Source organism: Catharus ustulatus, chromosome 4 (genome assembly GCF_009819885.2).
Source record: "Catharus ustulatus isolate bCatUst1 chromosome 4, bCatUst1.pri.v2, whole genome shotgun sequence".
In the NCBI taxonomy this organism is placed as follows: Eukaryota; Metazoa; Chordata; class Aves; order Passeriformes; family Turdidae; genus Catharus; species Catharus ustulatus.
The window spans coordinates 58,054,978-58,126,733 of NC_046224.1; the positions used below are offsets into that span (position 1 = coordinate 58,054,978).

Consider the following 71,756-nt stretch of genomic DNA (forward strand, 5'->3'; position numbering starts at 1 on the left):
ATTGTGTTATTTCATTTAATTTATACTTTTAAACCACTCTAATATAAATACGTGATATACAAAATGCGCATGACACACATGAACACGGTGTTTTATTTTAACAGCATATAAATTTGACAGTGCAATTGACAATGTCTGTTCATGGAAAGCATAGCTTGCCTTCCTGTTTCTTGACACACTACCAGAAAGAGGTTAGGGTCAGCTGGATCATCTCTGTTTTCTACTTCAGTAACCTATCAGAAGGCAAGGTATTACATTACTCTTTCTGTAAATTAGGCCATAAATGCCCAATGTTTTCATAATTTGGAAGTAGGCGTTTAAGTCTATCACATTTCCTCATCCACAGATTTCACACCTTTGCAGTCTCCGTGTTCCCAAGTATAACTGAGACATATCTACCATCCATCTAAAAGAATTGTGCTATTGAAGTAAAGGATCTCATTGTCTGCATCTAAATGAGCCTATGAAAGAGGGAGCACTCAGTAACTGAAACAGAAGGAAATTGCCTGTTCTGAATTACATTTTACAGACAAGTACAAAGAACAGATTTGATCTTACATTCATCAATCTGGTTAAAAAAAGAAATATATATATTTTGCTTAAGCTAAAATCTCACATCCTATAATACCTTTGAATTTAGCTGTATGAAATCACAGTGACTTGTATGCTCCCTATAGGACCACTTTGGCCTAAACAGTAGAATCATTCAAACAGCTCAAAAAGTCATTGCAGGAAAAATTATGTATGTAGTATGAGTTCCAGACTTTTTCTTTTGCTTTTATTAAATTCTTGTAAATATTTAATTCTGTAAAGGCAACTGTCACATCAAACATGAGTTTTAAGTAGCATTTGAAAACTCTAAATCCTTGTTGGGCTCTTTAAATTACTTAGCCCACATCCCAAAGCCAGTGTGGAAGAAGCAGATACCTTAACAGAGCCTTCCTGGAAAATCATCACTTAGATAAGAAATTGCTTACTTGGAATAACTAATGGTAGAAATTTGTTAGACCCTTGCTTATCTCTTTGCATTATAATTGGCTAGTTTTGGATCTTTTGAGTAACTGGTCACTTTCTACCTAAAACCTTTAAGTAGTTGGATAGTTTTCAATCCTTGTTATTATTGGTTCATTTTTTAAGGCATCCCAATCCTATCAAAACCCCATTAGTACCCCATGTGTTCAGCCTGCTGCTTGGACCTCCCTTCGCAGATGGAATAAAGTCTGTGGAAATGTCATGGAGCATTCTCAGTGTCTTTGCTGGCTAAGAAGTCATGCAAGTGAAGATGAAAATCACAAAAGAGCTGATAGCCTAGGCTTTAGGTATTGCTTGCATCCAAGGACCTTGTGGCTAAAATCTGCCTGAAGCAGCCAGGGGAAGCTGTTCCATACGGAGCATTTTATCCAGGCTTGTTGTAGCAGTCTGGGTCAGAACCCAAGCCCTGGCAGCCACAAGCCAGGAAAAGGCTTGGGATGCTCTGGAGCTGTTATTCCTCAATAGAAACACTCACAGGCACAGCAGTCAGGGGCAGGGATGCCAAAGAGCACTCACAGAGGTTGTGCTTCCCAGATTTACTTTAATAGTTTGTCTTGCACAGTGATGGAAACTTGGGAAGTGGCAGCACAAAATTTCTTGGTAACTTAGTAACTGGGATCATTTGAACTCTGATTGCCTGCCAGTGAGTATGACAGCCATCAAAGAAAAACAGAAAGTGAGAGAATACCAAATAACTGTAATCAAGTAAGTGGGGCTTCTCAATTCTATGTGATGTGTGCAGGTTATTATTTGCACTGAGAACTAAAAAGAAATATGAACAGGGCTCAGCAGAAAGCACCAGTGTGGATTTTCTTTTGTCAGAGATTAATTGAATATTTAGAGCCACAGTCCTGCAAAGGCATGACATCTGTGACTTGTCACCTGAACTTCTCACTGCATATCTGGAAGTCTCTTCAAGACAAGAGTCCTGCAGCTTTTTGGCTTTTTTATTTTATTTTTTTTTTAATCTCTTATTTTTGACATTACTACTCTAAGGAAACAGGTCACCCTTTAGTTCATTTCTGTATTAATTCAGTTTATTTTAATTAACTTTAGAATTGATGTCTAAGAAAATAACATCAGGTAGTTGAAGGGGCTTGGGACTTTGGGGGTGACAGGTTAGTTTTGTTTTGGTTTTTTGGTTTTGTTTTCATAAAAATCAGAACAAACAATCTGGACTGACAATCTTGTTCTTTTTAAAGGGTTACTTTTTAAAGTACAACACCACCAAGTTTAATGAAGTGGGTCAGTTAAACCAGTGTCTCTCTGTCTCTTATGAAAATCTATCTAGTGAAAGTCTGGGGTGACTTTTGGAAGGAAAAAAGTGTTTGAAACAATTTTTAATAAATATCACCCAATTCTGGAATTTAAAAATTTAAATATGCTAATAATATTCTTGATAGTTTGAAAATATTTCTTACATTCTTACTCAGGAAAAGAGCACCATCTACTGATCACTACTCTGAAATTCCTATATGATGTTTCCCTTGAGTGCATTTTATTTGTGTGCAACATCATAAACTTAACTCCAGAAGTTCTGCATGACTCTTGAACCCATGTGAAAGAAACACTGTGTATCTTCAGCCATCAGCTAATACCACTGTGATATCTTACTGTTTTAGTAGCTAGCAACACCGTGGCAGCAGGAACCAAGCTCAGCTTCAGATCCAAGGCACAGAGGTCCCCAGTGAGGTTTCTCCCACTTCTGTCCCACAATCCAGGGGTAGAGCTTGTTGGTGCACTCAGGGCCTTAACTGCAGCAAGATAGCTTAGCAATAAATAGGTTTTCTTTGCTCGTTTTTCTGCACTTTTGTTAGGATTTGAGTTCTTAAAAAGCCCTAGTGCTGTTCTGAGAAACAATTTCAGAAAACTGGTGTGCTGGTGATTGCTGTCATCCTATGAGTGATGGGACTATTTCCCCAATGTCTGATGTGATTGTGATGATTGTCTCTAAACCAGAATGTGAGGAGTTGAACCAGGAGTTCCCACAGTTGCATGCACAGCTACAGCTTGAAATGCCAGCTAAATCTCCATGACTGGCACCCATGCCCTCTGGGTCTGGCACAGAGTGGAATTCATTACTTATCTATTATCTGCTCATGCAGTTATGCCTCTTCATGAGATAATCTCTCACTGGAGAATTCCTCATATATTATCTGCTTCTCATATAATGCCCTTTTCAGGCCACAGCCCAGTGGCTAGAGCTGAAAGGTATCATTACTCAATAATTGCTTGCTTGACTCAGCCTCCAGTTTTGAATTCCCAATCCCAGGGACATGTGATCATGGGAACATCTCAACTGGCTGGGAGAGGAGCTGTTTAAAGAACATTTCTAGCTGTTGCTACTCCAGGGTAAAAACTTAAAATCATTACTCATTTGCATTCAAGATATTTCACTACCCTGCCTACATATAAATTATCAGTCTTTTGGGTTTGAGGGTTTTTTTTCATTATACACTGCGGTTCAATTATCTTTTTTTTTTTTTTTTTTTTTTTTTTTTTGTCATTTAAAGTATTTCAAATTCCCACAGTTGGTTTGTTGTAGGAGCAACCCATTGCTATTATTTTGTACATAAAGAAAATTTTGCTTGTATTTTCTGTTTTCTAGCTATTCCTCAAGTTCCTCTGAGACCCTCCCCTTGTTCCAACTTGTGGAGTTACTCTAGAGAGGGATAAGCCGTGATTCATAGACTGAATTAGAACATCCATCAGGAGATCATGCCATAAGAAAAAGAACCTCTTTCTCATGTTATTGGAAATGCAGAAACAATCTTCACTGGAGTGGGGCCTGGGTCCTGCACTGTTGCGTCACCCTGGGATTGTGACAGACCCCTCAATTTGAACTTATGATTCATGCTGTCCTTCAGCCCTGCTGCTCAGCAACCTTCTGTAGGTTTATCTCTTCTGGTACCTCCTGGGGCTCATGTTCCTCATGCTCTAAAGTTTCCTCCTTTCTGCTATGGAGCACTTTTAGAAGAAGGGAGTGCTCTGGAATGCACTCTGGAGCTCACTCTGGGCCCAGTACTGTCTGACATCTCCCTTTTCCAGCAGGTGCTGAGGATTGCTTCCTCCACGGCAGCAGAGGAAAGCGCACACTGCAGGTCAGCTGAGGGCTGGCAAGAAGGGCTAAGCCGCTCTCTCTGCCTCTGACAAATCATTCACACAAAGCCATGCAGACTCCAGTGTGCAGAATCAGCTTTGGCTCTCAGAGAGCTGTGTGTAAAACCTGACTTTGGGAGGGTCAATACAAACTGCCATAAGCCAACTATCTCTTCTAGTCATAACTACATTTGAAAATTTGGCCTTAAACAATTTGACTCACACGATGAGTCAGGGATGCCTTCTGTTTTTCTGTCAAAAATGTAGTAGGCTATTGATCTGAGAACTACAGAGGGCCTTTGGGATGCAGCCACTAAGAGGAGAGAGAAGGCACTGGAAGTTATTATGAAAAGATGTTTTCAATAACTTTAATTAACAATACACTGCTCCTCCACAAGGAAAGATATGAGATGAAAGGCTACCTATTTTTTTTTTGAGGCAATTACACTTGGTATATTGAAAGGTCGTAAGTTCTACTAACTTTTTAACAACCTGACTGCCCCGCAGTTCTGATTTCTTATCGCATATTGTACAATACATGTCCAGTGCATAATACATTCTGTATCTATTGTGTACTATAATAGTGCATGTCTCCATGGCAAGACAAAAAAGTCCTGGATAATTACAGCTTCTCAGAAATCTTGAAATCACATCACAGATTATAAAAGATATTTTACTAAAGCAAAGTAAAGAAATTGGGCAGAACTAAAACCAAAATGTAGAGATTAAACACAATAAAACTGTAACAGGAATTTTAATAGATGGTTTTATGGCTCCATCTGGTGTTTATTTTACAAAATTTCTAGATCAAGGAAGTAGGATTCCCCTTCCAGCTACATACGGGAAATAAAGAGTGGTGTTAGATGGTTAAACATATGTGTCTTGAGGACTTACATTCAAAGTTGTATATTATTTGTTGTGAAAGTAAAAGAATACTTCTTAAAATTAATTTTTATATCCTGTATATTAATATATCCTATATATTAATTAAAGAATTTTCAGCTCTAAGAAAGGCCTTCTATGGTAAACTTATAATTTCTCCTTAGGATACCAATTAGAAAGACAAAGTACTATTCCTTCCTACTAACCTTGCTTTGCTTACATCCTCATGATGCCTGAATCAATACTGCTGCTTTATTCAAATATACTCTCAAATACTTGCAACACAATTATCACAAGTTTCCACATCAAATATTTTATTGGTGCTGCTTTCTGATCTGACAATAACATGTTTACTGCCTGTAGAGAAAAGCCACCTGCTTCACAGTGGCCCTCCAGCAATATCAGCCACTTCTCTCACACTGGGGCAAATTTTGTCCAGGTACATAAACTCATGTGGATATCAGAATAATAAATTATTTGTTAGCAATTCTCAAAATATCGTGACATAATACCCTTCTTTTTCTACTGGGCCTAACATAGAAAACACCCTTGTCCTAACCCAGCAAACTTATTGTAAAAGCAGGATAAATCAAATGTTATCCTTTAAAAAAAGTATTCTCAATTTCCAGAGTGAAGTATATATATAGAGCACATGCACTCTAAAAACAGTATTAGATCAACATGAATGCATCTTCAAATATGATTTAGTAATTGAGAAGATCCATATTACCGGCAGACTCCATTCCGGACTCCGGCCATAATCCGGTCCGGGTTTTCGATGTTACACGCTGACTCCATTCCGTAGCTTAGTCCCGGATGGAATTCCCGAGGATAAAAGATAAATTCCGTATTTTTAAGGCTTCCCTTGGCCGGCGGGAGCCGGGATGTGCTCAGCTACCTCTTCCACCCAGCACTGCAATACTGGAATTTTCTCAAAAATATTCAGCGGTGCCATCTTGAGAAAAAAATACAACTCGGCAACAAGCAGGGCAGAATCTCACTTTTATCGTAGCAAATAAGCCATAGTTTTGAAGATTGCGTTCCATATCCACAAAAATTCAAATAAATAAGAATCCATGGATACCAACATCAAAAGCTGGTCTTTAAGTCCTCAGGATATCAAATTCAATCCTTCCAGCGTGGTCTGTCTATTTTTCTGATGAAAACCGCGAATGCAATGGGAGCAACAAAGGCTTAATACCTTTAAAATAAGGCAGAACCCAGTACATTCTAGTCAATTCCATACTGTAGAAATTTAAAATATCAGCTCAAAAAATGCACATACTGCTGAAAAAACTGTCAAAGTTCTGAATTCTAACAAGATCCTTTAAATAGCAAACACAAGGTGAAAGTTCCCTGTAACAACAATGAATGAAACACCGCAAGGAACGAGCAGTGCCAGGACGAGGGCAGATCTCAGGGTCTGCAGTCACACAGGGCAGTTCAGCCTGGTGGAACCAGCACAACCTCCCTGCAGCATTGTCCTGCTGTGTCCAACCGAGAGCCAGTTGGGAAAATGTTACTGCCCTCAGGAGGAGATGCAAGCAAGGGAGAAAACAGGAACATGGCAAGAGAAAATCAGTATTGCTGTCAATTTTTTCATGTGATGCACAAAAAGTACATTAGCATTACTGAGAAGAACAGTTTGTTATAGATAATAACCGAATCAAGTCGAATTAAATATAGCAAAACAGCAATTTTTATTTTTGCGACCGAAAATACGGTCCTGGGAAGCCACAAGCGAAAATCCTGACAGCACCGGCCCAGGAAATTGGTGCTAGGTGACACACATGCTGATCTGACCTCTACTGCATCAGATCCCCCTGTATTCACACTGCCATCCCAGGGAGCCCAGTTTTTATACAGTTTTCTGGCCTGAGGCGAGAGTTTCCTTTGTTTCTGCTGCGGATTCTCATATTCAGATTAAATCCTTTTCTGGGTGCTGCTCTGGACAAAGGTCCTTCCTGTGCATCGCTGAATCCTGATGAGGACTGTGTCTGCTCCGTATTGAGGTGTAATTTGCCTTGGGAGTGCTGGATTTACGGGAACTGGCATTGATATGGAGGAACTCCCAGGAACCTCCTGGCTGTCTGATATGTGGTACTTGACATGTTCTTTATCGATGATCTTTTCCTGTTCGGTTGTCGAATGGTTTCAGGATCGTTGAGCTAGGTTTGTTGATATGCTAATTAAGGCCTTTGTCTATGGCTCTGGGTGCTGGTGGCAGTGATTCTTTTTATTTTATTTTATTTCATACAACCTACTTATATTATATAAACACGAATTATAACAACATATATTACAACTTTATACATATTGGAGTGAAATTCTGTTTCTTTACGTCTTCTAACAGGGTCATTTAATTGAAAATAACTGAGTTGTTCAAAGTTTTTACTCATGCAGCTGAAGCAGAGTCTGGCTGTTTATTTCAAATACAACCTGAGCGTATTTCTTCTGTAGGTAATACTATAGAACACTAAGCCTTTACATTCTCTAGAGAAAAAAAAAATCACTCTGTTTAAATATCTCACATCAGAGTAATCTGTTCTTCAAGAAGCATCACCAGTGCTAGGCTTAGATCCACATGATCATATTGCTAAACCTCATTAGAAAAGGCTAATAGCCATACAAACAGGGTGCTGTGGAAGTACCTTAATTAATGAATTTTAAACTGAATGTGTTTGATGGAATTAATTTTTCTGCTCTGTTCAGAAGTGCTTCTAAAGACAATACCCAGCAATATAAAATGAAAGAAATATAAACCATAGTCCTCTTCATAAAAGGAGCTCTTTTCATCTGTAGGCCCAGAACATGGTGGAGCTAAAATGGAAACAGGATAAAAACCAGCCCTGCTCAGGGCAGGAGCTGTTTGTTGAGGCAAACACAGAATTTCTGTTTCTGTGTGTGAACCAAGCATGTCAGAAGTATCAAATCAATGTCAGAAATGAGACTGGGGTGATTATCATGTGAGACAAACTTACTTGGCCAGATCCCACACAGAGCCCAGTGATGAACAAGTTTTCAGACTTTTTTAAAGTGACTTCACCACCTCCACCTGCTTCACTTTTTAGTCTCCAACGACAGACTGGTGTCCATAAGATGACAAACACTAGATTAAAACTTTCCCACCTCTGTGACAAAATACTTTTCCCAGTGCCAATCACCTTTGCTCTGGTCACAGCTGATTTTGAAATGGGGTTTATTTATTCTGAAAGAAGTGATCATGCAAAATGTGCCTCTATCTACATGCCCTCCTTACAATCAGGAAAGCTTAATTTTAGAAAATTTAGCATCCAGCAATATTCAATGCTATAACAACGTGCTAAAATACTCCCTGCATCTAACAGAATTTGTTTTAAAAAATTTGCTATTCTGGTTACTGCCTGGATCCTGCTCACCTCAAGTTTGGTGCTTGTACAGTGAACTAGAGAGTGCATTAAAATCCTGATTATGCCAAAGCAGCTCTCCTATTTTTCACTACTGTTTATGTCAATCAGGAAAACTTGGCTAAGGCAGGCTTGCAGAATTTGGCCCAGAGCTTTTCAGCTCCTCCAGGATTACCCAGTTTTGGAAAACACAACTATATGCTTGCATTCTCCTGATTAGGAGGTTGTACTTACAAATCAATGTTCTGGCCACTAGAGCTGTAACAGATTTTGAATTTCAGGACAACCTTTTAAGTTTTTAGGTTATGATCGGGGGTTGTCCCTGAAAGAAGATTGAAAAGAAGCACGCAGGTATTTGTGGAAATTCAGAAAAGCCACAGAGATTTAAAATTAATAGTGATGTGGAAATTAATTGGCTTCTGCTGAGACAATCAATTTAGCAGCTGTTTGTAGGTGCCATATAAAAAAGGAAGTCTTGAAAATACCCATTTAACATTATTATAGGTGCGTCTCTTTCCTGTGATGCATTTGGCCATGAGAGAACAATGAACCTTGGCAGAGAGCTGGAAGTGTCCTGTCCAGTTGTGTTACCTGGAAAATTGGGGTCCTCTCCCTGTCGATGGTGCGATGGATGTACACTTCCCCATTGACATCATCTTCTGTGGAAAACAATCCAACCTCTGGAGCCTCATTCACCCCAGGTCCACTGATTAAATACTTCAGTGATGTATTAAATGATCTATTATTGAACAGCTTTTGGAGAGAGAAGTAGGACAGTGCAACATGAGCAGGGAAGATAAAACAGAAATAAAACTAATTTAGATCAATTCTCTTTCTGCCCCTCTCCCCTTTGCAGATGGGGCCTCTTTTGGTCTCAGCCAACCCCACTGCACCACTCCCACTTCATCATCTTCTTTCCCCTGAGTGCTCTTGTAGCTTCCCACTGGAAGGCCCAGTAAATCCCTCCCACCTCACAGTGCTACCCATCTCTGTGGAACTTACACAAGTCTGGATGAGTAAGTTTTTTAAATGTTGTTTGCACACTTCTTGCCCTTCTGCTCCCTGTGATATTTTATTGTACAACCTGAGTGATGAGTGCCTTGCTGAGCTTCAGGCAGCACTTTTTCCTACAAGGTGCTTTGTACCTTTCCAGCGTATTTGGGGAATGGTCCTTTGTCCTCCTCTTGAACCTCAGTGGTGGTGATAATCCAGGCCCTTTTTGTTCGATTCAGATTTAGTAATTAAGAATAATGTTGAGTAGCCAGTACTTCCTGACAAACAAGCTTTCTGCATGCCTCAGGGGCTTGAATGTACTTGCAGAACACCAGAGTGCAGTAGATAACATTCAGAAAGTCAAAAATAAAATAGGTTTGGGTTGGTTTTTCGGGGTTTTGTGGTTTAGCTTCTCCTCCCCACACCCCCACTCATAAAAGCATAATAGTTGCATTTATAACTACCAGACTGAGCTCTTCCTTCCACTAAAATATGCCATCCACAGCAACCACCCTTTACACTCTCTGACCCAAAATGATTCAGCATTGGCTGATGCAAATGGAATAGTTTTACTTTAAAGGGGAAAAAAAAAATGGCACTCTACTAAATGTCACAGAGGGAATTCGTAGCATGTAGGAAAATAACTGTGTAGAGCAATGTTGAGCCAAGACTGTCTAACACATGTTGTATTCATTATAGCCTGAGCATAATAACAACATTCTTAATGAACCTTATCCCCCTGTGAAGTCGCTGTGGAGGCATTATAACCACTAAAAGCCTTGTTTGCCCTGTCTGGTTTCTGACGTGCTCAGGCTGGAGTCTAATGTCATCTCAGTGTTCTGATCCTGATCACATGGGGAAGGCTTCAGTACTAGGAATAATTAGTTATTAGCAGTTCATTTGCTCTTTCCAGGGCAAAGCTCATTTGTGAGACCCTTGGAAGAGTCAGTCATTCTGGAGGACAAGGAAGCCCAGCCCTGGCTCTCGAGGCACAGCCATTGGAATCTCTGTGTCATTTCTGTCAGCTCTTACTCAAGGAGGGAAGAACAACGCATCAGCTCATCAGCTTTGGGACACCCTGAAATTCTGAAATTCAGGAGGAAGTGATCTCGAGTCTGGGTCCGTATCAGGGTTTGGCCAGAAACAAACAAACAAACAAACAAACAAAAAAAAAAAAAAAAAAAAAAAAAAAAAAAGAAAAAAAAGGGGTGTTACTTAGTATCTTTCTGTGCTTTTTTCCTTGAAGAGGGTAGGAGATACTTCTTTACTTCACCAAGAGACCGACTTTCTGCAGGAAGGTAGAAGCTACATGTTTTCTATTCAATTCAGCATTGGAGCTTTCTGGGAACTGAGACATAATGTGACTTTGTGACTTAACTTCCTTTCAGGGTAGAGTTCCCCAACAGCTCAAAAATACATATATAAGGTTTTTTGTTTTGCTGTTTTGTTTTTTTGGGGGGGGTTATTTGGTTTGGTTTGTTTTTTATGGGTTTTGGGGTATTTTTTGTCTGCCGTGGGCGCGGCTCCCCTCAGGCCGGGCTCGGCCCTCAGCCATGGCGGGGGGGCGGGCCCGGAAGGGGAGCAGCCTCCGCCCGCCTGACTTCCCTGGCTGTCGGGCGGGGCGGCAGCGCGGGCAGTGGCTACTATGCTGCAGTTCTTGGTAAGGCTCCGAGGCGCGGCACCGCCGCCATGGCACGGCACGGCACGGCCGAGGGAGGAAGGGCACGGTGTCCCCGGCGGCGCGGCCCCGTGTGTGTCCCGCGGCAGCCCGGCCCTGTGTCCCGACACGGGGCCGCACCGCAGCCCGGCCCCTGTCACCGGGCTCCTATCCCTGGGCGGTTTCCCTTCTCCCGCTCCTTCCCCTCGTCCCCCTCGCTCTGCAGAACGGTGCCCTAACGCTGCTCTGAAAATGGAGCTCCGCGGCTTGGTTCTCCTCCGAGTCGTGCTGTTCGTTTGCTTTGGAGGTTCTGCTTGCTCACGGTGGTGCTCTCCTTGCTGCTCAGATTTCTTTGTGTAAGCATAAATGCCTCTCGCCTTTAGTGAGAGCAGGCTTGGCATTTTGTACACCCTTAGAAATGTAGAAACAATCCGCTGCACATGGGGATTTTTATATAGGGAAGTTAAGGCAAGGGGTCGCGTTTCATTACTGCCCCGAAAAAAAGCAGAATTATCAGACTGGATATTCGACTTCATCTTTCGTTGGGGCCAAGATAATTCAGGTGGCTAATGAGTTTCATAGCAGATGTTGATACAGAGCAGGAAGTGATGGCCTACTGTAGGCTGGGAGAGTCTTGCCTGTTTTTGTAGAATAAATAAATGAGGCCTATTTCTCATCCCAACTTCATAATAACAAGTATTAAAGCCTCAGTCACTTCTGTAGCTGTTTATCATCCCCTCTCCACTTCAATGAAAACCTTCAGAAGGCTGAATATGGTTAGCCTCTCTCAAAGTTTATGTGCTTATCAGCTCCACTGCTTTCTGCTAAAGTTTTTTGGGTTTTCGTTTGGTTTTTTGTGTTTTGCTAGATAAAAATACTTTATAATTACAACTTCCCATTAGTGTGTGACAGTTAGACAAATGATGTACTAATTCTGGGTTTCTTCCCTGCTTGAGTGTAGATTGGATGTTTGACTCTTGCTCTGCCTGGTTAGGGCTGTAGAAGAGAGATAAAGGAATAATCTCACAAACCTTGTGTTTTTGCAGTCCAGAGTTAAGCAATAAATAAGCTATTTGTTTTCAATGCATCTTGAAGTGCTGGGTGGAAATTGGAAGACCCTGAACTCTCATCAGCCCTGTTGTTTTTAATCAACATGCACATTTTCATTTGCTATGTGTTTTCCTTCCCATAAAATTGAAGACTTAAGTAGTGATATTTTTTTCCCCACTGCTTGAATTGTCAGCTCTAAAAATAAGTGCAACTGGATGCAGTGCTGGACTTTCCAATAAAGGAGTACACTTTTAGGGAGTACTGATCTCAGTACTGTGTCTACTGAGTAAGGGTTATCTCACAACAGAATATGACACGTATTGGAAAAGCCCCAGGATAAATGCCTAGAACACTGCTAATAAACAAGGATCTGGTTTGTGTTTCCAGGTGGCTTCCCAGAACTGCTAAAGATACAGGAAATTCTCCTCTGCTAGAGTGATGCTCTGAATTAAGAGGAATCACAGGTCTGGTCTTTTTATCAGTGCATTATTTTTTAGTATCTCCTAGAGTACCTACCTAGCTGGTAATTGAAATTACAAGGGAATATGATAGCCAGGACAGTACAAAGAAGAATAATTATTCTTAAATTGTTAAATCTAAGCTTAAAAAAGTAATTTTAACAAGGAATAAGACCAGGAATGTGTCTAAGAAAATGCTGAAGTAACTTGCAGTCAGAGTTCATTTGACAGCTCTCAGCCAATTTTAGTTTTCTATAGATAGATTTTCAGCAATGCTGCTTATGGAGTCTGAATCACAGAAAAGATGAGCTGTGCTCTGTGCTGCTTTAGGCCTGGAAAAGCTGTCTGGTCAGTAAGTGATGGCAAAGTTGTTTTGTGGACAGTGGTTTTATTTTTCTTAAAATACTCTTATTTTGACAGCAGTTACCATGAGCAATAACAATTTTCTTAAATAGAGCTGGCCACAGCTGTTACAAAGAGTGATTTGTCTACTAACAATGAAAAAAAGCACAGTATTAGTAGTGTCCCTTTTCAAAACAGTTAAATGAGCTTTCATGGTATAGGACAGACTTATTTTGAAGTGTAACCACAAAAGTAAAATGTAGAATACTGAGGCGTTGCTGAATGAGTATCTCCTGGTTTGTCTTTGAAGAGAGGAGTTTCTTTCAGTCCAGAAGTGTTCTTATGCTTGAGGATTTTCCTCAGCTGGCAAACAGGGTCTGGGCCAGAAACTGTTTTGCTCTTGCTCTGCTGCCAGAGTGCATTTTATGGACATTCTTCATCAACTCTAAGTCTGCACAGTTGTCAGAAGAGGTTGTGCCCAGCTTCCAACCAACTGTACTGCCTTGGAGGAGCCCCTAGATCAGAGTGGATTTGGCTGAGAACTAATCTCTTGGGGTCAGAAGGGTCTGTCTGGTAGATGCACAGCTGTTGCTGCAGAAGAGAAGCAGCAGATTTACATCAGTTTAAGTTCATGTGGTGAAGTTGGTTTTTTTTAATTTCATACTAAGACATGTATGTCCCTTTCCAACACTGAGCATTGTTCTAGGGGGGTGTTGCTTAAGGCTTTCCCAGCATGGACCAAGAGCTCTGTGATATGTAGGTCCCTCCTGCTGTTTCCCCCATTTTTCTTGGAGTTACTGCCTTTGTTGGTGTGTAGAGAACCTTACAAGGATGAACACAACTTGATCCACATAGTCTTGGGGATGTGTATGGAATACAAAAATGTGTAGTATTTTGGAAATAATGGCAAGGTGTTTCTGGTGAGGAAGATCAGTAAAATTGCACCTCTCTGGATGAAAGATGAGAAATGAAATGGGAGCAGAGTTGAAACTCTTTAAATGACTTGCACTATTCTCTTTACTTTAGGCAATATGCTTTTGGTGGAAAGATGTTAACTCTTCACCCTTTCTTCTATTTTAGCTTGGTTTTACTCTTGGCAACGTGGTTGGGATGTATCTGGCTCAGAACTATGATGTGAGTATCCTGGTATTCTCAGAGATAAACCTGTCCTGAACTGAAAAGACATGGCTGTTTTCCCTCAATTAGAATTGAATCAGTCTTTATTTTGATGGTTTATACTTTTTAAACAGAATGCTGATTTTAGTTACAGAACTCAGACTTCTTCAGGAAGAATCACCTCGCTGAAAGAGTGGTCAGGCATTGGAATGGGCTGCACAGGGAAGTGATGGAGTCACCATCCTAGGAGGTGTTCAAGGAATGATTGGACATGGCACTTAATGCTGTGGTCTAGTTGACAAAGTGGTGATTGGTCAGAAGTTGGAGTCTCTGATCTTGTAGATCTTTTTCAGCCTTCATAGCAAAAAAAAAAAAATAGTGGAAGCAAAGCATCATCATCTCTTTGGTAGTGCAGTGCTTAAAACCTAAACTTCTGTTCAGACCTACAGTCCAGGCATCTACAGGTAAAGACAGGAGGAACAGAAAAGGTTTATCAATCACTCATGGCTTTTAACAGCATTAAAATACTGGTTTCCTGTCTTGGATAGCCTGTCTTCTTACAGTGTTCTCCACTCAGTATAATTGTTAACAAAAATCCTTAGACCTCTGTCTCCCAGACCGATAATGAAAACAAGTTTTGCCAGCTTTATTTGAAAATTCAATACTTTCTCCTACTTCAAAAAGTGTATTGACCTGCAATCTTTCTTTCCTTCTTTGCTCACAGTGAGAAAAGAAAGAGAACTTTATTTTTTCAGTTCTCAGTTAACAGAGTTTTCAATGTGAGAGGGCAGAGGAAAAAGATTGCAAGCTGAGCCTTCAAAACATGCTTTTAATTACTGCTGAATTAGCAGAGTCCCTTGTAAGAGCAGTGCTATTTACTTACTGGCTAGAGGAGTTAATAACATTTAACATATAAATATTTTTTTTAATTCTTATGCAATCTGTATTAGCCTTACTAAATAAACAAACAAAGTTGTCGAGGCTTTGGTGACATTCGTGTTTTGCTTTCCTCTCGTCTTCAGTATTGAAGTGATCTTGCTTTAAAAAAAAAATAAAATTCTTACATTTTGCTCTTTGTTTATGTGCAAACTCTGGTGATGTTTTTCTGTCAGTCAGTCCATCAAAAGGACTAATGAAAGGCTGGTGTTTCTGTCCAATAAATGTTTTACAGTGTTACAAAAACATAGTTATAATAATATATATGGATGTATTAATTTGTATCACAAGCATTGTATGGTGCTTTTGTGGCAGCACTGATAAAGTATTGCCACAAGAGGGGGACTCAGGCTTTTGATTTCCTAGAAGTGGTTCCCTGGGAATGCAACACTGACTTGCAGGATGAACATGGAAATTTTATTGCTGGTGTTGAAGATGATTGGTTTGAGATGACATTTAATATAAGCTTGTCACAATGAGGTCCTAATTCTGCAGCTGTACACACAATGTGCTTAGTAATAAGTACATGGAAGGTTCTGCTGACAGTGGTGGAGTTCTCCTGGTTTAGTTTAAATGTCAGGTGTGTTACAGGCTGGGCTCCTAATTTAATTTACTCAAACAGAGCCTAATTCTAAAATGGAAGGTAAGAGGAACTTAGGTTTCCAGTTCTGTGAGCCTCAGACTATTCAATAAGAGAACTGCATTCTGTTTGGATTAACTTCTGCTCTGTTGTCAGGTTACATATGAAGTAAAAACCCAGGATTTTATTTTATTTTTTTTTTTCACAGCTAGGAGTGGAAAGTTTGCTTTAATTTCATTTTAATCAGTTAGCTTGTAAAATCATACATTTTCACTTCCCAGTTTTAGCTAGTCATAATATTTTGCTATTAGGAACTTTAGCTTTTTTTCCTTTTCAAGTTATCGACATTTATTGTTGGATTATTTTATCAAAATTCTTTTATTTGTAAGAGAAAGCTGAAGGTTTGAAGCTCACAAGCAGTAAATTGAATTTTCATTTGAGTGTGAAACTGCAAAGGGGTGCCAGTTTGCAATGCAGTAGAATTCTCCATGAGAAATTTTGTTTCCCACAAGATGAACCAGGAGAACTATTTCTTAATAAATTTCTTGAGAACATATTTGATGCTCTTGAACATCTCTTTTCTCATGGGTTATGACCAATATAGTGCAATCTAATTTCCCCTTCAAAAGCCTGTTCATCAGTGTTTAAATCTGCTTATTCTTGGCAGTTTATCTTCTTTTAGTCAGGAAGCCAGGCTGATCATGCTGAATTTCCTGTAAAGTGATCTTTTTTCCTTCCTTCTGTTCCCATCACCACTGGCTGACTTATAGTCTTAATAATCTCAAGTATTTCCCAAAACCTTATGTGAAGTGCTCTCATCTGCTATTTGCCTTATACTGCTTAGATTTAATCACTGTGCAAGGTGACAGATACTGGAAATACCTTTTAAAAACCAGTTTAAAATTTATAGAATCTCTTGCTGTGTATATGGTATTGTCTTTCCTGATGAAACTCATGTAGCCCAGGATTTTTTGTTGTGTGGGGTTTGAATGTTTTGTTTTGTCTTTAAAGATTCCTAACATTGCAAAGAAGCTGGAAGATTTTAAGAAGGATGTGGAAGCCAAGAAGAAACCTCCTAACGACAAGTCCTGAAAGAGCAACATTCCCCAGGTCAACTCTGTGCACCAAGGATGCGATTTACCTTTCAGGCAGCAAGGGTCAAGTAGAGGGTTGGCATGGGAGGTTCCTCCACTCTTAGTCTTCTAGAACTGGAATATCCTTTTGGAAGGGCGGCCGTGAACTTTTCCTGGGACTGATTTTCAAGGGTTTCAGCATTTGGATTTGCAACTGATGCGTGATTAGATTATATTGTTTGTATTTTTCAGTATTTCTTTTCCTAATATTTTGTAACCTGTTTTTACCTGATCCAACTAGAGTGCTTTTGGTCCTGTTACAATGTGTACCTCACACTTGATAATACCCTGGCTCTTAGAATAGCACAAGAGAAATTAAATGCATCAAGAAGTAACTTTCAGAGTTTCTTGTCATTTGTTGTGAGCAGTGTGTCCTTAAGCCACACACACAGGAAAAGCAAAAAAAGCAGCCATTAAAACCCCTGGTGTGTGAGAAAACGCACATCCTATCATAGAACTCTTGTCTTCTTCTTGAAACCATAACTCTGCAAAACTCCTGTTGTAAATTCTGAAAAAAAAAGTTGCAATGATTTGAATAGATGTAAATTTTATTAATTCAAGAATCTCACTTTTTTCCCCCTTAAAATAGAAGAGTTCTATCAACTCTGTTACATGGCTTAAATGGTAGAGTCCCCTTTAGTCTTTTGCAGGATGTGAAGAGCAAAGAAAACTGCCAGGAATTTAATCTTCCTTTTATTAAGAATGCCTGGTGTTGCTGCAAAGAAGCACAGAGAATGACCTCTGTTCAGGCTCTAGATTAAAGCCTGCCTAGAGTGCTTCTCCATTAATGTTTTAATTAGGATGAGGATTGTGCCTTCAAAGTGGTTTGTCCTTTTACTATGTTTTCATTCTCATCATAGGAAAACTTTGGAGCACATGGTCTGTATTTGTCTCAGAAGAGACAAAATCAGAAGATGTGCTTTGATCTCTAATGGGTGTTTAGTCCATTAGGCAGGTCTAGAGATACTCAGAAGGAAAAGAACCCAAGCTCTGGGCACTAATTGTCTTACTTTGTCAGTGAAATGTGCTGTTTGATATAAACATAGCATCAAAGCTCTAAAGTACAGAACTCTCTAAGTACCCATTGTAATTTTCACCCTCTACACCAAAGCCTTTAATTTGGATATATCTGAGTGGGCTCCTAGTTCAGGAGTTCTCATTGGTGGATCAGTAAAGATGCATTTACAGAGGACCCTACACCAAACACTTGCATGCTTTGCCAAAGTTTGGTGGTGACAGAGTTCTTCCACAATGCTTTCCTGAAAAAGAGGAAATTATTCCTCATGCAAAGATCATCCTCCTTCCTAAGCAATATAAATATATATTAGGAATATTTCACCTGTAATTTCACCTCTGCTCTGAAATGTGTAGCTGACATAAAAGCTTTCAGTCTCTGCAAAAGGTTATTTGACAAGTTTAAAAGCCAGCTCAAGTCAGACAATCTTAGTAGTGATGCAACCAATTTTCTCTACAGCAAACACTCCAGGAATTCTGACAGGGAGAAATGGTTGTACCACCTAACCCCAGCTATAAGAAACCTTGTGGTAACAGCATGTGTGGAAGATACCAGAATGTGCTTCATGAAGGGATTTCTCTACTAAAGTACAATTATGTTCACCTTTTACTGAGTTAGTACTGAATGCTCTGCTTCTTGAGAGAGCTTCCCATTGCCTTTCACAGACTTCAGACCTCTGAAGGAATTGTCTTCCATGCACAAAAACCTTTCCATAGAGTGATAGTGCTGCACACTTGTGTTGATGTTTTCATGGACATGATCTTAACTTTCCCACAACTTCCTCTCCCTCCTCCCTTCAGCATTGAAAAATACTGTTTCTAACCCATTTGTTTTTCTTTGCTTGCCATATAAAATTATATTAGTGTTTAAATTGGGTTATTTCTTTCCTGGAACATTCTTTATGTTCTTCCCTTTCTTTACACGGGGATGTGAAGTGAAATAATATTCAAAATCTCTGTATTTGTTGCCAAACAGGCCAGTTACTCTTAACAGTGTTTTTGAAGCTTCAGCTAAGCATTCCAAGTAGATGTTAGAATTCATTTTTTTCCTATCATATTAGTTAGTGAAAATCCGCATCTGTAATGCTGTGGAGACAGTATATGTCATTAATATTAAAGACAGGATTTCTGAGATATTTCACACTGTTTGCAACACTTTGCAGCACTAAGATGGAAATCTTTGCTCAAGCTGAGTTTTTTCCTCCCACACAGTAAGCTGTAAATCTGGATAACATTATAACACATCTGGTGTGGATTTTGCAACTACTGTATAACACATTTTACCTAGTCTGAGGTTATCCTAGGTGATACTAAAATTTAGCCTTTCCTTTCAGAGAGCAGAGGGTGAGCACAGATAATGACTGCTTGATGCAGGTCTTGAATATGGGGACTCAGAGTGCTTGGGATACACTGGTGTCGTAGCAGGGCACAAAAGATGGATGTTCCATGAAGTTACCTAGGAGCAAGTTTCCCACTTGGGCTCTGTGAATATCTACCCATTTCAAATGCCTGTGTGGATAGCTAAAATTGCCAGCTAAAATATGCAGGCTTCCTTCCTTTGCTGAAAGCAGTTGTGTTCATGTATTGATTCTTTTGAGATATATTCTGGAGCTGAAGGTTCAAGGCAAAATGGGAGGAAAGGAATATATGAGCTACTAACAGACTTATAAAATATTTACTGTGGATTGAGAGTATTATCCTGTGTTGGAAAATGCTGCCCTAAAGCTCTTCTGCCATTAAACAGTCAAGGGTTAATAACCAAAATAAAGAAAAAGCCAGATGGCAAAGCTAATTCTTAGCTTACTGGGAACCAGAACTTAAAGTTGGTTGGATGCACCTCACAGAACTTCACTAACATGAATGTTCAGTGGTTTTACATCCCAGAACCCACAGCTGCCTCATGATGTGTGCTCCAGCACTGGTGAAATGAAAACATTGCAAAGCAAGAAACTGGAATTTTTTGAATTAACAGTGTGTTAATTTCATAAGCCTGGGTTATATCTGCGTTTGCAGAAACAAGATTGTGCATTGATATTCAAATGTAAAAATCAATATCAATATTCTGTATAGGATGCAGAATTATTTTGGACATTAGGTGGATATCAGTGTATAAGTTGCTGCTAAAATCCAGGGGAAATTCTCCTGTATAGTTCTTTTTATTTTTGCCTCAAAAGGACAAAAAAGAGAGAAGTAGTTTTGTTTGTTAGACTTCTTAGTGGTATATGTTAACATTTATTTTACAAAGTCCTAAACTGAGGTAATTTTTATTAAATTTGCACTGAGATAAAAGAAGTGCAGGTTATTTGCTTTTTCACCTGAAACATACATTATTCACAGATTGTCAATATTACTTTCTGAAAAATAAATTTCCTAAATTGCCCTCAGAATAGCTGCTCCTGCCAAAGTCAATTCTGGCTTTAGTCTTTAATGCGCATAGAAAAAAAAATGAATCCCCCAATCCTGTAAATCACTAACTCAAACCATAACTACACAGTAACTTTCCTATGCTGTGAGCCCAAATGTTGGAGTGGAACACTTTTTCTTTTCTATGTGGAAACATGGCTAAGTACATATATGAAGCCTTAATAGGGTTCTAGTAAAAGGTAATATAAAAAATGTAAGTAAAATATTATACTTCTGTTGGTTAATGCAGTTCTACTCTTTGGATAAATATTAAGCTGAAAGCAGAATTTTTGTATTTAAGGCTTGAAAGCACCTTGAAACCACTTAATTTGAAATCAGGCTTATTTGCCTTCTGAAGAAAATACTTCTGCCATGGTTGTTGGTAAAGAAAAATCTGAAGTTGAGTGACAGTACACTATATCTAACAAGTGTAAATTTCTCACTTCTATGTCCTTTGCCATTAATATTAGTGTCCTTTGCCATTAATACACACTTCAGTGTCCTCTTGCCATTAACACTACTACTACTAAAAAGCAACAGTGAAGAGCAGAATCTGGTGGTGCGGCATGACTGATGTGATGTGGAAAAAAGGCCAGGACAGCACACTGCCTTCTTGGCTCTGCCTGGTGGGACATGGCAGTGACAAGCACCAGCAGCTATGAATATGGAAGTGCGCCAAAACAGGAGAAACAGTCTGTTGGGGAAATTCCTTGCCTGAGTCCACTCCAAATGCCTCTGCACCAATCTTGTGAGACACAAGCTATGCCAGAGCCTTCTGGAAATGTTTCTGAAGAAATATTGTTTGAGATGGGCAGTAGCACCAAGCCATTGCATTTACCTACTGCTTTTGCTGCTCTTACCAAACAGCACTGCTAGACACCTTGTTTGATTTGTAAGTAATCTCAAGTGTCCCTAAGGAATGCCAGCTGCTTGTCTCTCACAAATGAGAATATCTCATATTCATATGGCTGGGGAAATCTCTGAGATGGCAAGGTGTGATGGGAGCTGAGCAGAGCTGAGAAATCAGTATTAGGAGGGCAGAAAGTGATTTGTTGCTGAGCAGCAAAGCAATTGGAAGCTGCTGGGGGATGAAGCATGAAGGGAAAAGGATCAGAAGATGAGTGCAAGTAAAAGGTGCAGAGCAGCTAGAGCCTGGGAAGAAAGCCAGAAGGTGTTTCTTGGCAGGGGGAGAATGATCAAAGGTAATTTTAAGCACTGCAAACAAAGAGATGTTCTGCTGGCCATGTGTAGGGACAAAACTATTGCAGACAGCCCACCCACTGAAGTGCTTGTCCTGGAGGAAGTTGTCCCTGTTGGTGAATGGATATTGCAGCCTCTTCCTCTCCTGCTCCTGGGGCTTCAGGATGGAGCTCGTGTCCGGGAAAGCCAGAGTGCCTCTGCTTTGAGCACCATTTCGGGCCCGTGTTCAGCAGCAGCCTCCTGCCAGGGAGCAGGGGAACGCCCAGAGAGGGGAGTAGAAGGGGTGTGGAGGAGCTGCAGGGCAGAGGCTGCCCAGAGCTTTGTGTGCTGGAGGGCAGCAGAGCAGCAGGCACAGGGTGGGGGGAACACAAGAACAGGTGAGATGAGAGAAGAGTTGGAAAAGTGAGGCCAAAGTCTTGTTTTATGCATTGGGGTCATGGGGATGATGACCCAAGTCACTTGATGGGTCAAGTGACTGATGCACAGAAACACTTTGGTATTCAAAATGAAATTTACAGGAACTACCAGGAAAGCAATTGTTTTGCTAAAGGATGTTGCTTCCTCCTTTTGGAACAAGGGCTAAGACAATGCTTTTGGTTTTTTCCCCATATTTCTCCCCTCTGCCAGCCTAAGACCTTTTATTGTACCTGTTTATTTCCAAGATGAGTCTGTGGGATCTCTCTGTTTTGACAGAGGCAGTAAACCAAGACCTCCTGCTGTCTCAACACTGCTTCTCTAAGGGTTTGGTGGGTTATGGGTGAAACATATTAAATTTGTATTCTCATGGAGCACCAGAATGTGCAGTAGTGAATAATTTATTTTATTGACATTTTATTTTTGCGGAATAGACATTCACATTATCAACTAGAGAGCCTGGATTAAAAGTGGAAAGCATAAAAACTCATTAAAGTGTATGTGTGATTACATGAGATTCAATCTTTCTAATATAGAGTTTAAATGTATTGGCATTAAAGAAATTATTAAAAACTGGACATAATACATGAAAAGACTTTTGAGTGTCATAGGGATCCAGTGAGGAAAGCAGGGAATTTACTTTGTTGATGAGAGATAAAGAGATTAGCCTTTTGGCTTGGTAGTTATTTACTCTATGCCACAGTTTCCTACATTTGAAGCTCCTGCCCTCTGGGCTGCTAGAGAGCAGGGGGTGTGACATTCAAGTGAATAAACAGGATGGAGAGATACACCAGCACCACTCCACTTCAGCCCTCTCCCTTCTTACTCTTGAAGCAGCACTGAGTGCCATCAGGGATGAGATTTCTTTTGTCTGGGGAATCATAAGCGCATAACTGAACAGCAGCCAAAGTGACAGGGGAGCAACAGGGGTTGTTGGCCTGGGAAGGTTTTGCTGTCACAGCTTCCCCTGCTGAAAGAACTCCCACTGCACTAATGATAAAGAAGGTCTTGAACAAAACTTTCTGTTCCTGAAACTCTTCCTTCCAAAGCCAAGACTGCAAATACTACAGTATTGGAAATTTTTACTAGTGCTGTGTGGGAAAAAAACCCATATTCTCCTTCCAAGGAGATTTCTCCTTCCTCTGTGGAGGTTTCTGTTATCCCTTTGAAGTGCTGTAGCTCGTAGTTGGTAGCTGGATTTCTGTCCAGGTCATATGAGTTAGGTGGAAAAGTGGTTTTTGCAAAGCCATGATGAGTCATCTCAAATAAAGAAGAAGAATTTGCCTTCAAAAGAAGTAGGTTTGTAAAACTCCTTTGGATTGGGGAATAAGGGTACCCTACAGTCAATGTAGAAGTCAATGGTAGGACTGAATCTGCTACTGCTGAGTAGACCAGTGTATGTGTACTTGTCTTCTGCCACTGGAGTCCTACACACAAGACCTACATCACTGCTCTAAGGCATCAAAAAGCTATAGGCAGATGATTTGGAGGAGTGGATTTTTTCTGACTTATGATATCCCAGAGAAAGCAACAATAGAACAAAGCTAATCTCTCCTTTTAACTCACACTGTTTTTTTCAGAACTGGAAAGCTGTTGCAGAAGACCTCCCAGTGGATTTTCTTGGTGGTTTTACAATGGATCCTGGTTCTATGTATACACAAGTTTCCTTCTTTCTTTTTCATGTGAAATGTAGATTCAATATTTTGTCCCAACTTGCTTTGGTCTTGCACTTTTGCTCTTTTTTTCATCTAAGACTACGTTTGGCTTGTGATGTTGCTGACTGCTGCCCATTCTGGAAAGATGTTCAGCTGGAAGAGCCTAATTCCCCACGTGTTGATGGCCACCATGACAATAGCCAAGCCAATCAGATTTACACCCAGACCAGCTTTCACCTGCAAAGGCAAAATGCATCAGAACAATTTAATCAAAAACAGTTAACAAGGGAAAAAAAAAAAAAAAAGAAAAAGGCAGTAGAGTCTATACTGACTCATATGTAGTGGGATAATTTATGAATAGTGATTTCTAGAGAAAAAAAAGCATAAATGAGAGCATATGTGTCAGAGTATATGTTGGAGTATTCAGGAATGATGGTTAGAGACTGATGCAGCTCATTGTGAACTGCTCAGTTTGTCACTTGGATTTTTCCATCAGATAATCAGAATGGGGAGTTAACCTGCATGTAACAGGTGATACATGACTTACTGTGGAGCTATGTGATAAATCTGTTTTCTTAATGCTCTCTTGTGCTTGTCTTAGTAGGTCAGTGCAAAGGATTGCATACTCCTAAAGCTCTTTAGACCATTACATTCATAAAAAAAATACAGATAAGAAGTGTGTACATCCTACAGCAGATCTGTGGTTGTTCTTAACCTGACAGCTCTATTGTATAAGAGCAGTACAGACATCGCTACTTAATATTGGCACCAATAAAATAATTATTATTGCACCAATTTTTTTTTAAATTATTGGCTGCTGGATGTAGGACTAGATGTTGGAGTTGCATGAAGCATGGGAGGATATTCCCAGTGCCAAGACTCACCATATCTTTGATCTGGCAGTGCCCATAACTGAAGACAATGGCATTTGGAGGGTTACCCACAGGCAGCATCACCGCAAATGAGATGCACATGGTGACAGGAATCAGGGTGTATAAAGGGTTGATAAGCAGGGTTTCTGACTGGAAGAACAGAGGTAGAGAAGCGTTTCACCTAATCAGTAAAAGTCATGATTTACAATTACTATGAAAGGACTCTCTGCTGTGAATCACACGTGCCTAATTTCTTAACTTAAGGGTGGAAGTATTTTTTGATTGGTTGGGGTTTTTGAGAGCAATGCCATAATTTTGAGCTGGTCATGCTCCAGGGATCTCTCTTGTGACACTTCACACTGAGGAAGGGTGGAGTTTGCTACTAAAAAGACACATTTGTTCTTTCTCCCACTAGTTCTCTGTGTCATTCTATATTGTGTCTTCTGGACCTTAACACTGATTGCTGCTTTGGTGTTCATCCATGAGAAGTCTCAACAGGTTAACGTAAAGAACTTGCTTCCTCCAATTGCTGAATATGCTGGGACCATTATGTGATGACCTCCTGAATAGTGGTTAAGAAAACCAGCTGTTCTCCAAACTTGCATGGTGAGAAGGCAGAGATGATGGAATATTCTTTACAGTGGGCTAAAGAAAGCAGTTTTCAGTGGTGATAAAATTTTCCATTTTCATTTACAATGCTTTGGTCCAGTTTTATATGAGACGGAAAAGGAAGGATAAACAAGGCTACAATAATTTTGGGGAGGGAAGTGTCTCCAGGTTACTGTTGCAATCTAAAAAGAGCATCTGCTTAAGATGGCAGTTCAAGCTACAAGTCGAAATATTTTTTCAGGAGCATCTCCTTCTGCATGGAGCAGAAGCAAATCTGAACTCCTAAGCCACAGAAACACTATTACATATTTCAGTCTGACCACATCTTAACTCAGAACTGTTTCACATAATATGCTTTGAGACAATCCCATAAAATAATTATAACAGGGAAAGACAAATAATGGCTTCCATTCAGAAAAGTTTCGTGTTGCAGAAAAAAAAAAAAAAGAAATTTTCTTTAACTGCTGTTCCAATATAAAATTAAATTACTATCTCCTTCTTCTACCTTTGTCAATAGCATCCTAATATTTTCTGCCTCTTACAAACATCTCTGCTTCCCATGGTGGAAGACAATATGCTTACCAGATCAACCCCTTGAACACTTCTAAATCTGAAATAAAATTTAGCACTCCAGTCTTTTCTCACAAGTAGGGAGCAGGTGACTACTAAGTAATGAACAACAGATTAAAAATAGCATTGACAAAAGCATCTCAAGCTTTATGTGAAATTCACCTAACTTGTTGATTCCATAGTCACCTTTTCATGTACCTGGCATATGAATTCCTCAGTGCACTTTGTCTGAGAGGTATTACAAATTCCTTGATGCTAAAATATGCTTTTGGCTGCACAATTATAATATTTTTCCTAGTTCCAAGACTACAGAACAGTAGCTTGGGAACTGAGGCTGGGTTTCATGTGGACAGAGTGCCAAGACCCTGGCATCCTGAAAAATTCCCACAAGCCTGTGAGGAAACAACAGACTAAAAATGTCACTATTTTAACTCACCATGCTGCATAAAATAGGCAGAAAGATGGTTATGGTTGCTGGATTACTAACAAATTCTGTTACCATGGACACCAAAATGCAAGCCAGCAGAGTTACAGCCCAGTAGGGAAGGCTGCTCAGGGAGAGCATTTGACGTCCGATCCACGTAGAGAGGCCAGAGGTCTGGGGAAAGGACAGAAGCACAAGAATTACTAAATACTTGCTATGTTTGTAAAACAGATTATTCTTTCTGTGGCGGTTTACATCAGAGAATCCCACCAGCAAATAAACAAAGTTTAGGTCAATGCTTTCTGCATTTCCTTTTGCTCAGTAATCTAGATTTCACTGCAGTGTTTAACAAATAGCAAGAAAGACATATATTGAGTGCAGGGAGCACTGCCTACTACATTGTGTACAAACTTGTAAGTATCCACATCATAAATCCAAACTGGGGAGCATACAAAGGAATAAAAGAACAGGTTGATAATATGTTTAGGAAGGAGGATTAAAGAAGAAATCTACACCAGTACCTTGCATCCAGCTGCTAAGGCATAACCTCCTCCAACCAACACTACAATCTCCCAGGGCATGGTCTTCTGAAAGTCCTTCCAGGTAATGATGGGCTCCAGGGTGTTAATGTCTGTTGACTTTTCACCATCTCCTATATCAAATAAAGTGTGTGACCTGTATTATACTGCCCTCTTTGTAAAGATCTTCACATTTTTCACAAGAATAGAAATGATTGAATATGCATGTGATTACGTGAGAGAGAGGCAAAGAGGCAGTGCATAGCCTGTTCTCTGGATAGCCTGGTCTCAGGAAATGCAGTATATTTAATCCAAACATCCTGACTTTCCCTTGGCTGCTCTGTTGATGTAAATAGTTGTAAAACCCTCTGTTTTAATGTTATAATTTTTGAGGGACTGTGAGCTGTGTTGTGATATGCATGTGCATCTGTAGACCACAGAGATGGTGTTACCATGGGATTATATTATCAAAGAGGGGCCATGAAGTAAACCATGATGCTTGATAAACTGCATTTAAATCCCTAGATTTTATCTGAGGATATTAGGTTTTTTAGTGCCTGAATATTTTCTTAAAGGACGACTTAAGGAGTGTAATGTTTTCCTAAAACCTGTACAATATATGACAGTATAAAAATATATGTTTATATAAATTTTTAATGTCTGCATAAGACTGTGCAGACAATTCTACTTTCATACAGCATTGTTGAAAGACTGGTGCAGCAAACCAATCAAACAACTGAGTGCTACCCAAATACAAATGTAAAATAATCTCATTATCAAGAATACTGTGAGAGAAGTATTGCACAAAACTGTCTGGCACTTTATGACCTCTTTTATGTTTATCCTAAGACATTACAGTGATTTCCACTGTATAAGTGATGACTAATTTTTTACTTGGGTTTATCTTGAGCTGATTTTGCATTATAGTTTTTTAATATGGAACTCCATCTAAACTTTTCCTAAATCTCAGTCCTAAAGTCTTGTAACTGCTAGCACAGAAGAGGTGGCAGTCTCAGATTCAAGACCTGTTTGTCATCCTCAGATTGAGTCGATATGAATTATGGCAAAGGAAGAGGGGGTCTGATGTAGGAAGGGATGGTATCAGAGGAGAAACTGAACCTTGACTTAACAACATTAAAGTATCTTCTTGGAACTTTTTACAGGCAAAAAAAAAAAAAAATCATTAGACATTGAAAAATGTGCCAGCAGTCCTTATTCACCTCACCTTTTCTCCTTTTTCCAAAACATGGCTTTTTTGCTGGAATCAGGAAAAGGAGAAACCCAAGAAATACAGAGACAGTGGCATCAGTCCGGTAACCTTTCCTAGGAAAGAAACAGCAACGTTTTCATAAAAACACATTAACAGAAACATTTCCAAACCAGATACATAGCTCCAAGCACATCTCTGCAGGTGCAGTTGTATTCCCACATGTAAAGTGATACAACAGCTCACTAGAAAAATATGCCTGCATTTCAAGGATACAAATTGAATTTTTTCCCATTTATTAAACCTACTCTGGTAGCCAACTTCAATCACAGCTCAACAATTTAACATTTTGGTTGAAAAAAAAATAATCCCTTTCAGTTTACAAACCTATTAACTTGGAGGTACAGAAACATAGTGTTACTATAGTGTAAGAAACAGTAAATATGTTCTGGGAAAAAGCCAAACCCAAGTGATCCTTTAGAAACTGTAGATTAAATGAAATGTTTAAAACTCTTTCTGTATTTTGAGGAGTGCCAAACTCCAGTGATCACCAGAAAATCACAGTATTAGAAATTGTTTTTCTGTCAAAATTGGAATGAAAAATTAAAGTAATTTTATATAGTAGCAATATAAAGAAAACTTACATTCATATCACTTATTCTTTGATGTGCAAAATGTGTTATAGTAAGCTTTAATGTAGTATTTTTCAATACTATTTAAAATAAAAGAAAAATTATTTGCTTCAATCACCATTCTCAGCAATATTTAACTGAATGATATTTTCTTGATAAAATGCTTATTGTCAACAATATATTCTAGTGAAAACTTCTTTATGAATGCACTAAAATGTTTTAAGCTGAAAATCTGACCCTCCTTTTACATTTGAAATTGTTTAATTTACTTTCTCTACTTAACTCACTTTGAATACTGACATATAATCAAATTTTTCATAATACAAACAAATATAGTTTAAGAAAAAATCTAATTTTTGAGTAAAGAGTCCATTTTTCACAGCTTCATTGAATGTGGCTGATGATGATGTCTTAGCGGGGGGAAAACTGTAGAACGTCATAAGAAGCAAAGTTGTATTCCTGTGCAGTTGTTTAGGGGGTTTTACTCACTTCTCAAAAAAAGATGACCATCCTGGTACAAAGCCAGGCTCACGAGTGAACCAAAGCAAGGTCATTAGGATGAAGAAGAATCCAGTCACCATCTCAGGATAGCTAGAAATAAAAAAAAACAGAGAAAGCTAGGAAGTAATTCCAAGGTCTGTCGGAAAACTCAAGAGCAAGTTCCAGAAGTGAGAGAGTGGAAACTGGCTCCAAAAAAGGATAAAAAACATATGAAAAATAGCAAGGAAAATTAGTTTGAATTAAAGAATTCTAGATTTGGCTCCCAGCTGGGAACCATCTAAGCCCAATAAGAAATAGGCTAAAAATATCCATCTGTATTTGCAATTCAATCATTCATGGGCAAGACCTGAAGGAAAATATTTCTAAATGCTTGTTTTGTATTTGCATTTTCATCTGATTAAATGTGTTAACAAGGTGAATTTCATATTAGCATTCCGCTGTAAACACATTCTCTTGCATTTCTTAGAAGGATAGAAAGCCTAAGAGCAATTGACAATGTAAATTAGCACAGATGGTGCACACAAGGTGACTTGAGGATACTTGAGGTGGCTTGGGGATTTTTAATTTAGCATAGATTTAAATTAAGAGAGATTTCATATTTAGGCACAGTCTGAACAACAGTTTAGTTTCAGAATTTATCATATTCAGGCAGTTGATCTGTCAATATTTTAGTTAAACATTACAAAAATGTTTTGTGAAGAAGGAATTCTGTGCCATATCAGCCCTTTTGAAAATGAAAATCTTGCCAAATAATCTTTTCAAGAGACATTTCCTTCCATCGTGCATAAATATTATGGACAACTGGGAAGGCTGGACAAGTCATGAACATCTATCCACTAAAATAAGTATGTGCCTGAGCTAGGAAAAGGGGTCCTTTATAATTAAAAGACAAACCTTGCCTCAGATGACCTTTGAACCCTGGAAAAACCTTGAATCTCTTCCTTATTTTCCCTTTTTACTCAGAAATAAATGAGTTACATGTTAACACATATGCTTGTAACAATGTGTTTGATTTTAGATAATTTTTGCATTTAGTTCTAGTTTTATCCTAGAAGAGAGAAAAAAGAGCTGACAGTTTTAGAATAGGCTGCATGAGCCCAAGGCAACATGGAGGAAAATAAGAGACAATAGTTTGGCCTAGAGAGGCAAATTCCCAAGGAAGGTAGGTCTGGTTTACCTAACATTTCCCAGCTTCTTATATTCCTCTTGAATTCTTCTCTCTGACATTTCTTCCCGTTTGGTCTTCTTCTTCTTGCTCACAGAACAAGTCTCTTTAAAACTGAGATAGCACAACAAAGTTAGGCAAGGGCATAAAGGGGGAGAAAATAATTTTTAAAAACCGCAACAATGAGGTAGACTGAAAATTGTGGTATCAGGGACTGTTGGGAGAAGATGTGATTGGGGCAAGGCAATGGGAAAGGAAATTATTGTACATGACATTTGATAAGTCTGGTTTCAAGTTCTTTTAAGATCCAATTCTAGACATAGTTGGAAGGTCCCCAGGGTGCTCTGACTAGTACTGATTGGTATCACTGAGCCATCTTGAGCCATGGCTGGGCTCCCTCTGCGTGGGCTTCGTCTAAGAGCTGCCAGAAACCTCCAAAAGTGACAGCTGCTGTCTCATCACATGGAAAGATTGTGACAGAAGTCAGCTATCAATAACAATTTTTCATGGGCTAACTATGCTTTGCAGCTGGATCAGGGTTATCCAACATATTTGGGGCCTGCTCTGGCTTTTGAGAGCATATCTGCCTTGAATATTCTTCAGGATTCATAATGAGGGAAAGCTGTGCTTGGATCCCATTAGCTGCCACGACCTGTCTGCTTCTGCTTGTACTGTCATAATGATGGCTGTTTCTAAATCAGGCACGGCCAGAAAAGTACCACAGAGGCCAGCGGTGTTTTGTCCAGGTGAAAAATGCCTGTACTTCTGCCAGGGACATGAAAAAATGAGCATATTTCCTAGCTGGATATATTGATCCTCCTATACATTTGTATGGATGTTAAGAGAAGTCCTTAGTTTGTTCAGTTTGCCTTCGTTCTGTCAGAAAGCATGGACATTCTTGACTGAAATTAAGGTGCTTTGAAGCTCACTTTAACCCTCTCCTTTTTTTCTTTCCAGAAGTGTTGCCTTGCTGTGCTCTGAGCCACAGATCCCTTCTTTTTCACTCCAGCTGTACTCTGTCACACAGAGGTTAACAGGATCTAAAGCGGTCTAAAAGAGGCAGCAGCAGTGACTCAGGTACCACGGCAGCACAACTTTACAGTTCTGTTAGGTGACAATAGGTGCTTTTATGGGTCCTGCTATTTTAATATCTCATTTGGTACCTCACTAGGCACCCAAGCTGTAGCACTGCCAAGCCATGGAGTGCAGTCTCCCTCAATGGATCTGCTTAAGGCCAGACTTGCAAAGAAATTTGTCTGGCCAACAAATGGATGTAACCAGAGTTTTCATTTCACATGGGCTAATATGTAACACATTTTTTTAGCTCACTTAGCCCTGCCCTTCATCTATAGGTATTTTAAATTTCCTTGCGAATCTTGCTGTTAGACTTCAGTAAAATCCACCAGCAGGGTGAGATGAGACTGGATGAGCCTTCTGGGCTGGAAGAGAAGAGCTGTATAGTTTATAAAGGACAGTTCTGTAGTAACTTCTACCCTTAGCTTTTCTTTTCTGGCAAAGATCCTTTGATGTGTCCATTCTTTTTCACCCTTGACCTGGTCTAGGGCCTTAAAGTCTGAAATGCTGTTCCAGCTAAGTAAGAACAGCTTGATGGAACAGGGATTCCTAGGAAAATAGCATTACAGGAATCCATTAAACATTTATGCACAAGCATTAGGCAGCTATTTCAACCTGTTCTAAGTGTTTCCAAGCTCAGGAGGATGCAAAGGCAGAGTGCTGAAGCCCAGTGCCCAACCTAATATGTTTTTTAATGAAGTGCAGTGAATAGAAGTCAGAGATTAAGGAGCCTTGGAATCAACTTGCACTTCTCAAAAAGTCAATAATGCTTCAGTCTCTGGTATTATTTAGAACAATATTAATCAGCATGAAGTCTTGGAAGCAATGTGGAATTTATTTTTTTTTTTAAACCAATTAATTGAGGGTCGTGTTAGGACCTGTTTCTTCTCAAGATTAAAAAAACGTGGCAGAGAGAATTTATATTAGCCTTTTAATTTAGAACCACAAAACTCAGAGACTGACTGAGACGGGCACAGAGCCATTCACCTCTAAATTACTTCTTCAAATCTAGTCAAGGTCAGCTGCAAGCAGAACTCATTATCAATTTATTCATTGGGTGAAATATTCATGTCAGTTCAGTTTACTTTTAAGTGTAAACTAAATCAAATTAAGGCAAATTTTATTATGAGTAAATGTGTCTGCATCACAATTTAATGCAGATTAACTAATCCATTCTAAATGCACACATTTAGGCAGTTAACTTTGTAAAGATATTATGTGGCACAAATGACCTAGAAGACTGAAACTTTTTCTTATTTTGGGGCTTAAGGACTTACTGATATTAAATGTATTTGTCTATGAGTCCTTTCCACTTAAAAAGAAATATATATGGAGTCTATCTACCTTTAATTTTAACTGTTTTTATGTTAATTTCATTGAGCTGGAGGCAGATCTGAAAAGTAACTTGTTCACTTGCAGTTATTTTTCTATTCATCTTTTAAACGGTGCTTTTCCAGAAGGGCATATAACAAGACTTTTGGTCCACAAGGGAATCCTTCTTGTCATACAAGCAAAAAAAACCAAACCAGTTGAATTCTTAGTATGAATTTCTATCAGCAATACCTGGGCACTTCAATCTCAGGCAACAGCACTCTACTCTGCTGTCTATGCAGGGCAGCTAAGCAGTGAGATTTTCTCTGGTAATTGTTCTGGCAAGAAGAAGGAACTTGTGCCTTAAATTCTGTTATTTTCCAGTCAAAACTCCTTTATGGGACATGTTTGAGAGGAGATGCAGGTGCCCTGCTCTTGTTTTCTGTATATCTTGAACAACTTTCACTCACTTGCAGCCCAAGAACAGCCAGTGCAGCCAGAACCAAGTCAGCACCAGCATGATGAGGGAGATGGGGAAACTGAACAGAAACCAGGTTCCGAAATTCACCACTTCAGCTTTTGGGTACTGGCTGTAAATTTAAAAAGAGGATGCATGAGAAGTTAGAACAGTAAAGGGACAGGGACCTCAAATAGTCACAGTTGCAAATACATGTGCATCCATGTCTGTCATGGGATGATTTAAAAATTCCATCAGTTTGCATTTCCAACAGCTGCATGACATATGCAGAGTGAAACCAACAGACAAACACTATAGTTCTCCAAACCTTTAATGCCAGACAGTCTAGATTGTCTGGACAGCTTCAAAAACACTTGGAAATACCTGAAGTGAAACTCCATCTCTACCTGTGGTTTATATTAAAGTTTCTTTTTAGGGTTATCAGACTTCAGAATGATTTCACCCAGAACCTGTGTCTGCTTATGGGCCACACAAATATTGACTACATTCTGCTGTGCTCTGACAAAGCTGTTGGATGTATGCATTTGATGCAACTGTCATAAAAGCAAGATCTTGGAAAATTCTGTAAGGCAGTTGTGGCAGCAGTAGATGGTGAGAATCAGATCTGAGCTTGGATGTGTTTCTGTGCATGAGAAGTACCACCAGTCTTCTGACACAAAAACGTTCATGTTTTTGACATTGAAACAATCATGTCTTTGAGAGCCCTGAGCCTATGATTAAGGAAGTACTTAGGTGATCAGGGAACTGCTGTTCATCTTCTCTGAAGCAAACATGGAAGGCCACATATCTAAGTTGGCTGGGGTTTTTTTGCACTGAATGTTGAGCAGCTGCTTTTACGACACTTCTTCTTCTGTGAGTATTTCTTTGTCTTCTTTCCTGTATTTTCATGGCTTTATTGTTTACCTTTCCAGAGTGCCTCCTACCTTCATGGTAATCAGTATGCCAAATCAAAAGAAGCTGCTGGAAAAACTTCAATGTTACTACACTCTGAGGAGTTTTTACTTTGCATGAGAGAAAGACAGGGATATGTATTTACAGTAATTTCACGATTATAAGCCGCACCATTTTGACTAAAATTTTGGTCCAAACCTGGATGCGCGGCTTATAATCAGGTGCAGCTTATAATCGTGAAATTACTGTACTTTCAAGCATTAGCCATTGGTAACAACACTACAAGAAGAAGCAAAATTTCCTTCAGAGAGGGTGTTCTTACTAGGCTTCCTGGAGGCAGGAAATGACCCACAAGGATGAAAACGATTCCCCGAATCCCAGTGTCACTTACTTGTTGAAGTGCTCCAGGAATATGAGGCTGGTGGAGGTGCCTATGATGGTGGTCAGCCCCCCAATGGTTGCTGCGTAAGAGATGCTCAGTGAGAGGCATTTGCAGACCATGTGGTCATGCCTGGTCTGGTACCGGTACTTGCTGCTCAGCCTGAGATCCGAGGGCTCAGGGGGCAGGACCAGGATCTGAGTCTGCAAGGAGACACATTCACAAGAAAAGCAGGTGATCAGAACAGCAGCCCAGCTTGCTCTAATGCCAGAGTGGTACGGGACCCAGAGATGCAACAGGTTTGTGTAAGAGAAACCAGGTTTTTCCTCACAGGGATTAACTGGGATCAGTCTTGGAAACCTGTCCCAGGGCCTGAAATTGCCTGGTCTGTGACAGAAGTGTCACAAGCACTAATTAGACTTCTGGCTAAGGTTTTAGGCAGCTCCAGGTCTGACTGGAATATCAGTGGGTTACCAAGAGCCTTTGAGGGCTGCAGGGACAAGATGCCAGCACTAAGCAGAAGGAATCCATAATCCTTGAGGCTTAGGAACAGCCACCACACAAAGGCTTGGTGAACTTTTCACACTTAAACTGGCTCAGGGCCTCTAATTAGGGAAGGAGTGCTGGGGATCTCAGAATGGCATGGAAAAGGCTGAGAGATGAAAATATGGAAGGAAAAGAGACCAGAAAACTTTGCTCCAAAAGAAGCTTTCTTATCAGTGATAGCAAACTCTCTGTGTTGGTAGATCAAGTCCTTGTACTGGGAAAAAGATGCTGTACTTCAAGGCATTTCTCACGCAACCTGCAATTAAAGAATGAGGAAAAAGGCAGCAAATGGTTCAGAAAGGCTTGTTAGATTTACTAATTTGATTTATTTTTGAACTGTGAACAGAAAGTCCTGTGTTGATTTTAGCCTATTTTTTCATGGACACAAACTTATGCCATTAGGATAATATAAAATTGTCATCCAAACAGCAATGTCTTCTTGGATCCACTCAAGACAAGTACTGAAATGAATTGATTTAATGGAGGATTTTGAGGATGGGTATTTTGGAAGACAAAAAGGAAGTGGATGCTAGGAGTACCTAACAAAGTGACTGAACAAATTAATGGTCTGTACCTGCTGCTTTTTTCATTCTGAGTAGGATTTTGTGCGCCAGGGGCTGTGATTTTTGAGTTGGACTATTTTCCAAGGAGGATTTGCAGGAACAAAATGGCTATTACAGTCAAAGAATAAAAGAAACTCGTGATCACATTACTAGATGTAAAGCTAAATGAATTGTCCCAGCCACTGGGGAAGGGTTTTCTGAACATACCTGTGCATCTAAATGGGAGCAAGAACTGGCAAAGAGCCAAGCTCTGGCTGTGGGGAGATGATGGAGAATGATTCCTTTCAAGGAACAAATATGAAACAGTAGGGAGCAGGTGATATTCACATCTGTCTTTTGCCTCACCCCCAGGTCTAACATTTCCTTACCTGAGGTAGGTGCTGCCCATTGCTGGTAGAATTCATTGTTCCAACAGGGTTGGCTATCATGTGCACACCGTTCATGCTCTGCAAGGAGGAAAGTGCCTTTGGATTAGCCTTTCTTGTTTTCCTAGGGGCACTTGGAATAGAATTTGTTATGCTTTGGAAAGGTACTGGGTGTCAGGCTTTGGGAACCAAAAAATGAAAAAGAAAAAAGGTTCTAAAAGTACAAGAAAATCCAACCCATTAAAAATCAACTGTTAATTTTACACGGGGTGGGGAGAAAGGTTTAAACCTCCTGCTTTTTTTGTTTTAAAGTGATTTTAAAGTCAGATTACAATGTGATTAGATCTTCTTCCTCTGTCATGTGGGAGTCTCTCACAGATCCCTTGAGCCTGTGACTTTGTGATTTGCGCAGGCTGCTATAGCAACTGAGAATTCTCAGCTTCAGAAGCTGGCAGTACTGAAACAACAAAAGATCATATCTGAATTTTCTAGAAACCATATGGAATTGTTAGTTTGCTGACTGGATCTCAGGATCTCCAGCAAGGAGTACAACAGACATACTGTTTTGTTGCTGTTAACAGAGCTGATGTTCCCCAATTGATTTATGCAAGCAGGCTGGCAGGTTAAATACAAAGCAGGAAATTCTGCAATACCTACTTTCTGCCAACAGCCCCCATACATCTGAAATAAAGGGACCAGCAGATTTTTTCAGAGCTGTGTGCATTTTGCTCTGCTGGTTCCTGCATTAGAAGACAGTGTAGCACAGAAGATACCACCTATGACAATACCTTTGAGTGCACCAAGGAGCTGAAGTCAGTAGTAGTAGCACTAAAAACAAAGAAAGGAAAATATACTTTAAAAATGCCCATTCACCCAGCACCTGCAAGAGGTACACATCATGAGTAGGAGGGGCAACATCTGCAGGAGAACTGGTGCCTACTGAAATGCTGAATATCATTTATTAGAACCTCTTATGTGGGCTCTTGGCCAAACAATAAGAGTCATTATGTTTCATAGTCCAATCTCTAGCTGTGTAACAGCGGAGTTCCACCTCCACCCAAGAAAAAAATCTGTTTCTTGGCAGTATTTACCTCATTCTAGGAGAGGACTCCATTCTCTGTGGAGTGAATCACCACGCAATCCAGCACCACTACTGCCTGTTCTAGTCAAATTCTTCCTCTGTCAACTTTTCCAATGCTATTTCTGAGAACCTACTTGTCCACATAAGAAACCTTCCCTAAAACCTGCCCTGTGTAGCATGTGGATCATGCAAACAATCCTCTGAACTTATTTCCAGAAGACGTGCTGTTTTTCCTGCCAAATTCAAAGCTCTTTTTAAAATAATCCTATTTTAACAATAGTTCCGTATTAAATATCTCACACATACTCTTCAATAGGGTTTAAAGAAATTAATGGTACAGTGCCAATCTGAGGATTTTATTCTATATTGCATAGAAAATATGGCTGGGATAAAAAGAGATAACAGAAGGAATATTGGAGAACCCAAATAGTCTAGTTCTAATAGTCTCTAGAGTTTCTATGAGAAAACTATTTAGATCTTGCAAGTTAATTTAAAGTTTTCAACCTCTACTGTTTAAATTATAATATTTGTTTTAAAGTAAATCAAAATTTAAAGAAACCTGTTTCTCTTTTATTTTGAACAGTTGCAAACAATACAGAAGGAGCTCAGAAAGGGACTGTGCAATTTTGTTCTTACACTTATAAGATGCTCCTCAGAATTGGCCTATAGTAAATTTTTAGAACATTTGTTTTGTATACTGTCTTGTATATCTTGAGCTGATATTTAATTAGATAATTTGGCAAAGAAATTAGTCCTTTACTTGATTTACCCTTTCCCCTTACTAGATTCTACCCCAAACAGAAACTACTATTGTTTTGAACATCTGAAGAAATATTGTACGGGGAGGAGAGGTGATTTTTTGTGGGTTCTTTCTCCCCATGTCCCCCTGCCCTTCACTCTCATCTCTCTCTTAAATGCAGGCAGTTCAGACATTCTTCAGGAAAGCTCTGTAAGTGATGTCCTCTGGATATGTCCTGTGAGCAGTCTGTTCTGTACTTGGATCCTCTCCATCATTGTTCCTTCGGGAGAAGAGAAACTAAAATCTGTGGACAGCACTTTCTTGCACTGCACAAACTCAGACTTCAAAAGAACTTTCAAACCCCTAGAGATATTTCCCTTCTCCCTAAAATATCCATAGTGTTAAAAATAAATTACAGTAGTTTCACGAATACAAGCCGCACGGATTATAAGCCGCACCCCCGGTGCCTCGACAATGTTGCTGTCTTTGTCAATAGATAAGCCGCACCCCGAATATTAGCCGCACTTTCGTTCGTCGCGAGAATCCGTGCGCAGCTTTCACAAATTGGCCAATTAGTAACAGGATCGCGGCATAGCGGGCTTTACTGGCTCGGGGCGGGGCCAGGAAGGCTCGGCCCGCTCATGGTTGCCGACGGGGCCGGGTGGCCCAGCTCAGCGCCACGGCTCGGCGGGGCTGGCCGGCTGGTGCTGCCGCCGCCGCCGGGCTCGCTGGCCCCCCTCTCCCGTCAGCACCGCCCCGCTGCCGCGTTCGCTCGCCCGGCTGGCAGGGCTGCCGCCGCCGGGCTCGCCGCCCGCCCCGCTGCCGCTTTCGCTCGCCCTGCGCCGCGCCTCGCGAGCGCCGCGCCTCGCGAGCGCCGCGCCCGCCCCGCGGCGGCGCTTCCGCGATCGGCGGCGGCGCTTCGCGATCGGCGGCGGCGCTTCCGCGATCGGCGGCGGCGCTTCGCGATCGGCGGCGGCGCTTCGCGATGGGCGGCGGCGCTTCGCGATGGGCGGCGGCGCTTCCGCGATCGGCGGCGGCGCTTCGCGATCGGCGGCGGCGCTTCGCGATCGGCGGCGGCGCTTCCGCGATCGGCGGCGGCGCTTCGCGATCGGCGGCGGCGCTTCGCGATCGGCGGCGGCGCTTCGCGATCGGCGGCGGCGCTTCCGCGATCGGCGGCGGCGCTTCGCGATCGGCGGCGGCGCTTCCGCGATCGGCGGCGGCGCTTCGCGATCGGCGGCGGCGCTTCGCGATCGGCGGCGGCGCTTCCGCGATCGGCGGCGGCGCTTCGCGATCGGCGGCGGCGCTTCCGCGATCGGCGGCGGCGCTTCGCGATCGGCGGCGGCGCTTCCGCGATCGGCGGCGGCGCTTCGCGATCGGCGGCGGCGCTTCGCGATCGGCGGCGGCGCTTCGCGATCGGCGGCGGCGCTTCCGCGATCGGCGGCGGCGCTTCGCGATCGGCGGCGGCGCTTCCGCGATCGGCGGCGGCGCTTCCGCGATCGGCGGCGGCGCTTCGCGATCGGCGGCGGCGCTTCCGCGATCGGCGGCGGCGCTTCGCGAGCAGCGGCGGCGCTTTCGCGAGCGCCGCTTTCGCTCGCCCCGCCGGCAGGGCTGCCGCCGCCGCCACCAGGCTCGCCGGCCGCCCCCTCCCGTCTGCACCGCCGCCGCGTTTCCTCGCCCTGGCCGGCACTGCAGGCCCCCGCACCGCCGGGCTCCCCCACGCTGCTGGCCCCGATTCTGCTGGGCTTCCCCCGCTGCCAGGCAGCCCCACCCGCCGGCCTTCCTGCTTCTGCCATGCTCCCCTGCACTGCTAGCCCCAGTTCTCCCGGGCTCCCCCGCCCTGCTGGCTCAGGCTCTGCCGCCCTCCCTGCCCCGCCCTGCTGGCTCAGGCTCTGCCGCCCGCCCCCCACACTGCTGGCCCCGCCTCTGCCAGGCTTTCCCACCTCTGCCGGGGCCGGCCGGGCTCCAGCTTGGCTTGGGGCTGCCGCGGGCTCTCACTTCCGTGTTGGCAGCTTTTAGAATTTTGTTAATAGATTAGCCGCCCCGGAATATTAGCCGCACTTCCGGGTTTCCACCAAAATTTTGGTCAAATTGGTGCGGCTTGTATTCGTGAAATTACTGTAATAATGTGAAACTTTGGTGAGATCCACACCATTGTACTAATCCCATTTATCATGCAAGTCACAGTCACATGTGAAACATTCATTTGCAAGGCTTTGCTTGCCCTTCCTGGCTCTACTCCTGGGTTCATCTTATTGCAACCTGTGTAGGGCTCAAATGTCCAGTCCTGGTGTACAGGGTTCATTCTTACTCCTCATTGATGAAGATAAGCTCCAGTGAAGGCTGGCTGTGCTTTTCACCAAGACCTGCAACAGAGGAACAGAGAGCAGCCCTTGGGTAAGGACTGAGCTGAGCCCCTGGGTCACACCACTGGACCTGGGGCAGCTGCTGCAAACAAAAGCTTGTCCAAAGAGTCTCAGGTGCTCTCTCCATGTGGCCTTTTATTGTTTTGTATTGTACTGATCATGTGCATCTGGCAATTAAAAGACTATGGTACCTACATATAATGGACAAGGCTGGATTAAATAATTTTCGCTTGGAAACTGTAAAGTGAAAGAAAAGAGAGATTCTTTTCTTCCTAAACCTTTTCCTTATGGTAAGGAATGAACAAAATAAAAGTTAGAGCTCTTATCAATATTTTTATTATGGGATTATCACGAGAAAACTTCTGAGCCTCTTCTAAAAATTTCCTGGACTTTATTCCCAAAGGTTTCCTTCCAACCCTGTAAAATCCTGTGACCAAGAGTTTATGACACACACCTACAGCAGATGCCCTAATTCAGTGTAAATAGTTTCCAAACTCCTATTCTTCCATCATTTCTAAAACTTCCTTTCATTTTTTGAGAAGAATACTAGAGTACAAAAAGAAAGGGTGCATATCAATGTTTTTGGCAATGTAAGTCAGACAGATCTGACCTTTATAGAATTTGAATAATACGTATCAACAAGTCTGCTCACTGAGAAAGGAATGAGAAAAGAGTGGCCAATACTGACAAATACCTATTGGCTTGTTTTCTTCGGCAATGCTGCCTGCAGTGGTGATGACTTCACACTCCTCCTCAGCATTCACCAGCTCCTGCAGCACTGCCTCTACGATTGGCATCACCATGGCTGTGGTGGAGGTGTTGGAAAGCCACATGGAGAGCACTGTGGTGCAGCACATAAAGCAAAGGAGCAACCTGGAGCACGGGGAAACACCAGGAGTCAGGGGTGGCAGAAAAAGGAGGGGAGAATTTGTAAGCTTTCAAACTCTGAAAGGTAAGATGGGTATGAAAAATGCCCCAAACCAAGGTAGCTTTTGCCCATGGATGGGAAGATCAGAGTGGTTTCAAGCTGCTGCTCTCAGGGTCAGACCGCCCCAAAGTCAAAAGTCCACTCACATGCCTGGCTTGGCTCCAGCCATCATCACCATGCGCAGGGCAATTCGCTTGTGGAGATTCCACTTTTCTACAGAAGCTGCCACACAAATCACACCCATGAGGAGCAAAGTTGTGTTCTTGAAATATTCAGCAGCCACCTGCATTAAGGGCCAGGGGGGAAGCAGTCAGTTAAAAAAGCAGTAAATACCCCAGACAGAAAGCATACTGAATGAAAAGAAATATAACGTTGTGCATTTTTGCTGCCTGGAATAAGAAGACAGGGACCTGGAGAAAATACAGAATTCATAAATCAGAATAATCTCTTTAATCTCTTTCTTGTTGTGTTTACAAATAAGGCTCTATCCTCTATTGTTTATAGGCTTCTCAGTTTTGAAGAGATGGAGAGAAATGTTCTATTTGCAAGCAGGATGTTCAGTGCCTCAGTCAATAAGTCAGTCATACTCAGCTGGGCTCAGATGGAAACAAGCACAGGCAAAACTGCACTGAAGGCAGCTTATTCATGTGCTTCTTCTGCTTTTTCATTCTGGAGGTATTGTTGTCTATCTTGCTATTGTTTTCTATCAATTTATTCTGTTTTGTTCAGCTTTTGGGCAAAATGTGGCATCCCTAGATCCTACAGCATAAGAAAAAAAAGGCCTTTGGGACTTGCTCTTTTGAATGGAATTACAAAGGGTTGGTATACTGCTGCACTGATCCACAAATCCTGTGCCAAAACTTATCACATTGGAAATCCACTTCCATTTTATCAGGAAAAGAGGGAAAAGTTTCAAGAAAAAGAAACTTTAAAGACAATGAGCAGAAACCATTAGGCTCAGGAAAATATTTAAAGACCACCTCCAAAGCAGGAATTGTGGATGTGGGTCTTGCTAATATATGAGAAGATATTCTGTGAAGAAACTGCAAAAATGAAAAATTCAGCAAACCATAAAATTCTTACACAAACATACACACATACTTTTGTAAAAACAAACAAAATGGGAGAAAATAAAAGTTACAAACAGATGCTTGGGATCTAGCAAAATTTTTCATTTCATTTTGATGCAATCCTTCCTAAGCTTTGGCTGGAATATTTTTCAAAAAAAGTAATTTATTCAGTTTAAAACTATTTTTCTAACCAAATGTAGGTGCCAGAATTTTAAAACAATTAAGATCAGAGGAAGCAATAATTTTTCCATTTTCCTCAATTATACTGATGCTCCTCAATAAAGTGCAAGAATGACAATAACGGTGTTTTCTGAAATCTTCAACAAGTTATATTTAATGACATTTATTTAATAAATCCCTACGGTGACTAAATAGATGTGCACATCATAATTGTGTGCCAGAAATTTTAATTATCACCTTTTTGGCTTTCTTCCACTGTTTCCTTTCTCATTGACTTTCTCTATTGTCCTGTTACATTTTTCAAAAAAATAATGAGCTGAATGAAGGAAATCCATCAAACTAGCAGCATGAAGAATCTGGGCTTTCTTCCCTTTATTCCTTTCATAGCCATTTTGGAGAAATAAGTGAATGTTAATGGTCTTATTAATACCAACACACTGGTTCTTAAGCCCCTGTGAATTATATTTAGCTTAAATAGTAGTAATTTTCTAGGCAAGAGTCGCTCCAGAACAGCAGATTGGAAATACTGCTTCAGAGTTGTTTATTTTTGAATGCAAGGATTTATTTCTGCTCCTAAAGCAAATAATACATTCTTTCCAATAGCCTTACTTTTTTTGCTATTGCGTTGAATTTCTCTCAGGCTGACATTAAATTTCCTTCTCCAATGTGCTGCCAAATTTTTTAATGAAAATGCCCAACTACTTTATCTTTATGTTAGGAAAAAAAGATTGCGAAAACACAGAATTGTGTTGGTATGAAAATGTATCTCATTTTATTACAAAACTTGGGGGAATAAGCAGCCATAAAACTCTGGGCTCACGCTTGTCTTAATCCATTTATGGGTATTCCCAGTGCTAGATTGTGAGAGAGATCCAACAATTTTATGTTTGCTACATATTCCTCTGCATTCTCATCTGTATTACTTGTCTTTAAATCAAATGTGCTGTCCCCTCATCCCCCAAAAACAGACAGAAAAAGACAGGGGGGGAAAGGGTTGTATAGAAAACAAAGTTAATTCTTGGTATATAATGAAAGAAATTAACATTCAAAAAAACCTCAAGTGAGAAAATTCAGGACTGATCATAGAAACTTTTTTGCACAGCTATTCCTTTGCCTGAGAACTCATGGCTAAGTGTAGCAGTAGGTTACAGCTTTGCAAAAGGACTAGACATCCACCTGTACAACAAAATTATTTAGTCCTTTGCAGCAAATGGTGACTGTTTTTAGCCTATGTAGCCTCTTGCTTTATATGGCATCCATAATAAATAAAATCGGAAGAAAACTTTACAGTGTATCCTACAGCTGCTGTTTACATGGATTTGAGGATGGCAAAGGTGGGATACTTTGGTGCAATAGGTGTTAGAAATTCTTGGTGATGCAGTGGCTGAAAGGACCACTATATGTGGTTAAATGTTAAATTTAACATGTTAAATGTTAAATCATATATCTATCTGCAGATAAAGAGCTGGTGGGACCCAGTTACACATTGCAAAATGCACACTTCTGCCTCCCATACCTCCGAGTCTTGCTACTGCACTAAGATCAGCCTCATTCAAATAATTAGCTGAGAGTAAGAACATTAAAAGATGAAAACACACAACAGTCTGACCTCGCTGGACTTCATGACCCCAAAGAGAGGGTACAGGAAAGCAGGAACCAAGGCTGCTGCCCCAAGGGGCACTGCTTCAGACACCCAGTACACAGCTGTCACAACGAGCACGTAGGCACACGAGGCTTCCTGCGGGGACAAAGCACAGAGCGTGAGTGTTGCTGCCCTGCCCCATGCTGTGGGGAGTGCTGTGAACTCACCCATAGCATTCTTCAGACTGTGGGTGCCTGGGTTTGAAAAAACCTAAAAGGATGCACTAGGACCTCCAAAGGTGCAAAACCTTGGGTGTGAAATCTTGACTACCTTCTGAAAGGACAGTGTCAGAAGATGATGCTGATGGAAGCTTTGGGAAAAGCCTATTTATCAGCAAAATAATGGCTTCAGTTGCATTTCCCAATTTGTTTGATTTCCATAATCCAATATTTACCAAGCATTCAATGACAACTCCTCAAATTAGACCTCTTGACCTGTTATTTCTACATATTTTTCTCTCTGGTTCTGGACAAAGACAGGAACTGTTTTCAGGACCAGGTGATAGCATTAATATTTTCCATAAAACTGCCTTGTAGTTATTTTGGGAAATGCTCTGGGAACATGGTGGGGATGTTTGTTTGTTTGTTTGTTTTTGTTTTTTTATAAATGGTGTGTAAACACCTTCATTAGCTAATTTTATTTTCTCATGTAATTTCTACAGATCTCTAGAAGAAGACCAGAGTCCTGTGGGGTTGGAGGCAATGGGTGAATGGAGTTAATCACGCAAATATGCTGCTGTCCAAGGTTCTGGTAGAAAAAGGCATGAGAGCATCATGATGAGCAGTCATGGGGAGCTGGGATATGATGGAGAAAAGTCCTGTCTGCTGAATATTCTCACAGGAAAACACAGCTAGTGAGTGGAAGTCTTCTGGCCCGTTTCTTTAGATAGGTCTTTATTAATGGCACTCACTGGAGTTCTCCTCATGCTCAGTTTGTTATACTTAGCAATAGTTTCCATACTTAGAAATACTGGGATGTCTGCTGGTAATGATTACAGCACTTATCCTCAAGAAAAGGTTTTTCCTTTTCTTTCCCTCTCTGAGATTTGAAGCCAGTCCTGTGCTCGCCTTAACCTGCTGCTCTGTGGCAGTTAGGTCTGCACTGATTTACCCCAGCTATACATTTATCTGTTCTTCATTATGCACCAGATGCCCCATATGAACTTATCAAGCCATATGGAGTCACAGCTCACAAATGGCTGTTGTTTAGAAAATTCACTGTTAATTCTATATGAGTCTCTTAGAATATAATTTTATATATTATACATCTATCCTGACTGGATGACTTCTAAATAAAGCAGCTTTCAAGAGGTTACATGGGCAATTCTCATAGATCCTTGTAGAAATCGAAGAGCATGTTTTACATTTCATTGTGCTCAATCAGTTTTGTGAACAAGGTGGTAAAGCCTAGTGAAATTATACAGGGATGTGGGTTCAGTGGAATGGATCAATAGCTTGTATTTAAATTCATCTTTATAGATGTCATTTTTACATTACCTCTAGAAAAGAGCCACAATCAGATGTTGATCTTTTTTTTTTTTTTTCAAGTACAGCTTATAGTAATAACAGGCATAACACAGCCCAGAGAGGAAGTTAAGATAGATTGATATGTACTATTTCCTTTGCTTGTGTAAGAATTGTAGCCAAAGTTACTCAGAAGCTTGGATTTAAATTAGCTACCAGATCTTGCTGTGTTTCAGAAAAGTCCAACATTAAGCAATTATAATTCAACAAAGCCAGGTTATATTGGATATTGGGGGAAATTTCTTCAATAGTAGGGTGGTCAGGGATGGGAATAGATTGCCCAGAGAAGTTGTGGATCCACCATGCCTGGAAGCTTTCAGAGGACATATGGATGTGGCCCTTGGGAATATGGTTTAGTGGTGAACATGGTGGTGCTGGGTTAGCAGTTGGACTTGAGCTTAGAAGTCTTTCCCAACATTAATAATTCTATGACTCTGTGATTCTATTAGGCAGGGCCACTAAAATAACCAAAATGAATTTACAAGAAAACCTAACTTCCTTTGAGCAGATAAATGCCAATTATTTGAGAGGTTATAAAGAGTATCTGAAAGGCTACTGGAGAAATTTAGCTCTGGATAAGCCAACTTGCTGCTCAGACACGTTTAAATACATTATACCTCAAGGTTATTATTCCACAGAGAGCAGTGCATAGGGCCTTTTTTGTCACCTAGTGACTCTGACACATTTTTAATTATTAACTCACTAACTTCTGCTAATGTTCTCAAGGGCTCTGCATCAGATTCAGCAGTTGTCTGAGGAGAAAAAATAATTTCTAATGGAAGAATAATTAATGATTTTTATTTTAGAGCAGTCCAGAGGTAAGATCCAAGGGGTATGATTTGCCAAAATTAATAAAGTAAATTTCATCTCAGGCTGAATCCAAACCATTTGCTCACTCCAAAAATGTACATCTCTCTAATTTCTTTGAGCAATTATTATTGTTATTTTCTATAACTCTTTGTATGGCAATAAAGTAGGCCATTGGTGAAAATGGAATAGGACAAAGGGAATTTGCATCTCTACCAAAACCTTACTGGGATGGGCACTAAGTCTCTCTGTTTCCTATACACTAGGCTGTAATAGTTTTACAAAATAAACCCCAAAAAACAAAACAAAACAAAAAAAACCCCAAACAAATAAATAAACAAAACACATTTTTAAATGGTACATAACTATAAGCAAGTACTGGCAAAGCCAAGCTTGCTAATCTCCACTAAAAACTTAATCGGCTTGTCTGGCAACTTGATTTATTTTCTCAGTTCATTTCCAAGAAAAACCATATGAATCTCTTCTGTTTAATTGAACTGAGTTTATATATTTAATTAATGGTTACCAGAGCTACTAAGTATTACACTGAAGCAGTGGCAATATAATTTTAACTGTTTCACCCTCCTCACTTGTTGTTTTACAGCTGAAAATTTCTGTTAAGCCCACCTCAGGGCTTGAAGCAGGGAATAGGAAACCATGTGATGGTTGGAGGGACTGTCATCGAATTATCTGTCTTCAGTCAGTCCCCTGGGTGAAAAGTAAAGAGGACATGGAAGGAAGCTATGGCTAAATATTCCACACTAAGGGTCATGCATAAAACTTCTGTGACTAAAATATCCAAGGATCTCAGAACGATTAAAAGGAAGAATAAATTCTGGTTTGGAAATTTTCCTACTTAAAGGTGTTCATTGCATGTCTTGCATGCAGACATGTGGTTAAACTCTGCAAAGGCGTAGTCCAGCCTCTGGAAAGACATCTTTAATTTTATGGGATCATGCTGGAATTCCATCCTTCAGCTTGTGTAAAGAAAACCAAAGGTGAAAGAAAATATGTCATCTGTGGCTCTTCAGAGCATGCTCTGTGCTTTAGGGTCCATTCTGCTGATTTGGCATATCAAGATGCCAACATCCCCTGATACTGCAGGTGTCACAGCTCTGCCAACAGCTGGCTTTCAGGAGTGACTGAAATCATGTGGCATGCTTTGTGGTATCTCTGGTGGCTTTATGACAAAAAAAAAAAATTTAAAAAAAGTGGACAAAGATTACAAAAAAGAAGCAAAAATGCTCACATGTCACTGTAAACAGTGGAGGAAATAAGGGTAGAATGGAAAAGACCCTCAGTTTTTAAAGCACACCCTTATTTTTCTTACATGAAAGCATTTCCCTATGTCTAAACCTGTGGTACAAGTTCAGTCCTAACTCCAGAAGGTGAAAAAAAATTCAAGCAAATTTTATCAAATTTATTTTTCACCCAACCATTTCTTTTCATAAAATAATATAAAAGAAGCTGTGGACTTCATTCCCATTAGAAGCAATTACAGACAATTCTGATTCCTTGTGCTCCCTTTGATCTCTCCTGCCACTACACATGTAATGCTCCTTTGACGTTTCCAGAGATGTGCTGGTATCATCAAAGAAACTGCAAGTTGATTCCCTGCAGAAATGCAAATATAAATGACCTGGTAATTTCAATCTCTATAAAAAAATACAAAAAATCTAATAGAATTGTAAAAATACAAGCTTGTGAGCAGGCATCAAATTTAATCTTCATGTTTAAAAAGCAATCATAGTCAATGGGCTGTAGCAAAGTAAAATCTACATAAAAGCACTTGAATAGTATACTGTCAGCTGAGTTTATTTGGTGTAGATGTGCTCTCAATAGCACTATAAACGTTTGTCCAGCTCTTGGTCAGATTGTCAGCCGTACTTTACCCTCTGTGGGCACTCACATATATACAAAGTGGATGTAAATCTCCCCTGGATGGATTTTCACATCACTTTGCAGTAAAGCAGCACCACGAGGTGCAGAGTAATAGTGCAGAGGAGCTCGGACTGTGCAATAGCAATTCTTGCAGCAATCCTGTCAGTAAACTCCTGCTTCAGCATCCATAAGGTGCTTTACAATCCCCTTGGCTGAGCATGAGAGGGAGCATCTCTTTGCATGTCACCCTTCCAGTGACATCAGAGGAGATTAAACCCTTCTGTAAAACAAGCCTGTGAAAGGGTGAGACTTTCTGTTCCCTGAAGAGCACAATTGTCTGTTATTCATTCCCTCTCTTGAGAAAAAAAGAGATGAAAAAGTACTGCAAGAGAACAATCAAGATACATTGAAATTCAAAGCAGGAAAACTCAAAGTGCAACCTTACAGTTCAGTGGTGCAGGAACATTTCCTTTCTATGAATCCTGCTTTATTTTCCAAACAAAATGTTACTGTTTTGTTTTTGAAATCAGCAATGCAATTTCTAATCCTTTGCATTTCTATTGGATAAAGTACTAGCATTCATAAATCCCCTGATGCTTAAAAAAATAATTAATCTTTAGCAGAGAATAGAATGGGTATTGCTGCACCTTTTGGACAGATTTTTGTCTAGGTCTATGGGGAAGGACAAGCTGCAGATTTTTAATACATTGCAGATTTTGATAAGTATCACGACCTCTCCAAGGTAGGGAAAAATTGCTAATTTATGGGTTACAACTGCAGAGATGTGCAAAGAGAGGACTTTGCCACGTGGTCAAGGTATTCAGTATCTCCAAAGCAGTGTCAGCAACACAGCTGCATTCACTCCTTTCCCTGGTCTGTGTGTTAAGCACAGGATATTCATTCCTTTGCATTGCTGTGCATGTTTCTGAGCCAGCATTTATGAGCCAATGTCAGAGCTGCAATGTTCCAGCAGAAGTACCTACACCTGCTCTGGAGCAGCTAATGCCTGGATTGTCAACAATTGTCACCAAGCCTTAGTTCCTGCCTCACCTGAGTTGCTGTCTTTATAAACCCACACTAAATTGAAAGTCCTTCCATGCATACTTATTACTAAAACACTAAAGATTCTATAAGCATTCCTTTTAAAGACCTCTCCTTAAAGAAAATGTCATGTTTGTGTTTGTTCTGTTCCCCCTCCACAGAGATATTCTAGAAAGAGATGCAATATTTCTGCTTTAAAACAATGCTTTTCTAGCTTCACCTGGCTCTTCAGCTCTGCTTGTGACTCTACTCAAGGTAGCTCTAGCTCTTAGTGATGATTTCTCAGTGACCCCCAGAGTCCTTTAAATATGAGTCTTTGATTTTTTTTAAATCTGTGCTTCTTAATGTCTTCGTCTTTCTTTTTGCACACTGCAAACTTAATCAGCAGGACTACTTGCTGCACTCAGAGGTTTTTGTTAAAAAGAAAATGAAAATGTACTTACACTGCTGGGGTACATGAGTGGCAGAGGAAGCAGCAGAAGTGGAATGAGAACAACGAGCAAGAGATTTCTGGATCGGAGAATGTCCTTCATCACTGCCATACTCCTTCTGGTGGCTTTCTTCTCCTTCAGAGTCTTCTCTGGTTCCTCAGATATTCCAATTTTCACGCCACGTTTTCCTTCACCTGTGCGTGGATTCCCCCCAGAGATCTCTCACAACCTCAACTCCTATCCCCACAGCCACCTAAAATACCTTTCTTAGATAATTTATTCTTCAATTTGTTGTTTTGAAGAGCTTTTTCTATTAAAAAGGCATTCAGTTTATGTAGGGCTTACCAGCACATCCAAATTATTACCACACCCTAACACACAGAGGTTTGCAAGTTGGAGCATAGTGATATTTTTAAAAATTTTCTTTTTAATTCAGACTCACAGTTGTAGATGTGTTGTATCCTTATTTCCATGTTTTATAAAGTTTTTTTCTTCCATCATCTAGTGGTGTTATTTCTGTTTTTGAGCTGCTACTTTTCCTCCTGTTTGATAGTCTCAAAGTCTCAAATACAGTTTCTTTTCCACTGGAAAATTACTAAACAAAACAATTTATTTTTCAATGCATAGAAGTAAATTTTCAAGTAATACTTCTTTAAAGAAAAGACCAAATCCCCCCTCCATTTGCAGCTCCTTCAGATTTTACTTCTTTGCTTCTATTTTGTATCTACCTTTACCCTACTTTTGCCCTGAGCTTGGAATTCACAGGGCAGTAATTCCAACATGGATTATACTTGATCTCAAGACAAAAAATTTGTTAAAAAGCTACAGGCAACTCTTATCCACCAATGAGGACTGCAGAAGGTAGAAGTTGCTCCACCCATTGTCCCAAACCCCATCAGAACACTGAGAAAATCAACAGCCTTCTGACATTCCCACAAAAAGGACCTTTTTTAGGTGGCTAAACAGATTGTTATTGTTTCAAGGTCCCTGTACTGATGATAAATAAATAATCATTGTTTTCTGAACAGTATCTTTTGTCTTCATGTTTCTTCCATCACGACCCTTGAATGTCACTAATTCATAAGGCACGGGCTGATCTCTGTACTGACTCATGTGCCCTGAGTAACCATAGGGTCAAAAAAAAGAAAAGTCAGTTCTCCAACTCTTCTGTTACTAATGCTTTTTGTGGGGCAGAAAGCTCTGGAGATTTAGGACTGAAGCCACTGGCTGGTTACATGCAGATCTGTAGACAGACAAATGTATATTTGCTCTGTATCTCATGGGAAGAACACATCTAGGATTTTCTATGCCCCCAAAACTTGCTAGCCTGTGACAAACTGAGTTCCCCAGACTGGACTGTGATGCCTCTGTGACCCTGAGTCCTGGAAACCTGGCAAATGCAGACTTGCAAAGGAATTTGATGTGTGGGGTGAATTCTTCCTGAAATTAATAACTGTATCTCAGACTTCTACACCTTGAAACTTCCATCGAGCAATAGAACCTTGAGACCTTTCAGGTAAATTTAACAGCCAGTTCTGGAAGAAAATCAATAGTTAATGTGAAGATTTTGGGTTGGCCAATACAGCTCAGGATCTCTTTTTTTAATTGTTTCAGAGAAACCAAGTAAATAACCAAGTAAACAAAAAGGTCTAATTGTCTTATTTTGTCTAAATTCTCTTATTTTAAATGAAAAAAAAAATCTAATTTCATATTTTTATAATCCACAAGATCAAAGCGTGGATAAAATGCACCATTTAGTGGCAATGGTTTTCTAACCTATGAGACAAGAACTGCCCATAAAGAAGATTTAGTCCAAAGTGATAAGATGAAAACTGAGATTTGGAGAAGACAACCTTCACCTGCCTCTTAAGCAGTACTGAGGGAGGGAAATGCCCTAAGCCCAAAGAACTTCCCTGAAGGCAGAGTGCTCCTTTCCACATGAACTCTGGAAAAAGGAGGCACTCTCATTTCTATTCCCTCTATTCTCCTACAGAGGGAAGGGCTGTTCCCTCTTCTCTCCTGTACCGTTGCTCCCATGAAGAGTTTTGCAGTGTGAGATAAGCAATTACTCAAGCTGAAGTTGCAAAATAGTAAATCTGCTGCTGAAATCAATATAATGCACAGGCAAGGACTTTTATATAGAATGTTTTTATTATTACATTGAGTGTCTCTGTTAAATTAACCTAGGCAGTCCAAGAACTTTCCCAAGGAACAAATCTTTTTCTTACATTAAATCCAGTAAAAGGAGGAGGGAAACAAACGCATAAAACTTTTATTTTCTGTTGAGGAGATAAATGTTTCAGTTACCAATTTGTAAGTATGGTAAGGTATGTATGCCATAGGGAATGATAAAATATTAAAAATTATCTGCAATTCTTTTTTATGGGACATTTTATGATGAGTAAACTCTGCCAGGCAGTTCTGTTGTGGGGTGAGGAGCACTGCTGAGAGGTATATCTCTGATTGGTGACTTCTAGCAACTAATATTTGCTCTAGTTCTCTTTCTTGCTGTTTTTGCAGACTTGGAGAAGCTGGTTGTGAGGCATTTATGAATTGCCCTGGTTTCAGGCTCTTCCAGCAAGGGGTGTTTCAGGGAGCCAAGAAGCAGAGCTGGAAAGGCAGTATTGCACTCTGTGGCATTTCTCCTTCATGTGTTTATGAAGCATGGTGGGGGAAGAAATCACAAGGAGATCATCAGTGTTAAAGCTGAGGGCTCAAAGGGCATGTGGGCAGGAGTACAGGGCTGCTTTTGGGGTGCTGAGCTCTGTATGTGCAAGCAGAGGAGACAGAGATATTTGTGGCCCACAGCTTTGTCCCTGAGGTTTGCAGTTTCCTTCGCCATCTGCCAGATAGGCTTTGAAGATGGCCAACAAAATCCTTCAGGTATAAAAGTGCACCTACACATATGAGTGTCTAATGAGCGCACACACTCGCACACACAAATCCAGAAACTCCTAGGGGAAACAAGCCAGACTCTGCCTTTCCTAAGCCCTTTGTCCAGCTGCTAATGCCATGGCCAGACTGCCCCTAAGGCTGCTGTGCTTCCACATTCCCACAGGTGTTTGCCAAACCCAGTGTGCTCTGACTGCTTGCACTGTGCTCTTTGCTGTGCTTCTGGGTGGATTTTTCAGCTCCAGTCCTTGCAGTAACCCTGCTAAGAAACACAGAAGAATTGCTTTTGCTCAAGTGATGCAAAAGCAGTTAAACATGATTCAGAACTTGGGCTGGAATCCTTAGATCTGTTTTAGTTTTGGGGATTTGTGATCTGGGCCTGCATCCTTAATATATTATCCAATAGAAAAATAGAGAATGATGATATGAAAGGATGAAATAAATGTTCTGGTCTGGAAGTAGGAGCACCTCTAATATTAATAGAAAAACAAAGTTTGTATGTCTTGTGTGCAAACATTAGGGGGTTTGATTTAGAAGAGTTTGGATTTTTGATAGCTAGTCATCCTTCTGACAAAACAAATCTCCTTTTTCTGTCTATATTCTGCTCATGAATTTTTGGGAGTTTCTTATAATTGGTTGCAGTATTTCTACATTTTTTCCTTTGCTGCTCCCCAATTCATAATTCGCACCACTGAGTTGGTAAATAGCCTTTTCTGCTAAGTGATCAGATGCAATTGTTCACTGACTGAGCAATTTGGGATTCTTCTATGTACTCAGCACTTACGTGCACGCATATGCATGAGTATAAACACACACACACACACACAAACACACACACACACTATCTCTCTCTCAAACGACTATACAATTTGTGTTAAAAAAAGAGCCACAGTGCCAAATTCAGCACCAGGTATGTTTTAATGGGATTCTGAAGGATGGGTTTAGATGATCTACGTTCAACCAGGAAGAATGTGCCATTATTAAATTAAATAGGGCCTTTGTCTTGCCTTGGATTCCACTGAGGACAAATACATGTTCCTTTCAAAAAAAAAAAAAAAAACAAGCAGCAGAAGCAAGTCACAAAGTACAAATAATGAAAGAATCATTGCAGAATCTTTAGGAAGTGGGGAATACGTTCCCAGGCATTGTTTACTGCTGGTCTTCACAATGCCCTTTGTCTTCTGCAAATGTTATTGCAATTAAACACTGGCTCGGCCAAATGAAGAGAATTAGAGAGTGCTTATTTATGAGAACATTTGGAATTAATAATATGTGGCATAGTTTCTGAAGGCTGACAGTTATGAAACCTCTTCCTTTTACAGTGGGCCTTAATTTCTGTGTAATATTCTCTTACTGGCCAGCCAAAACATGAACTTGTTTTCAATGCAGCACCCTCCAGCACTTACACATCAGCATGTGAGCATAAGCACAGTATATTTATGGATTGCTTATAGGAAACCCAAAGGATAAATCAAGGGTTTGCCTGAAACAAGGGTCTGCCTGGGTGTAGCTCAAACTCCCTTCTTTTCCTGTCACAGAACAAGCCTCCAAACCAGCACAAAAATTGAAATCTCAGGACCGAAGATGTTTTTCATCACTTAGCATGGAACTAGAAAGCAGATTCCACAAGAGGGAGCCAGAAAACGAACAATCTTTCACGAGGCAGGCTATAAAACTCTTTACAGAATAAAGTGGTGGGCTTGCTCCATTGTGTCCTTCACCAAGGGCTGAGCTGCTGCTTCTTTCCCACTATGAGGTCTGTTTATTGTACGAGAGCATCAAGTCGTTCTTCAGGGCTTTGTAGAGATTGACAAAGGATTCAGCCCAAGTGTCTTTCTGGTGGCCCTGGGACTGAGCAGCTCTGTAGGCTGTGTAGACCATGGTGAGCACTGTCCTTTCAAAGTCTTCTTTCTTGAGGACCCTTGGGTAGGAAGATAGCCTGCTGCTCAGCCTGCGGATCTCTGTGATGCTCTTGGGGATAATCTCGTTGCAGATGGTGTCAAACTCAGCAGCCTTCCTCAGGGAAGCCAGCTCCTCATCTTTGATGGAGATCCTCTGACCTTTGTCAATGTCAAGCTCAGCTAAAAGAAACTGGTACAAAATCAGAACACAGAAAGCTATTTATTTTCTCCAAGAGACTCTAGACAGAGTACATGTGAATTAACAATATGTCCTCGGGTCTTTAATTTTTGTCAAATGGACACAGTTACACTGTCTGGAGGTGGGGAAAAAGTCCAGAAAGTTTCAATGTGTTCCCACCCTCCTGGTGAACTATGACAGGGACACAGGTTTACTGCTGGGATGGATAAAAGTGACACAAAGCCAGATAATGGATAACCCCAGCATGGACAGGACCCCCAGTCTTGGTTAAGGCTTAAGGTACCATATACTGAACCTCATAAAGCAGGACCACATCTTCCAGTGAGTTTTGTAACACTGGGTTGAGGAAGGCAGCTGAGGATCTCTTGAATCGCTGAGCAGCTGGGAAAAGCATAGCTGGAAAATACAATGGGAAAAGAGAAATTTTATAAAGTGCTGATGCCTGGAAAGGCTGATCTGGAACAGACACTAGACAGAGGCAAAAGGAATAAAGTAGGTATCTATTGAAAGAGTACACTTTGGGCAGTGCAAGAGCCTGGCCGGGGCTACACCCAAGTCAAATCCAAGATGGATCCCGGTCCTGAGTTTTTACACTTTTGCAGGTTTTGGTTCATCTGCACACTGGGGCCAATTATCCAATCACAGCCCCAGACTATGAAGTATCAGTCCCCTGGCTTGCCCCCTTTCCTTTGCTATTGTTTATGCTTTTTGGGTACCGGTTGTCTTTGATTCTCTAGCTAGGAAGGGAGTTTTGTTTTGACTAACTACCCTGTGAAGAGAACTTACTAACACCTAACATGAAGTTTCAGAGTGACACATTAAACAGCAGAGAATCTGAAAAATATAAAAGCTAAAACCCAAGGTATCACTGCCAAACACTGACAAAAAGCAGTGCTTTTCAATTCTACAGTCAACTAAAAAACTCTCTTGCAAAGCCTTACTATACGGTATGGTCTTTCATAGTGAATGAAGAGTGTGGCAGGGACTGCTTGACCCTGATCTACCAGGGATGGAGGTTAGCTCTTTGTCCTGGATCCACAGGGTGCCTAGCACAGGGTGCTTTGTTATCCAAGCCTGCAACTCCAAGTTGCAGCCTCAGAGGTGAAAGGAATAATGATAACTGCAGCAGCAATATAGCCTGAAATGCATGTCCTTTTCCTGGATCTGAAAGGGGAAATCAGCACTGACACTGAACAAAACCTACTTTTTTCAGTCCATTCTTGTACTGTCATGCTTCTCCTGGTTTCAATTGTCTAAAAGCTGATCTCTCCTTATTTATTAGAGACAGATCCACCAGAGAATAATCAGCTGCTCATCTGTCCTGGGCATTTACACTTGGAAGGAGTGACTCACCCAGATGTCTGTGCCTCTTCACTGAGCCTTTTACCAGCTTAGACAAGACAGCTACATCCAGTGAGGTGAATCCCAGCTTAGTGTGACTTTGCAGTGTAATAACTGGAACAAACAGAGCCTGCTACCACCAGGTATCTGTTCACCACTGTGAAGTGCACTACAGACATGCTTGGAGTTATCAACCAGGTTACTAACCAACCATTTACTGTTAAAAAGGCAAAATTAGTTTCAGAGCAGAAGGGGAAAAAATCTGTTTAGTGTTTTATTTGTATATTATTGTTTGTATATTATTCAGATCTTTGATCTTGATGTTCGGGTAATCATAATTTGAATTTGTTGGGATTTTTTCTAATATTCAGGAGTAGGAAGGGATTTTTTTTAACCTCTGGTTATGTGACTGTTGGTATATTTCCCATAAACTTCACTTCTCAACTTTAACTCTCTTTACCAACAGATAAATTTGGAAACTAGTCTAAGAAAAAAAGGAAACAAATCCCCCACATATTGGAAGGCATTATGATTCCCTGTCAAAATTAAGATTTTCTTTTTTTTAGAGTCTTGAGCAACATGTAGAACATGCAGCTTACTTTGAATTTCTGGAAAGTTTCAACTCACCCTCCTCTACCAGGTTTTTTTTCCCATGAAACATTTTGACTAAATCAATCTTGTCTGGTTTTGCCGAAGATCTTGTGATGGATTTTGCATGCTGCCTGTAAATAACCTGAATATAATTTAAAGCTCTCTCTTCTGGGCATTGAAAAAAAAAATTAAAAATGCTGGAGCAACTGTACTTATTTTATGGAAAAGTTGTCCCAACTTTCTGACTACATGGTTCATCAGAAAATTTGCCTCCTTGAGGTTACCCAAACAAATGATAAATATGCACCCTAAATGCAGCCTTGCTTCCTGGACTATTGACAAGTGATGACTTTGTTATAGTTTGGCTTGTTAATGATATTTAAATTCTAGTAAAGCAAGAAGACAGAAACCAGAGCTTCAGGACCTTTATTACCCAGCATATAGAAAATTAATCATGATAATGCTAGGTATGAAGCAATTAATACTTGACACAACAAAGGGTATTTTGGCCTTAAATTAGCTAGGGAGTCAGTAAGATATTTAGTTGAATTGCAATAAACATACTGTAGGCAGATATAGAAGTTAGGATGGGTTTCAGGTGTAGCTGCTCCATCCCAGATGTTTCTGTCTCTTGCTCAGAGCTTTGCTGAGGCACACTGGAGCTACTCCTTTTTTTGCTCTTGACAATTCTAGGATGTGCGTGTGAATCACATGAAACTTCAAGCACTAATTGCTGAGTAATTAGAACTTTTATTACCCGGCAATTAAAACTCCAATTACTTAGCAGCTGGCAGAAATCCAGTCCATAATGATGACTGTTCATTTTTTATCTCTTTTAGCTTTTAGATGCCCTTTTGGTGAAAACAGCCTCAGAGCACAGAGTACCTCGACGTGTGCAGCTGGTTTACATCCCAAATATCCCCTGAGCCATGGAAAAAGTGCCTGTGGTATCTTGCTTCAGTGCTGTCATACTTCTTGTCATCACAAGCTTTTAAGTTTCAATCCAAGCAGAGATCCCCACCAAGGAGCTGAGCTGGGAGCCACCAGCTTCAGCCCATCACCGCTCACCCAGAAAGCCTCAGCAAAGGACTCACACAGAAATTAATGCCACACTATCAATTCAGTACCAGCCCACTTGCTGAGTCACAGGTAACATCCCAGAAAGAAGCAGGGTTTGCCCACCCAGCTCTTCCCAGGATGGCTTAGGTTAGGAGATTCAAAGGGACAAGGGCTTGGGTTGCTCTGTGGGGAGAAGGGATTTTTATGCTTATCAGAAGCACACCAGCCTCTGCAGCACTGACTCCCTCGTCTCATTATCTTGTTCCCAAAACATATTAAAGTTTGTTACAGTTCTTAGAGACTCTACTCAGAAAGTCTTTCAGAGCTCGTTTGTATTTGTCATGGTTATCTGATTTTCCTAATCTTCATTTTATTCAGTCCTTCACTTTCTCTTTCCCTGCTCAGTAGTCAATCCTTCCACCGTCACTCCCTCCACAGTCCTCTCCCTGAATTCACAAGTTCCTCCAAGTCTGTATGAGCATTTGAAGCAAGCACTCTGATTTTCATTGTACTGACTTAACACACATCAGTTAAGCACAAAAGATGAGATATATAAAGATTTTCAGTCCGTTTCTGCATCTGATGATTGTGAATTCCTCTTGAAACTTTTTTTGCTGACTTTTACTTCTTCCTGCACTTTCATCTCTGACATGAGTTTTCTGAGGGCATCAAAGAGCAGTAGAAAAGTTTAGAACTCTTTACTAATTTCTTTCCCACGGGACTTCTCCATAAAGCTATCAAGCAATTGGACATGCAGAGTCACGAACATGATTTCATGTTGATGCTGCAGCCCATTTCATTTCAATGGCAGTAGCCATGAACATCTAAGCAGCAGAGATCCTCAATTAGTATTGACACAGAAATCCCAGCCCAGTGATCTCTGAAGTCAGTGGAGAGTCTCCTACTGATTTATTGTTTTTATTTCTCTTACAAATGTGTTAAGACATCTGCAATGTAGATATGGGCGCTTCTGTCCTAAGGGCTGGTCAGTTATGTAACAAAAAGCTTATGATTTGCAGAGCAAAGTTAGGAAAAATAAGCTTTCCATTATCCTTACTGAAAACATTTTCTATTGTATCCCTGTGTACTGCTATGCTCATCCTCTTCCAAATCTCTTCTGCAGAGGGGCCCTGGGAGTTCTGTCTTGCTGCCTGTTCAGGGCTCAGGGCTGGAGGTGGATCAGAGAGCAGCACATTTGAGCACATCCACCCCCCCCAAGCCTCCCTGCCTGACCCTGCACGGACTCATCCTGTGCCCTGGAGTGCACCACTGCCTCTGCCTGAAATTGCAGGCAGCCCACACATCTCCTGCTAAGGGTGGTTAAAAGTGCCCTTCAAAACTGGCACAGAGATCTCTATTTTCTGCATGCTGCAGGAGTCCATCCAGTCTCCTACGGCTCTGTTGACTCAATTCCACTCTCTTTCAAGTCTACCGAGGCTCTTAAACAAAAAGAAAGTCATGTTTGCCTAATCATTGACCTGCTTCAATATACTTACCTGATGCATTTTATGGTTTAAACAATGTCACATTTGAGGCTGACAATAGCCTCATTTTAAAGATGTTTTCATCTCTCTTAAGACATTCTGCCAGAATCTCCTGCACTTCATTAGCTGTGTGGTAAATATTTGTGATCCTCTGCCAGGTTTTCCCTGCAGTTTGATTGGTAAGGGTACAGATGTTTAGTTTTGCTTTCCAGTTCATGCATCTGTTCGTTATTTCCCAGTTGCTTCCTGTGATGTGTTTGCTCAACAAGCACCGAGCATAGCTGCAGGAATTCTCAGCTATTCGTGCATCATCAATGCCCTTTTCTTCCCCTATGAAAAGGTTTGAAGCACGATTTGGGCCCTGTGCAGACCATTACTCCAAAGTAAGTACGTGAACAATTTAATTGGGGTTATGACTCAGAAGGAGCTATTTTGATTGCCATCAGAGGCATGGAAAAGAGTCATCTCCTCGCTTCAGCAGGACCCCTTTCATGAAGGAGGGGAGGAGCAGAGGAACAAGAAGGATTTGATGGGCATATTGACCTATGACAGGTGTGTTGAGCAGCGAGAGTGGCAATATAAATCTCAAAAAGGGTAGGATTATTAAAGGATTACTGTGTTTTATGCACTTTACTCCTTGTCCTGCGCTTGGCAGGAAGGATGCATCATCACCATCTGCAAAGTGCTTGCACTGTGCTGGGCCTGCAGCTGTTGCCAGGGCAGAACGTGAGCTTTGGCTACAGCCCCTGACTTTTTGCTTTTCTGTATCAAAACTGCTATATTAGAAATCATTGAACACTTTGTCCCAGTGCAGGAGAAATTTAAAGAGTGGGGATCTGGAGGAAGAATAAGGCAAATAAAATAAGGGAAACACACACAACATCCTAAAGACAAGAAAAAAACACTGCAGTGCTATAGTCTAGCATCTGAAACTTGTGTCTGGATTTGCAGTTATTCACATAAGTACCTTCCATGACAAGTGCAATGCAAAGACTTTTACATTCCAACTTTAGTACATTTAAACAGCCATCATTGGGGGATTAAATCCCAATGTCCCTTAGGAGAGCACAGCAATGAAATGGTGAAAATATTTTAATTATGAAACAACATGAATTAGCACATATTTAAAAGCAGCTACCAAGAGAATTTGCCTCTTTTTACTCTCAGTTCATATCCTTGCTATCTTAGCTCCTAAGGCTAAACTTAGCTCATAACTGTTGACTAAAAGTGAGAATGGACATTAGCATCATCTTTAGTTTTTTTAAAAAAATGCTTAAAGGAAAAGAAAAGCTTTGTCTTGAAAAGTTTTGTCAATAAGGATGTAGGAAGTAGATCTCCCAACAAAAGTTGTCAATAAGCAATACTGTACAGGAAAAAAATAAGTTTTAAACATTTTAAGTTAATAGCAGATTGTATTCAATTCCATAGTGATACATTATCAGTTTTTTTCAAAACTGATCCATTTTTTTGAGAAACAAACACATTCTGAAAGGATGTCTCAGTTGCATAAAACAGAACCCATTCCTATATAAAGTTATGCACTTCAGAAATGGCCTGAGATGTGTGAGATTAGATTAATGTACAACACAGTTCCCATACAAAAAAAACTAGAGTGGTAATAGCCTGTCTAGCTATTTGGCACAAGTGAGAAATGTAAAGGTGTGTTAGAAAGACCAAAAAACCATTATACTTGCAGAAATGGATATTGCTAGAGAAGAAAGTGGTTCAGCTGAGCCTTTGTTTGTGAGAGGTGGAGAATATTTACGACTTTAGTGAAATGGTTTCAAAGATATCACTAGCACCAACCAGCTAAAATGGTCTGAGAATTGCTTCCCTCATAAGGAATTTCCATTATGCAGCATTTTCACCTGTTCCCAGCCTGACACAATGTATACTGTGCTATTTATTCTTCCCTTTGTGTGATAAGGAGGGATCCCCACCGGGAATTATTTATGCTCATAAAAAAACATTCCAGTCAGCCAGGAGAGGTCTTTAATATGCTGGAGTAAAGTTGCTGCAGAAGGTGTGAAGAGAAAAAATGCACCCAGAGAAACTGAAGGAAAAGAAGAAGTGAAATATATTGTTTTCTTGTCCTTCAGTTTGCTGCTATATTACCACAAACTGGGAATAGACTATGACAAAAACTGTGTAAGTGAAGGGCAGCAATAAAGGAAAGAAATATCAACCCTGCTCCACAGGTTTAACACATAGGTGATAAATAATTGTGGTAACAGTTAATTTCAGGAAGAGTCGGGAAACGGAGCAGATCTTTGTATTCCTGTCTTCATTGCAGAGCCACCTCTCCTTCCCTGTGTTGCTCACAATGGTCCTAATCCAAGGGAAAGACACAAAGCAGTCTTAAATAAACACATGGGAAATAGTTTCTTACAAATGAACAAGTGAAGGAACACAACGATGATCCAATCTACTTCCATTTCTCCCAGGAGGCAGCAGAGAAGGCAGTGAGTGAGGGAAGGAAGGAAGAAGCACAGCAGGGTGTTTGTGTTTTGGTGCTGAGCTGCGGGGAAGCCCCCAAGGAGCAGAATGAAGCAGCTGCCACTGCTGTTGGGCAATGGAGAGGGAGCAAAGGAAATCAGAGCTCTGCTTCACAGGAAAAGACAGAACTACAGCAGCTCCAAGAGCTCCCTGCATGGTGCTCAGCGCTGCTCTGGAAGGAAAGCCTTTCACTACCCGATCACCCTGACCATTCTCTGCCTTTTTTCTAACACCATCACAGAGCCCAAAGGGGTGGTTCAAGCCTTGCACCGCTCCCAGGTACGTATTTCTGCTCACTGGGCATGGAGAAAAGGTAGGTACTGGTTGGGTTTCCTTGGTGTCCTGGCAGGCAAAGGTGGCTGCTCAGCGAGGGTTTTGCTGAGCCTGACCTAATGGAGCTGTAGCTGCAGGGGACAGCTCCTGCCCCGCACTCCTCCTTCCCTTTATGCTGACACCGACACCACTTTGTGTGGCCACACATGCAGCTAAGCCAGGAATCTCCCTGGTCGTGAATGAAGGAGGAAAGAAAACAAAAAACCAGTGGTGGTTAGTTTTTATCTGTCTCACTTCAGAACACATCTGCTACGCCAGCAGCATTTCTACAAGTGAGAAACTCCCAGTGCAGTTGTGCTCTAACTGTTCTTAGTGTATCTGGTGATGATTCAAGTCCTCAGATGACCTAAGGATGGAAATCAGCCCTGGGAGGAAAAGCAGAAGCCCTTCCTCATGCCTGCACACCCTTGATCTAACCACCAGATGGATAAGATCCCTTTTTTGTCAATGGCCACCTCAGCAAGGGTAGTCATTGCTCCTGCTAGAGGTGAGGGGTGGCTGCAGGACCAGTAGCTGCCAAACACTTCCCCTTCCATGCTTACACCCCACTGAGTTTTTAACAGAGGAAATTCAACTGGCAGAAAGAATATGTAATTTTTTTTCGCAGACTGGATGAAAAGACTCAAAGGTCCAGTTTGAACCACAGACCTAGCAGGGAGTAGTATGACATTTTATTCCATGGTCACATGACAGCTCAGAAATGCCAGGGACCCTGGAATTAATCACTTAAGCCATCTGTGAATGGTTTCAACTGGCAAATAAATTCAAGGGTCCCAGTGGGTCTGGGAGGAGTCTCTGATCTGATGGCCAACTGTTACTATTTTATTCATTTATGAACCGCTCACACACATGAAAAAAACAAGGTACTCCTCATTCTCACTAAGTACAAATATCATGGCTCAGAACATTAGATTGACTATTTCCTCTCACACCAATTAGAAACAACCAGAAATGTCTTCCCTTTTCCTTTAGATCCCCATCCAAACTGAAATAAATTGTTAGGAAGTGAATACACAAATAGCAATTCTCTGCTTCCTCTGCTCTGGGATTTCACTTGTCTTCAAAACCAGGGAAATCCCAGCTGCCTTTCCAGCTGCTCATTGAGCTCCAAATGTCAGTGCACCTGCTGGGGTTTTCTCAATGACATGAATATGTGCTGGATGAGAAAGAGTATAAATCAGCCTTGCCCCGTGAACAAAAAATAATGGGTCCTTTTTGTAAAGAAATGTGTTATTTATGGAGGCAATGCCTGTTCAAGTCATTGTATGATTTCTAACAGTGACAATAAAGATAAGGAGTCTGAGAAAGGGACTCAAGACCTGAAGATGGATTTGGGTTTGTCTCTGAACTGGACTGGTACAGCTGCTTTGCTACATGAGCAGACCGTGAGAGATGGAAAGCCGGGCTGTATCCCTGGGTGACAGTCATGTTTCTCCTGGAGAGGTGAGAGAGGATCAGCACAGGAAGATATCTATTTTGTCAAGTACACACCTGTGTGTGCCCTGTCTGGGGCCTGTTATGTTAATGTCTGCATCTCTGTGGAAACAATATTAAAATATTAGTAAGGCTCAAATATAATCCTCCACTAAATCTGATCAGTGGATTTCAATGTGTGCAGCTGTGACGTTGGGCCAAGACAGTCGTTGTGATATTGCCATAAACACAGCATAGAAATATAAAGGATGAATGTAAAACAGCTTGGGTATATAGCTGCATCCCCCATTTCACAAACACACATATGGGATTTCTATTTTACAAAGCTGACATTTTTCCAATCTTCATTGTTATTCCAAACGTTCCTAGCTATTTCTAGATCTTTCAGGTTTCAGGATCTGATGAAGTAAAGCTGAGACTGACATAAAACTGGATTCCCCATTAAATACAGAAAGCCTTGCCAAAACTTGGAATGTTGCAAATTCTTGAAGGCTGCTGGACACTGTGGGTGAAATCCTCAGATGACCTGAGGTGGCATCACCAGCCCTGTGATACTGCTCTGCTGGCAGCCAGGTCACAGAGAGCCCTGCACTGTGAAAGACGCTTGGGATCACAGAGGAGACAAGAAAGGTAGACTCAGGGTTACAGAAATCTTACAGCCAACAGAATAACCCAAACATCCTGTTTCCTCCGGTGAGAGCCCTGAAAGGCACAAAATGCTGACAGCTGTGCCTGAAGTTTATGGAAATTCAAAACCTTTCTCAGCCTCTTTCACTGCTGCAGTTCCTGCCCCTACAGGTGCCACCTCCCAGTGGCTCCCAGTTCAAGAGGACCTTGTCACATTTTGTGACATTTTGTTTGATTTAGTGCTCTTCTTCCTTAACGTACACCCTCTTCTGGATCCATTTGAGCTGAACTTGTAAAACAGATTTTGGCTTATGGGAAAATAATGTAAGTAAATGTTTAAGGAAAAAATGACCTCATCTTCTAAATTTAGGAAGGATAAATAAATTTAGAGAAAGGGAGGAAGGCCTGATTATGTCCTGCTAGAGAAAAATCTTCTGGTCAGTCTGCTGTCTGTTGCTTTGGCCTACAGAATCACTCCTTCCCAAAGCTGGACTTCAGCATGTGAAATATCTGCATGACAGGTCTTCCTCAGCTTGCCAGTGATGGTGATTTCCCAGGTAAGCTTATAGACACCACGTGGTTATGAATATGTGATTGATACCCATCATACATCCTTTTTATATGATTTCCTTTTCTCAAGTTACTGGAACACAACAGTCATTTGTAGGGGTAGATCGACATTTAGTCTGGTCACAACATGAGGCAGGGACTACTTGTCACATTTATAATTCCAAATGCTAGCCCCAGTAATCTTTAAGTTCTGCTTTGGTCTATAAATGATGAGGACTAAGGATGGATGAAGGAGAATGAAAATGGGCTTGCCATGACTGAGCTCCTTGGATTAGCAGCTGCTAACCATTGCGTTGGGTTACAGAGACAGGCTGCCATGAGCACACTTGTTGTGAAAGGAACACTCAGAAGGTGATTTATAACTTTGTCTAAATAATACATGCGTTAATTTGTCAGCAAAAGCACCCACAGAGAAATGCATTTGGCTTGAAAACAGCTCAGTATACCACAGTATGATCCAGCAGTTGCTCCCAGCTGGAATTGCAATGAGAAGGACTGGCACTCTCTTCCACCTCAGCAGGCAGACATCCAGGGAGTGATGAGCTCCAGCCTCAGGTCCAGCAGCATTCACGTGCTGAAGAATCAGAGATGATAGATCTGCTTCTCTGAAGGCTTGCATCTTGGTGGGAAGTGTGAATTCAGCCAGGAGAGAAAAGCTCCTGGGGGAACATCACAGGTGAGTGTGGAAAGCCAGCTGGGCATGACACACATTTCCATCTCTGATCATGAAAATAGGAAGGAAGTATTTAAGACGTGACAAGTTGGTTACACTGCCAAATCTGTGCAAGTAGAAATGGAGCTCTTTGCCTTCATGGTAATATTTTACCTCGGAGTCCCTCTATGTTCCTTTGGAGAATCTGAGTGCACACGTTTTTCAGCTCTGTCATCCACTTTGGCTGGACCACACCGGCTGTGAGCAGCACGCCCAGGGAGTGGGGCTGACATAACTGGGTGCATGATGGATTGATGGGCTATGGCTCATGCAGCTAGTCATTCAGGGTTTGAAGGGGATCCAGAAATTCCCAGCAAACATCCAGCAGCCTGACCCCAAAATACAGCTTCTCACTAGAAAAGGAGTGTCTTTCTAGGGAAATACAATTTGTTACAGTATGCCTAACACTTAGATATTTACCAGGCAGATTCTTCAAAACCAGACTTCATCACCTGAAGCCCACACCACTTCCCTGCTGTGAACATGGAAAATGCAGCACCATGGCAACACTACTCCCCAGCCTGTGTGACTGCCCCATCTCTCTCAGTCCCACTGCTAAACATCTCCATCCTGCTCTCTGCCTTCCTGCAGGATTCCCTCCATCCCTAATATCCAGCAGTGCCCAGACATCAGCCAAGTCTTCTCTCAGGGCAGGATGGCTTTAGGGAGAGATCAGATGCTGTGCTGCCCATTCATTTCACACTAGCTTTTCCCAGATGTCTCCTGTGTGTCAACAGGGACACATCATCATCCTCCTTCTGCTAGAGTCCAACAGGGCAGGCACACAGTGTCCCCTGCCACTTGGGACTAACTGGGGCTGACAGATCTAACTTTTGTTGATTGCATCTGATTCCTGCTATGGAAACATCTTTGGATATTTTCTGTCCTCATTTCTTTGTGAGGACCTGACTGAGTTTTATGTTTGCCAAGTACAAGTCAAGGTAGGACAGCCCCTTTGAGTTCTGTTTATTAAAAACCTGGCAGTAAAAAGCAACAGAACAAGTAGTGTATAATTTTTATCATTAGAGTATTACCTTCCAAAACTTTCTGCCAAATTGGCACGGTAATCCAGGAAAACAGAAGCTGCTGCAACTATGAAAAATGGATGGTTTCACTCAACACATGTTGTACTATATTAGGAGGTCCACAAGTAGTGTTTAACTGGAAATGGAGTTTGTTCAGTGCCAAGCCATGAATAATTACAGTAAATAAAAAATGAAGCATGTTTAAAATGTTTTTTATTTTAAAAGGGGGCATAAAACATGAACAGTTCCCTGAGACATAAAATCTGTGCTTAATAAATAAATTCAATAAACACTTTGTGTTTCTTCAGAGCCAATAAAAAACAAAAAACTACTAATAATAGCTATGAGCATTATGCAAACTAGGGAGGAAGCTGAGGACTTTCAAAACTTGATGCATTCTTCCAAGTACTGATAGGGAGATACAGGGACTTGTGCAGCTGTGATCCTGTCCTGGAAAACTGCAGGATTTCTGCAGCTTCTGTGGAATAAAACAGGCTGTTTCTTGGGCAGTGGCAAGAGTCTTTTTGCATACCTATGTAGTGTAGAAGATCAAAGGGAGGGGTTAAAAAAAGTGAAGAAATCCTGGCACACGGATGATTCAGTAGCAGTAACTTTAATTTTTACAATTTACTTTAATTTACTGTGAACTAGAGGTCAGTTGCCCAGACTAGACACTCCCAAACTCCTGGTAGGATGAGAGGCTGTTGGGGACTACAAGTAAACTTGAGTGCTGCTTACACAAGAAAAAGGCAGAACCAGTTCCAAAGAAAAGCAACCATTCAAAGAGCCTGAGAAGCAGATGGGTAAGATGAAGACCAGCTGTGACAGATGGGCATCTGCTGAAGTGTGGGCTCAAATGGGGATGCATACCATATTGACAAGGAACACAGTGCTACTCTAATCTTGATGTGGTGCACTTTAATATTTCCCATCCATATTTATATGTTTTCTCTGTCTCTGCATCTTTCCTTTATCTTCATTTTTCTTCTCCTTCATACCATTTTCATTTTTACCTCCAGCTTTTTCCCTGTTCTTTCTCAGCATATCTGTCCTTTGCCTTTGTCTCTGTCTCTCCCTTTGTGGCTCAAATTATCCCTGCCAGACCAGAAAGCCTCTACCCTTCCCAAGACAGAGAAGATATTAGAAGCATCAAGTCCTTTTGTGGAATGCCACCAGGTGCCAAATGGATGAAGATGATTAAATCCTGATGTTCTGGCTTGCAGCGGATATCCATATCCAGTCCAGGGCAGTCAACTCTCTTTACAATTAGGCAGAACCTATCTGAAGTGTTCTGCTTCCTCTGTGCCCTGCCAGATGGTGAGGAGTCACAGAAGACCTTGTGGGTTTGTGTCTCCAACGTGAAACTGAAGCACAGCACTGTCCTCCCACTGTCCAGTTTCCTCCCAAATAACCTCTGAGCACCCAACAACTTATTTTCCCTCTCTCAGCATCTTTTTTTCAGCTCCCCACCTGGCCCCTCCTGAGCAGAGGGCGACTCAGTGGTTTGGAGCCTGGCTCCTGGCTGGTAACCTGTTTCTCTGTGGTTAACAAGGAATTTCCAGAGGACCAGTGGTATGCAGGCTACTCTCAGGGGAACTGGGGGGCTGCCAAACCTAACCAGCAAACTGGGCCAGGAAAGGCCTCACATATGCTTTCACCAGAGGAAAGGAATGTTCGTGGAAACTAGGAGGAGTGGAGTTTATTTAACATTGGTTCTCTCCTCCTCCCATTCTCAGCCTCCAGGCTGACCTGAGCCTGTGCTGTAACAAGTGCTGTGCTAGTGAGAGGGGACAGGTTATTGCTGCAGCCTGGAGCATCTCAGCAAGGGGGACAGGAGTTTCTGGCTGAGGCTTGGTCACCACAGCTTGTGGTGCAGATTTGGGCTGGTTTAATGTCTCTGAATGAGCAAGCATGCTGTAGGCGATAGATCATAAAGCTGCTGTAGCAACTCCCAAATTAAACAGGATTTGGATGTAATGAGAGACAGGCACAACAGACACATACAGGATCCCTGCCTTGACTTTCCTTCCTTCCAGTTAGAGAGAAAACCCCATAGATGACAGCCCCCTTGGGTTTTTTAGTTTGTGTTGAATAACAAGTGTCATTTGCAGCTTATGCTCAAGTTGCCTTTTTAATTTCCTTTTAATGATGCTTTGATACATTTCCCCCTCTGCTTCCCAGCATCAGCTCTCTCTGCACAGCTGATCAGCATAGCCTTCACCCAGGCCAGTGCCATTTTGCTGAAAAACCCTGTAAATAACAAAAAGCTGATTTGGGCTGGAAGCTTTTACGAAAGCAAGGAAAAAAAATTCCATATAATGAATTGCAGCCTCAGTCCTGAGAGCAGAAAAACTGTTGACTTTTGTCATGCTGGTTTGAACACTGAAGTACTTTTAGAGTTAAAGCAAGGGCCAGGTTTGTCCCCTTTAAACCAAGACACTCAGCTCCCTGTTTTGCTGCAGCCAGGTCCATACACCCAGCTGGCTTCTCTGCATCTTGGATGGATTCAGCTCCCCTCAGCAGAACCACTGGGCTGTCACCAGCTTCTCCTCCAGCACCCTGGGCTTGCCCTGTGGGTCCTGCCCTGCCTTGAGCCCAAGCACAGGCACTTGGTGCAAAGTTAATTGCTGCCCCATTCAGTTCTTTACCTCAGCAATTTACATCCTGCCTGTCACCACCCAAATAATCAGAGCCTCTGCAGCCTGATGTTCACTAAGGCCTGCTGACTTCCCTTTCAATTAGATTGTACTATTCAGTGCTTCTGACAGAATTCCTTTCTGCTTGAGAAGTCATTACACTCCTGCTGAATTTGGCATGATCTACCCCAGGAAAACAAGAGAACACACTTTATGCTTCAGAAACAGAATATAAAAAAAAAAAAATCACAGCTATTAACAATACACACACAGCCATCCTGAAGAGATCTGGGCCAAGGGATTTAATGACTCTGTGCCACACAACAAAGAAGGATGCTAATATTTACTCTCCTTAATTACACTGAAAGTTCTCTGGAGAAAGACAGATTATCTTTTATTCAGTGTGTTTGCATAATGCCAGGTACTACTGAGGTGTCTGGGCCCAGCAGTTGAGAATAAGGTAATCAGGAGGGGACTCACAGTGTTTCAGTGTTTGCATGAGTTATTTCATTCATCACAGAGCTGCCTCACCTATGGAAGAGAACACTGGCTGATCACCAGGCATTAAGAGCAGTGGGATGGTTGTTAGAGGCGAGGTGAAAGGAGCTGTTTCCAGGTGAAAGTGGAAGGAGGGCTTTAAAGGGCAGGAGGTGTTTCCCAGATGAGCTTTGGCTGGGACAGGAAGACCTTTGTGCAAACTGATCCAGATCCCAGGACAGCTCCATCCCTGGAACTGGGGCAAACAGATGTGACACTACAGCATGTAGGAACTCTGAAAAAGATGACCAAAGCAGCAGCAAATGTCTAACTGACTTGCCAGTCCTCAGTACTGGGATGGAACTGGGATCACCAGGAAGATTCTACAGGTGCCACTTTCAGGAAATAGATCTCATTTGGCCTAGGACATATCAAAGAGAAAACAGCCTTACTTGATGTATCTTCATCTTGTTTACTCAGGTTTCCTCAAAATTGTCTAGTTCCTCTCTCTTTTTAACTTTTACTGTGTGAGCAGTAAGCTTTAGCCATTTTTTGGCTGCTTCCTGTGGTGAATAAAGTATCAGAGTCACTTAGATCCTTCCTTCCTAACAGCATGACTGCTTTTATAGAGTACAAAATCCATCTGTGATCAAAACTAAAATGTGAAGACTTCCATAATCTATCTTCCCTCTGATCTCATGAGAGTTTAGCATCTTTGCCCTAGACAACATTAGAAACTTGGATTTTTTTTTTTTTTAAGCTTCCTCTGCATGTCTTTCAGCTTCAGGTACCCACTGTGAATTCTGATTCAGGAATCATCCTCCGTGCAGGTTAAATCAATTAATTCTGGTACTAAAGAAGCATTTGGGGAATCAGAGCACGCTAGAATGGATTTTGATTACAGTCACAGCCATACCTTTCTGGATATTTATCCTACCACAGTTAAAATCCATTCCAAGACTGTGACATTCCAGCTTCCTTTGCAACACCAAGCAGCTTTACTAATAACTAATCCCTTTCCTAAGACCTTCTTTAGGAGATGCCTTCATCTCCTTACAGACAGAGTTGCAATATTTGGTGCAGAAATAATCTGCATCAGCCCACAAACATGCATTCCCAGGAACTGGGCAGACTCATGGAACAGACTCCAGGTGGGTGGGAAAAACCTCTGCAGCAGATCAATCATGCCTTTTGCAGCTCCAGTGAAGTTGCTGGAATGGGCCCAACAAGCAGGGAAGTTGGGGCAATTGAGGCAGTTTTCCAAGGGACCACATGAGAGCCAGAGAAAAGGGAAATACTGCATTCTCCTCATAAGTGATGTTCTTTACACAGCCAGGCTTAGAGCTGGCACTGTTCCACAGCATTCCATATCTTTCATTTGCACTGCACATTTTAAGAATTGGATAACAATGTCTTTATAGAAATTAAAGGAAGTTGGATAGACATTACAATTAAAAAAATTCTGGTAGCTGGTCCAGCTGATGTAACTTCTTTTTATGCTTGGACCAGATCTTTGGAAACCGTGTCACGTCTCAAGTACACACAGACCATAACCTGGTCTACTGAAGGACCACTGGGTACATAAATGTATGTGTTTGACTGTTTGTGTTGCAGTTACAGGCTGTGTTCAGACCACATTCCCTTTGCCCATGCTCTCCAAGCCAAAATGTCACACAAGAGTTACTGTCAGTCATGGAATCCCAGAGGTTGCTCAAGCACGGAGTACCTGGCTGTAGGGATGCAATACGAGATGCAGCAGGGAAGAGAGGGAAATAAGATGAAAAGGAGTGGGGATTAAGGGCATGGTCTAATGAGGCACTTGATCTTTGCACACAAAGAAGAGATCACCAGCAACGAAAAGACCACAGAGATTAGAATATATTAAACAGTGCTTCCTTACAAAAGTACTGGCTGGCTTTTTATCAACAGCCAGTCTCTCTGTCCTGCACAGTCTTCTCTCTCCTGACATTGGAGAGCTGCCAGCCTGCTCCAGCTAAGTCTACAAGTAGAAGTAGCAGGCAAAAGTTGCTCTGGCAGCAGCTGCTCCATCACAAATTGAGCTCCCACCACACCAGAGCAAATACTCAGGGTTTGCAATGTTGTGGACAAATCAAGGAGGATGCACCTTCTGTTCTTTCAAGTAACTCCTTCTGCAGAAAACCTTTAGGGAGAGCAGACTGTTCCTCTGGTGCTCTCAACCAGCCATTTGACTTCCACCAGCCATTAGTGACTGGGTAGAAAATAATGCTCATGGACCAGATAGATCTGGATGGAACTGTAATGCTGCTTTTGAGATCTGGAAGGAACAGCACAAAAACTCCCCAAAAGCATGAAACCTCTGTGGTGCTGATATATACTATTGACACTGATGGGTGAAAAAGCATTCTACCTTCTTATTTTGTGACTTTCAACATCTCATTTTCCAGCCTCCACTGAGGGGTGAACTTGCCTTGCAGCTGCTTCTGCCCTTTCTAAAAGCCACAACCATAAGCAAAAGGCATCTTCCCTCCCTGAGTAAACACACAGCAAGAATGCTGCTGTTTGTATGTCCCATTTATTAGAATCAGGCAGCCTTTACAGCAAATAAACTCCAGCCAGTAGAGATGTGCTAATGAGGATAGCCTTAGGGTTTCTCCTCAGGGAACAGACAAGTCTTGTAGCGCTCATAAGGCTGACTTCTGCTCTCCAGTGAATTGGTACTTCTCAAAGTTTGATGGAAGCAACTGGCAAACAGTGACACTGGTTGCCATAGCTGCAAGGAAGGGGTTTTTTGCTTATTTTTGTTGTCAAAACCCAGGATTTGTTCCTTGGTTTTTTCAGAAGACCTTCTCTTAAGAC

At 41.2% G+C, this 71,756-nt stretch overlaps 3 protein-coding genes across 3 annotated transcripts in view; 1 reads left to right on the top strand and 2 right to left on the bottom strand.

The window, feature by feature from the left end:
- The first annotated feature begins 10,947 nt into the window (after positions 1–10,947).
- Positions 10,948–16,999, top strand: STMP1 (short transmembrane mitochondrial protein 1). The gene is made up of 3 exons (XM_033057769.1): positions 10,948–11,052; positions 13,980–14,033; positions 16,543–16,999. Exons 1-3 carry the CDS (start codon positions 11,038–11,040, stop codon positions 16,621–16,623), a joined length of 150 nt encoding a protein of 49 aa, XP_032913660.1. The 5' UTR covers positions 10,948–11,037; the 3' UTR covers positions 16,624–16,999.
- Positions 17,000–22,080: 5,081 nt separating this feature from the next.
- SLC13A4 (solute carrier family 13 member 4) lies at positions 22,081–49,950 on the bottom strand. Its single transcript, XM_033057768.1, has 16 exons — positions 49,154–49,950; positions 43,426–43,554; positions 40,713–40,849; positions 40,333–40,511; positions 39,584–39,638; positions 36,244–36,283; positions 35,459–35,536; positions 33,994–34,184; positions 32,704–32,823; positions 29,861–29,962; positions 28,672–28,773; positions 27,569–27,666; positions 26,347–26,477; positions 25,838–25,999; positions 24,235–24,372; positions 22,081–23,587 (listed from the first exon to the last, which is right to left on the bottom strand). The coding sequence occupies exons 1-16, from the start codon at positions 49,250–49,252 to the stop codon at positions 23,450–23,452; spliced, it is 1,899 nt and encodes a 632-aa protein (XP_032913659.1). The 5' UTR covers positions 49,253–49,950; the 3' UTR covers positions 22,081–23,449.
- A 3,772-nt stretch (positions 49,951–53,722) lies between these two features.
- The window catches only part of FAM180A (family with sequence similarity 180 member A), a 20,929-nt gene continuing 2,895 nt past the window's right edge, over positions 53,723–71,756 (bottom strand). The window contains exons 2-3 of the mRNA XM_033059109.1: positions 54,429–54,529; positions 53,723–54,124 (exon numbers count right to left, since the gene is read on the bottom strand). Coding sequence (XP_032915000.1) covers positions 53,783–54,124; positions 54,429–54,529 — 443 coding nt within the window. The 3' untranslated portion in view covers positions 53,723–53,782. The remainder of the gene's footprint in view (positions 54,125–54,428; positions 54,530–71,756) is intronic.

Coding starts and splice junctions, on each gene's coding strand:
- STMP1 (XM_033057769.1), top strand. Junction 14,034..16,542: donor ATCTGGCTCAGAACTATGAT/GTGAGTATCCTG, acceptor TTGTCTTTAAAG/ATTCCTAACATTGCAAAGAA.
- SLC13A4 (XM_033057768.1), bottom strand. CDS start 49,252: ATGGCAGTGATGAAGGACATTCTCCGATCCAGAAATCTCTTGCTCGTT. Junction 43,555..49,153: donor CACTCATGTACCCCAGCAGT/GTAAGTACATTT, acceptor TTGTCCCCGCAG/GAAGCCTCGTGTGCCTACGT. Junction 39,639..40,332: donor CGAAGAAAACAAGCCAATAG/GTATTTGTCAGT, acceptor CCTCTGTTGCAG/GTCTTGGTGAAAAGCACAGC.